A 72,089-nucleotide genomic window follows, 5' to 3' on the forward strand; every position below is an offset into this window, starting at 1 on the left:
ATTTTGCTTTATCCTTTCCTTTACATATGTTTTCCTCCTTCTAAAATTCCATATTCTTTCTGAAGATGGACATGAAACATTTCTTTGTGGCCTTTCCTTCTCCCAAGCGTTTTCTCCTTCTTCTTATCCTATTTTTTTATACATAAATTATGTCTCATCCCTTCATCTCCCCCCACCCCTTTCTTTCTTGGCTGTCTTGGGATTTAGAACAAGCAGCCACCTCCAGTCTCCCTCCTCCTCACACTGGTCAGGAGAATAAATGAAGGAAAACACCAGTCCCCGGGGTTCTGACCCTGGTGTCTAAAGAAGAAAGTTAAAATGTTTATCAAGAAGTTTCGGCCGGGATGTGGTTGAGGCACCAAGGAATGTACCTGACTTTGAATAGGATGTGAAACAAGACAATGTGCCTTATGTGTTCCTTTTGCAGTTGCGACTTGGATGTAAGGTAGCAAAAATAGAACTTCTGGGCCAAATTCGAGCCAAGAGCGTATCCCAAACAAACCGTGGGTATATATAATGCTAAAATACACACCCCCTTTGTGAATAATGAGCATGCTAATCAGGTGACCTCCCTAAATGTTTTAAACATAAGCCTAGATGCATATATACAGTTAGGAGGGGTGAATGAATTGACCAATCAGCTGTATTTTATCCTTATAAATAGTTCGCGGTTTGAAGCGTGAGGGGCGCTCGCCGTTGTTAAATGTCTGGCACCAAGCTCTGCAGAATTGATATAAAACCAAATATCTGGACTCAGATCGTCTCTCCCACACCGGGTGGGAGAGCTGCTGGGCTGGGAGGGCACCCCTCAGCGACCGCCCCCTTCCCCGCCGTCATGGCGCCATCAGCCTCCTCACCGTCCTTGCCTCAGAGCTACCGAGGAGGGGGAGACCTCGGCGGCAAAGCCGGGCTTCTCAGCCGTGGGCGAGGACAGCCATGGGGTTGCAGGAGGACGTGAGGGCTCTTCCCCGCCTCTAGCAGCTTCCAGCACCGCCCGTCCCCTCACGCCGCCGGGGCCGCCCCCGCCTCCTTCCCACCTCACGGAGGATGGGCGAGGGGGGGCGCCCCGGAGCCCGTCCTTCCAACTGGTTTGTCCCTCCGGCCGACCCGTAGCGCTTTCATTTTCTCCTCCCTCCGCCATGGAAGGAGCAGCGGCCTTCTCTGAGGGCCTGCGCTATGCCGAGTACGCTAAGGTCCCTGCGGGCGCCGGCAACGGCCAAGCCGAGCTGGACCGAGGGCTGGTGAGCGGTTTTCACACCCCCGCGGGGTAACGCGTGTGGGCAGCGGGTCGGGAGTCGGGGTTGCGGGGGGCAGGCGTCCTCTGTCTCCCCCCGGGGGTGGGCAGGGAGGTCGGGACTGTAGTGCCCGTGGGGAGATGGCTTGTGCCCCCATGCCTCAGGGCCTGCGTGGCCCTGGTGGGGCTGCATCGGGGTACACGGGAGCGCTGGGCTGCCCCGGCCTTCACAGTCACAGAAACTATAGAATGGTTTGCGTTGGAAGGGACCTTAAAGATCATCGAGTTCCAGCCCCCCTGCCCAGGGCAGGGGCACCTCCCACTAGAGCAGGTTGCTCAAGGCCCCATCCAGCCTGGCCTTGAACACCTCCAGGGATGGGGCATCTCTGGGCCCCTCACTACAGGAAGGACATTGAGCTGCTGGAGCATGTCCAGAGGAGAGCCACCAAGCTGGTGAGCGGGCTAGGGAACAAGTCGTATGAGGAGAGGCTGAGGGAACTGGGCATGTTTAGTTTGGAGAAGAGGAAGCTGAGGGGTGACCTTATTGCCCTCTACAACTACCTAAAAGGAGGTTGTAGAAAGGTGAGTGTTGGCCTCTTCACCCAAGCGAATAATGACAGGACCAGAGGAAATGGTCTAAAGTTGCTGCAGGGGAGGTTTAGATTAGATATTAGGAAGAATTACTTTACTGAGAGAGTGGTCAGGCACTGGAACAGCCTGCCCAGGGAGGTGGTGGAGTCACCATCCCTGGAGGTATTTAAGAAACGTGTAGATGTGACACTTCAGAGCATGCTCTAGTGCTTGAGATTGTTGGGTTTTGTCTGTTTGTGGGTGGGTGTGGTGTGTTTTGTATTTGGTGGGGTTTTTTTTTGTTTGGTTGATTTTTTTTTTTTTTTTTTTTGTGGTTGGACTCTATCTCAAAGGTCCCTTCTAACGATGAAGATTTTGTGTGATTCTGTGTGATCCACAACTTCCCTGGGCAACCTACTCCAGTGTCTCACCACCCTCACAGTAAAGAATTTTTTCCTGATATCTAATCTAAATCTCCCCTCTTTCAGTTTAAAACCGTTACCCCTTGTCCTATCACTACAGTCCCTGATAAAGAGTCCGTCCCCATCTCTCCTGTAGGCCACCTTTAGGTACTGAAAAGCCTCAGTAAGGTCTCTCCGGAGCCTTCTCCAGGCTGAACAACACCAGTTCTCTCAGTCAGGAGCAGACAAGGCCTAAAATTTCATCCCCTTGCTGTAAAGAGATGATAGATGTGAAATTTCTACATACTGTGCGAGTTTTATTACTGCAGGCTTGAGCATCAGTGGTTTTGTAGAGCTCCATTTCAGAGGAGTAAATTTCAGCTGACAGCTCATCATGTGCAAGAGGTTGGATGGGCCTGAAGCAGGGGCAAAATGCCTCCAGGGTTTCCAATACTGCACCGTGCTCTAGTGGGAAGGGTGCTGGGACTTCATCCTACTCCTTCATTCAGCTCACTTCGACTAGTTTGTGGGACAGTGAGTTCTCTTTGGAAAAAAGTTGGGAAAAATTCATGAATTGCTGCTTAAAGCACTGGATGGTGAAGATTTCATGGTTTTAAATTTGCTTTAAATACATATTTGCCATAATTCTTTGTGTGCATACTGTTGCCTTTACAACGTTTCTTTTTTCTTAAAAAAATATTATTTTTAAAGTCATAGTTTTCTAAGTTACTTATTCATTATTACTACAGTCTAGGACTGTTTTGTGTTTTGTTTTTGTTTTTTTTTAATTTCCATAGAGCCTTTCTGTGTATTTAACAGCAAGCTGTGTAATCTTAAGTAGCTTTCTCTGAAACTTGTTATTGTCACATCCATGTACTCTCCTGTGGAGTGCCAGCAAGGAAGTTCCTAGTGAATTGCGTCTGGGGTAATATGGCTTGCTTTGTTGGTGTGAGTTCTTTTATCATGTTGTTACTCTAGGTCCAGAGACTCTGGTAGGTTTTTACAGGACTAGATTCTGGATAGCATTTTGTATTGAACTCTATTCTTTAGCCAGGTCTTCCAGTGGAGAATGCAATATTTTTCATATTTTTACAATGCATATGCACATTGTAACCTGTTAGCATATGGTTGGCAGTAGAAGCTGTTTCAGAGTTTCTCTAGATAGTATTATGTGGGTAGTAGTGGAAAATGGGACAGTACGCATACTTATTGGATTCCTGGCTAAGAAGGAGTTCAAGTTGCATATAATCAAATTCTAAATTTTTGCCAGAGACAAATGGTAAGTATAGTGCTGCACGTCCGTTCCTCTGACATTGTACGGGGATAACGAGGCCTTCTTGCCACAGTAGATGGAAAGAGTAGCAGGAGAAGGAAAGTCTAACAGCAACATCCCTCTCCCAGGGCTGAAGAAGGTCTGTTCAGTGTCCTACCGTGAATCTTTGTTGTGAGATGTCCCGGATGTTAGCTGTAGTCACTTGATCTTGGTCACTTTTACTCTTGTAGTTGTTTTACAAAAGCGTTTGGAGCAACAGAAGAACAACAGTAGAAGCATAAAGAGTCTATTCTCAAAGATACCTGCAAGAAGCCTGTATTAATTAATACATAATCAAGAAGTTTGATTTGAGTGCCTTATGGTAACACTTCTATTAGTGAATCTGTTGCTCAGGAACCGTTTCCTATGAAAAACTGTCAGAAACTTTAGGCATAGTTTTATTTACAAACAAAAAAAAATTGTTGTAAAATAAATGAGACAAATTGACATGAGAATTGTGTGAATATGGAGAACAGCATCTAGCTGAAATGACTTTTAATTCACTATTGGAAAATAAATTAAATTTCATAGGAAGGTAAGACTGGAAGGAAAACATTAGATTATTAAATCAAATCTGTTGCAGATAGTCTATAATATTGTCCCACTTCAAAATGTCCCTGGCTCCATATGGAGTTAATTAGGTGGTTTGCTCTGAAACAGTCTTCTAATAAGCTGTGGAACCTATTCTTCTGAGTAACAGAAGCCTTATTTTAGCTTCTATACCAAACAATCATTTATTTCAGGTAAAAAGTTTTTATTAGGGAAAAAGTAGTTTCAGAAATATTTTTGTACGTTTGGTTAATATACTTACATACCCTGTTTATTAGTGGCATACACCACTTTAAAAAAACAACAAACTAAACCATCCTAAAACAAAGTTTTTAGCTAAGCAAGCCATTTACACTTGTGTACTTATTTCAGTGTAAGTATATACTTCCTGTATAACTGATCCATGATAGTAAGCATGGACTAATAACAAAATGCTATCCAACCCATCAGAACAAATGATTATTTTCTCTGTGCTTTTTATTCCATTACACTGCAGCTTTCTGAGGCAAAAGACAATAAAACTCCTGTTATGTGCCTGAAAGCTAGTTGTGAGAAGAGCAAAATGTTTTCCATTTGACCAAGAAGGATGTTTTCACTGTGTTAAAATAACCAGTGTATAAATACAAATCCTATGCAAGCAGGCATATTTTAACATTCGTAAAGGTGGTTCTTGTAGCCTGTGGTCAGATGTAATAGTGTTGCACTGAAATTTTTAAATCATGCATTTGAAGTTATTTTTAAATGTGTAAATTTAACTCTTAGTCTGTTTCATAGAAGGAGAAGCTGCAATGCTCGGAATTACAGAAGTTGCTATATATTATTGTTTTTTAGTATGATTAAGTTGGCAGAGACTGTGCATTAGGAATTTGCAGAAAGAATATCTCATTCTTCCCTGTTTCTTCTGCTAAAAAATTAATGCCACTGGGAAGTTAGGTATTAAAGGATTAGGCCACAGATCTTTGTATGTTAACAGTATATGATGTATATACCTCTACACATACTGTATGTTAATTAATGTGTTTTATCCTCGTTTGCCAAGTGCTTTGGTAGGTCAGGTCTTGCAGTTGCCTTTCTGATGTGCGTGTTTTCTTACGCACATTTCTGAAAAGAATTTTTTTAAAAAACAGGTTTTGCAGATCTAGCAAAACTTTGTTTCATTGTTTTCTGTATCTGAGAGGATTTGTTACTGAACACTGAACTACATAGTAAAATTAAAATACTGAGATCAGCAGAATAGCACAGAGTTGATGACTAACCTAATAGCTGATTCATTGAATAAAGAAAGGGACAGATGTTACTTTTTAATCTTTTATTTCTTTATTCTTCCCTCTTGGATCTTAATAGAATGCTTTCATTTAAAACATACATCTTAGACATTTCTTAGCGGCATTTTTTGGATGGGGGAAGATCAAGTCTGTAATAATTGAAACTCAGTAAGTATTTATTTTTTTAGCCTTTATTAGTCTGAAATAAAACACATTTTCAAGCAACGGGAGCCGAAAATGTTCATGGTGGTAGTTGTATTAGCATGCCTTAAATGAACTGATCTGTTCTTCAGGGATAGCGAGTTGCTTTCATTTAATACCGTCACGAAAGGAGTGCATTTAATTAAATCTTTGCACTTTATATTCTGCATTTCAAAGCACCAGACTAATCTCGACTTACTCTTCTAAATAGTCAACTGAGTTAAGCGAGCATGGAAAAGAAAACCGAGTTAAGCTGGACTTAAAGCACTTACTGGTTAGTGCTTGAAGTTGCCACTAATTTTATGACAGAGGCTGTGTCAGTAAAAGATGGTCCATGCAATCTTTCTTACATTGATTCAAATTCAGTTTTTATCACATGTGTATAGTTAGGATATATTAACACCAAAACAAACATTCAAGGTGCTTTGCCATGACAAGTTACCACTTCTTGACTAGCAAGTGACAAGTGACTCTTTGCTAACTTGCTCATAATGCAAATAAGATGAGTCACCATAAACGAATATTTCTTAGCTTTTCTGGTAGTTGTACCTGACTTCAAAATGTGGACAATCTTATGTGACTCTGTGGGTTGAGCTTCCCATCACTTGTCTTCATGCTCCTGTTGATCCTGTGTGCTGCTCCTATTCTGGAGCTGCTGCCATGCTTCCTTTTTACCTGCTGTTTTCCAGGCAGCGCTGGCTTTCCACTGCTAGTGCTTTCCACTGAGATTGAAATAATGCGTCCCAGTGGACATGGCTGACTCTGTCAAAGGCCCTCAGGGGTCTCTACGTTGTGTTCCCAGACGTCTGTGCAAAAACACTTAAGGTATTTCTGCACGGAACCAGCAGAGTCCAGGTATCATTTATTATCCTGGTCTGTGTGTTTGGCCTTACCTGCGATGAGGTGTCTGCTGCTAATGCCTTGTTGTAACCTGCATACCTGGTTGTAAACTGCTGTTTTAAACCACCTTTTTGCTGGCAAAGCAGGTATAACTTAATTTTGACAAGCACAAGGTAATAAATATCATTTTTTTTGCTAGTGTGATCTATTTCATACATTGTTAAGCTCTTAATTGACTGTAACCACTTAGTAAACCACTTAGTAAAAAGATTCTTGCTGTCAGTCTGAGTAAGTCAAGGAAAGTCTCTATTGAATATAAATCCATGGTCACAAACCACAGAACAGAATAATACAGAATTTTTGTAGGGCTATGATATTTTCATAAATGATGTGGCTGTTTCTGGTTAGTGTCTAAACAGAGGAATTGGAAGAATTTTTTAGAGTGTTTTGAGTATTGAGAGCCTGGGAAAACTGATTTGTGAGAAGAAATGGAGTTTTAGTTTAGTGAGGAGATGAACAATATGCTTCTCTATTTTATGTCCTCTGCCATTTAAGGTAACATACATTTTTTCATGGTCTAAAGATGAAGGGAAATCTTGTGGAACTGAAAGGAACAACAGACATAAAACTACTACATTATTTTTACATTCAGAAATGAATGCTAATATTGAGACTAAAGACTACACTGAGATGAAAAAGTTAGGATACTAAAATGGGATAGAGAGGCAGAGTTTCAAGGCCAGAACTCCCCCAGTCTTAACTTTGGAGCTCCGCTTTCAGTGTGTTTAGTGAGTTTCTTTTTTTCTACTAGAAACCTCTTGGCAACTGCGGTGTTATGTTATGGAAATCGTTGGAATAGCCCCATTCTGGTAGGTGGGAAATAGGTACTTAATTAAAACACATACAATTTAGAAGCTAGATTTAAAGGAATGCAGCTTCTTCTAGGTGAGCTCAGAGCGGGCTACCACTGTTTCTGTGCTGAGCTCAATACAGCAGGCAGCAATTGCAGCCACTTGCCTTCAGAGCCAAAGCCATAGGAGCCACTGGGCATGATGGCAATGCCTATGTCTTCTACAGCAGCCCGTTTGCTGTGAAAGTTGTCAACCTGTGTTGTAGCCCCTACTAAGCCAACTCCAGAAGACTTTAAAACCAGTGTTTTCCGACTGTTCCCCTACTCCCTCTGTGTCTAGAGATGAGATCGGGTGCAAAGACAGAGAATTTTAGCCCCAGGAATCTTAGTAACAAAGGCAGCTTGGCTCCAAATCCAGTTATGAGGGCACTCACATTGAAATTCGGGCTTTAAGTCCTGCTGTCAGGCTTGTTAGAAAATGTATTAACCAGTTATTGGATAAATGCAGAAGTCAGTCACATATAGAAGAGTCAGTCCGGTGATAAAAGCATTTTCACTGTAGTTATGTTTTGAATTCAAGATAAACAGGCCTGATCTGATTTGTCATGTTTCCTGGGGGAAAGTTCAAGGCATTATTCATATGATAATACAGGTAGTGCCACAGATTGCTTTATTTCATTTGTTTCAAAAATTATACGTAAGCTTTTCGGAGACATGCCCCCAATGCTCGCAATCCTCATTACCCTTCTTGAATTCTGCAAATGTGTGGGAATTCAGTCCCTTCTTGGAGTTTACTACGTATCGTTCAGCAGCTTCTTGTTCAACATGGAGATATTTCTTATTGTCCTTCTTGAGATGCCTGGCTTTCTTCAAGCACGGTATAGGAAAATAATCCCCCCAGATCAGGTGTGTGTTAATTTAGCAAAAGGTAGGAGTTACTGCCTCTGTTTACTGTTGCCTAAAACAGATGTTTGTGCATTTGGCTCCAAGAGTCCAGTTAGACTTAAATTGAATTTTAGCCAATAATGAACATGGCCTGAAAGTCTGTCTGTTTTCAACTATGTGTGTTATAAGATAGAGTCCAGCCAGTGGTTGACACTAAATAATGAGAAGAGGTTACTGGGCTTTACGTCTTCATTGGGGCTTCCATGAGTCAAAGTGTGAAAGGTGGAAGATGCCAATGCACCTTTGTGGCCGTAGCTGTGGGATGGGGCTGACTCCTTCGAAGGAGTGCCAGGAGTCAGCTGGGATCAGGGGTCTTTCTTAGTTGGGTGAGCCCAAGTACGGTGTTTAAGTTAATATTCCAGTACCATTTTTCAAGCAATGTCATGATGAGATTCCCAGTGAAGGACTTTCCAAAAGTAATATCAATGTCTTCTCTTTTTTTCTTTTCTTTTTTTAGCTCTTCATGGTTTTGTAATAAATTTGTACTTTCTGTTATGGCAAGCATCATTTCAGTCTGTGTTGAACTAGTCTGAACAAATAATTTTGTGTAATCTGGAACAGTTGTCTGCCTTGTGTTCTTAACATTAGATACAGTGAGCTGCTTTCTCAGTGTTTGTTCAGTGATTTACTAATGGATAATTCCAAGTTAAACCTACCATGTTGGCATGGGTTAATAGGACTGAACTATAAAATCTAATATAGCTGGTGGAATACAGAACTTTCTTTTATCTTTTATATAAATTATACATGAGATGTCCAAGTCAGACATCAGAAATACTCACCGTTAAAGTAAAAAGTGCATATATTTCAAATTAGAATTTGCACGTTATTCTGATTCCTGTTTTTCTGCCCTAGGCCAGAACCATGATAGCGGTTGGACTTGGTGTTGCAACTGTTGCATTTGCGGGTAAGCTAAATTACCAGCTGAGTGTGGAACTGCTGCATGTTAGCTGCTGTTTGCAAAAGGGTTAATGAAGTTTTAATGAATTTAAATAGTGGAAAGGTGCTTGAGAGTGCTGTGGAGAATTGTGTCCAGTTGTAGGACCTGTCCCTTCAAAATCTGTGACGTATTTATCAAAATTCTTTTTGAAAAGTTGCAGCTGGAGAGACTAGTTTTATCGGCGGCAGCTAAAAGGTTCAGTGTACAAAATGTAATGTGGAAAGTTTTACTTTTTTTTTTTATTTAATAGCATATTCCAAGGTGGAGGCTCTTTATTACAGAAGAGTACAACAGAACCATGTGATGTCAAGGTGATGCTTGACAAATTTGACTAGAGAAAAATAGAAGGTGTTAGTAGCTACAGTGATTTAGCGTATTAAACTGCTCCCATAGTACATTTTTTGTTACCTGAACTCTTTGCATCTGGCCTGTATGTTCTTCTGAAAAACACGTTCTAGTCTGAACACAAGGCATGGGCTTAACATGATTTACACTCTGCGTTACACAGACTAGGTAGCAATAATTTGTTCTGGTTTTGAAATACACAAATCAATGTCCATGATTTTCAGTGTATAAAAGCAGCCATGGTCAGCTGTGTGCAAATGCACACACCAAGAACAGATGCTATAGACTAACAAGTTGCACCAAACTTCAGCAGGTGTTTGGTGGGTACAGCTGTTTTATGTTTTTGATTTGGGGAAGGAAAGACGAGATCTTTGATGTACACACACACATTAAGCAGTTGTGTGTGTGTGTGTGTGTAAGCAGAAGAGGAATGTTTTTAGAATTTCTTCTGCTGGTTGAACCACAGAATTAATAACAGCTAGCAAAGAGCAGAAAGCATTAAGAAGAAGATGAGGTAATATATTAGTACAGTACAGCATTTCAGCAGTGATACTAACAGGGATTTTAACTTCTGTGTTAACAGAAGGTAAAGACTTAGGTGACTAAAATGACCTATGGACACATTGCATATTTTGAAAGTGAAAGCACAATGCTATTTGAATGAAGCAGAGCCACATGTTTTAAAATGTTTTTCCATTGTGTGTAGTTGTAAAGTTACATTTTTGATTAACTATTCATCAGTACAGTAATCGGGGAGAGGGCATTTACAGGGAAAATCCTCTAGTAACATCGCAGAGATCTTGATTCTGTAGTTGATAGACCTGCTTTGTGCTTCTAGGAACACAGTCTAATAGAGTTCCCTCTAGCCTTTCCTAGCTGTAGACATTCACTGCCAGTGGGGAGTTGAATGGCTCTGAATCCCAGAAGACCCTCTTTTTGTAACAAAATAAAAAATGCAGTACTTACAAAATATGTGATTAAGCATACAACATCACAGCAAGAAACATGTACTACATAAATTTCTTTTTTGAAGACAACCTTTGAACAGTATTTTATAAATAATGTATCTCCGAAGCTAATGTTTCATACTGCCCTTTTACTTAAAGTTCACAAGGCAGGTATCTTCATTTATCATATTGAAATGCATTTAAATCTATTTATTTTGTGAGCAAACACAATGGATCTTTGCAGTCCATGACTGTGTTTTTAGATGAAGTATATTAAATTCTTCTCCTTCCTCCCCCAATAGTACAAAGATTGGAAAATGTAAACCATAGCAAATTTACTGTGGGACTTTAGCTGGGAAGAATCCAAAAATGGCTGTTGAGGGAACATCTTGAAAAGCAGTAAAGTGCAGCAGTACCATACAGCAAATATATGAGACAAAAGATTGATAAGGACGGATTTTTATTTTTTTTTTTATTTTTTAAACAAAAATTCTTTCTGATGTAAGCTGAGGAACATAAGTTGGAGACTTTTTTTTTCCTTCCTTTTACTGAATGTTGGCTGTAATTTCATTTAACTTCTATCTTTTTCAGGTCGTTATGCTTTCCGCCTTTGGAAACCATTGGAGCAGGCAATTACAGAGACAGCAAAGAGGATTTCAACTTCTGTAAGTGTAGAGATTACTTTATGCTAAATTTATGTTTCTATATTTTCAAGAATTTAGAAAGGAGACATTTTATGTTAAATACGGTAAGTGCCAGTTAGAATTTTTTATTTTTTTTTTTTCCCCCGGGATACTCCTTCCTATATATGTTGTGGTGTACTATCTGGTGTATTTTAAATAACCATAGATGAAACTATGTCAGAAGATGTTTGTGAGATGGATAAACAGTTCTGTTTTTCCTGGTAATGTTCCGTGTTTCAGAACTCCTTGCTAGTAAGTACATGATAAATTGTTGAAGTGCATGGTAAGAAAATAGCTAATTCCTAAAGATTACAAAGTGATGACATGCAGTTTCATTTCAAGAAGCTGAAAATGAAAGGATTCAGTCAGATACAGTGTTAAAAATCAAGAAGACAAATTGATAAACTTCTAGGAAAGGTTGCCATAGAGATGGGGGAGCTTGTTTTCTTGTTCACATGTGGGTTGTCTTTTTCTTTCTTCCCCAGCTAATTTGAACTTTTAACCAAGTTTTTGTTCTTTGTTTTGCCATACATATTTAAAAATTCAATAATGAGGCAATCAAGAGGTAGAGTGTAGTGAGAGGAGTATATTTGGGGAAATATTTGAGGGCACTTACTTTTCACTTCAGTGGCTATACTATACTCTGGTAAATAAATAAATATGTTCCATTCCTGGTTGATTAAAGTAATTCTCAATGAGGTAGATGTCTGCTTGTGACAGTGCATTCTTTCAGAGTTCATAGTCTGTGAATACCTATCCACAGTGGAAGGAATACAGTGTCCCTCTTGATGCTGATGGGTGAAAGTGTTGAGGGTGGAGGTGCTGAGGGAGTAGTTGTTGCAAATTTTTATTTCCTGAAAAATATATTAATGATAACTTTTTTTTTAAAGTGATTATTAGAATTGTATCTATTTATGTGAGGCCAGCTGCAACACAGAACTTGTCTGTATACTGCATGCACAGTATACAGACAAGATGCTAGGGTCCAAATTAATTCATCATCTGTATTTTGCGTTCATGTGCTGTAGCTGCAGGCTTGATCAATGCAAGCTTCCTGGGGAGGGAAAGGCTCGAAACACGGGCTGTCCTCTTGGGGCTGGTCCACGTTTGTTCTTAATTGCAATGTTTGTCAGCCAGAAATGGTGCTCTTGGATCAGTTTTTGCTCTCTATCCCTCTATTGCATTGCTGTTGCGAGACCAACACCAATTTTTTTTTTTTCCCAGTGATTTTTTGAGATATTCCCAAGTTGCCTGCCAAAACAGCAGAGGGGACTTTAGGTTTTGCGAATTAAATAGCTTTCCTATGCTGTGGGTACAGTCTGACTTGCAGGCTTGCTTAGAAGTGGTTAGCAGTAAGGACATGTGGCTTCAGAGTAAGCAGTGCTTCAATCTTCACCCTCCCTCCTTAGCAGTTTTACTCCAGCATTTCTTCATCTATCCATTTGTCGATACAGGCTAGAGAATCTAAATTCAGACATGTTCACATAAGAAAGCAGGCAGTGACTCTTTTTAGCACATTGAAGTATGACATGGTACTGCACAGAGGGCTGTCTGTTCCTAGGAAACTGTACCCCTCAGTAACTTGTATCATAGCTGAGCCAAACTCATTGCAGGCCTATCTCATTTTTACCACAGTGACTTTCAGAGTCCTTCAGAATTCATGAACAACAATAAAGAGCAACCCAGGAGCTTCTGCATTCTCGGTTTTCCTAGTCCCTGGAGCTGCATCTTCTGTCTGCTTTTGCATTCTGTCTTACAGCCCAGAATTGTATGTGGATCTCCAATACAGTATCTCTCTTCTCTTACTCTATTTCTGAACTTGAAAATAGAAGTTTTCAGTGTAATGAGATCTGGTGAGACAGTAAAAACTCTCTGTTCTGGTTTGCTATTAACAGTATGTATTTGTCAGCTTTACATTTGTAAGGGTAATGATAATGATCAAATATGAGGAAAAACTTTATGGTGAGGGTGACAGAGCACTGGAACAGGCTGCCCAGGGAGGTCGTGGAGTCTCCTTCTCTGGAGATTTTCAAGACCCGCCTTGATGCAGTCCTGAGTAATGTGCTATAGGCAATCCTGCTTTATCCGGGGAGTTGGACTAGATGATCTTTAGAGGTCCTTTCCAACTCTGACAATTCCATGATAATGGTTTTCTTCTACAATCATAATCCAAATTTAAGACCCTTGTGTAATTCATAACCAAGATTATTTGTTCTTTGCTACTTTACAGCTACTACTTTCTTAGATTGCATTTTTTGCTGAGATTTTTTTACTGTTTCCCTTAACAATCAATTATTACCTATTTATACTTTTTCTTTAAAACAATAGACAATATAGTAGGTACAAAGATCCTGTGTAAGTGCTTATTGTCCAAACTTCTTATTTTAGTGGCTTTACATGATTTTGTTTGGGGAATTTGAAGCTGCTGAGTATGATCTGTGGATTAGCACCTTCATCGAGTTTCTTTACACATATTGCCCTCTAAACTATGCTGAGAATGGAAATCAAGCAGTTTGTGCTTCTACCTGTGCTTACTGGAAAAAGGATCTCATGTAAGGTTTAGTACATAGGCTTAGTGTTACTTTGCTGGTTTCCTGTGGTGTTTGGAGACACCTAACTTAGCCACTATATTTTTCAGTGGTTACTTTAGCTTTCTAGAAGCTTTTTTTTTTTTTTTTTTAAAGACTGAAGCAGCTGCCTATTTAAAAGCTAGGTTGTTCTCTTTGTAAGCCCCGACTCTTCCTCCCCCCCATTGGCAATTCTTTCCTCTCTGTTGCCATTTGCAATAGGAGTCACAGTTCATGTTGGTTGCAGTCACACAAGGTAATCCAGATGCTATTTATCCTTTCTTCCTGCTCACTAATAAATTACTTGGGTAAGGTCAAGTTGAGCAATTATGAAGTGAATCGTTTAAAATGCCTCCTTGCTGCATCTTGAGTATTTGACACTCTGAATTTACTTAGCTAAGTAAATAACATGTACAGTCAACAACTGCACTCATGTTTTAGTCAAAAACAGTAAGTAAAGGCAAGTAAAAGTGTTATGTTTTATTCTGAATTTCTACCTCTCATTTAACTTTATGACAGTTAAATATATATTCTTAAATATGAAGTGTAAATGCTGCTGTAATTTAGTCCTGAAGTTTTCTACCATCTTTTTTTGCAGTGGAGAAAGGCGTAGAAGGAAACATTGTCATTTCCCTTCTATGACAAGTCATAATGCTCATTTCCAGAGAAATGGTTTTTTAGTTTAAGCCCAGTTTTGTTACTGGTGTCACAAATGCTAGTGACACTTATTTGTTTGTCTGCAGTGACAAGAGTATGTGCCAGTAGAAGGTTCAAGTGCTAAGTAGTCATTTGGCTTTTCTTCCTATTGTGGTTTGGCCCCTCAAACCAGGACACTCAGACATTAATACTGTTAATTATGTTAATATTTCCTTAAAATGTGAAATTAAAAAAGGAAATATTTCAATAGCATTCATTACCTTTCTTTGTTGAATTGATGATATTGAAGGTTCAAAGATAGAAGACATTGAAGGTAGAAACAGCAATTCTAGGCAAAATGAACTGTCAAAATACACAAATCCCACAATCCTGAAAATTCTGTGTTCCAGAAGAAAAGCATCTCTTCTATAGCACTTTATCGGAGATTTTTGCCCTGTGTTTCCCTTGCTGGATCTGATTCTGCTCAGAGTCATGGAGTTCTGAATTGAGACGTTAAGGGTAGTGACCATCTCTCTTGTCCTTCATTGAAAATAAAACTACCAGAGAATAATGCAATTTGCAATCCATTTTATATTTTTTCTTCTGACTAAAGTTAAGGAAGTTAAAGTTGTTCTTAGCAAATTATAGGTTATAATATAACACAGCTTCTAAATAGTTTGTTATTGGAATATTTTTTTTCTTCCTGTATTGTATGTATATTTTTTTTCTTCTTTTTTTTTTTTCTTCTTTCTGTTGTTACCCTTTCTGTGGAGAACTGTATTGGTGGTGAAGCAACACAGAGACTTCACTGCTTCATATAATATGATATATGGTCTCAGTTATGGCGTTTTGAATATCTCTTACCTGGCATGGAAACAGTGATGATGCTTTCCCTGTGCTATGCCAGGAAAAGTATCTTGAAGATATCTCGGTCCAAGTGGATTGGATTTTCTTAGCTGACTGCTTTTGTGAAAACTTGTGAGTGAATAGACATTTGCAGGGCAAATACAGTCATTTTCTGTCGGCTCCCCCCAAAATATTCACAGCATTTGTTCAGGAACAGAATTTGCTTCCATAAGTTGCTAAACAGTAATGCAAGGGCATGAAGGAAATGCGAGGAAATGAAGTAAATTAAGCGATAGCCACTCCCCACACGCCAAATAGCATGAAGAAATGGAGAGATAATTTAGATTATTTTTTTCCAATACAGAACTTGTTTACAATAGTCATAGTTAATAAATAATCAAGTGTTTAGAGCTGCCCACTTGTTGAGGAGTTCTCATAACAAAAAAATACCTTGAGTATTGTTCCATTTCATTGCAGTCATTACTTAGAACTTAAAACTAGAAAAAAAAAAAGTTTTAATTTGAACCGCATGCAAAAGTTCTTTCATTAGGAAACTAGAAATTTGCCAAGATCTTTCCTAAAATGAGAACTCGGTGTTTCTTCATCTTACTGTAACCAATGGGGAAAATGGATTTATGTCTAATTTCCTTTTGCTTTAAATTCTGTTTAGGGTCAAGATTTCAATTTAAGAATTGATTATTCTTGCTACGTGCTTCACTTCTGAGAAGAAAATGTTTTTTCTTGATGACCAATTCAACAAACTGTTTTTGCTTCTATGCCAAAGGACACAGACAATGGAATTTCTTTTTTCATTCCTCTTGGAAGTGAACCGAATCAAGGCTTCCTGGGGTTAGAACAGTGTCAAGGAAGTAGGCTTTAAAACCATGAAAAAGTATTTCTGAATTTAAGCCTATAGCTGTCCCTCCCTATTCTCTTATTTCAAATAGTATTTTAGATGAAATCTACCAAGAACAGAGACCATCTGTGTTAGAGGTAATTTAAATACTGCCCTTCTCTAAATGAGTAGTGAACCAGTGTCCTCCTGTATTAGAGTTTATGCCAGAGTTGAAGGGCAGAGAAGAATTAACCTTTTTAGGACTCCATCTGCACCTAAGCTGCTTTGGGAGAAGTTCTGGAAAATCTTTCAGAGGACATTAAAGTCTGCTTTTCTCTCCTAGCTGTAGTAATTGTTCAGCATCGTTGCAAATTTCTGTGCAGTTATGCCTCCTCAAGGGTGTTATCCGGTAGCCATTAAATCATTAGCGCAATTTCCTCTCGGAGGACTAGAGAAGCCTTGTGTGCTCCCTTAGTATTACATGATCTAACCTCTAATGTTGATGTGCACCATCACAGACCTGCTTTGTGTTACCCTGTAGCTTCAGCAGCGGTTCCTCAAGAGATTTTTGTTGTAGGCATGACTCGGCCACTGTTGCTTCAGCTTTTATACACGAAATAACCACTACTGTAACGCTACCAAGTATGGTTTGGGGTGGGAAGAAGAAAGATAAAATTAGTTTTGGACCACAGCAAAAGACCAAAAAAAGCTTTTCTGTGGTTTTGTGTGACTTCATGTTAGCAATAGGTGAAGTATTTCTGAACCATGCTTTTGGGTGAATGTCGCTTCTAAGCTTAAAGGTTTTGCTTAGATATCATAGACAGAGCCCTTTAAATGCTTTAATGCTTTTGAAATTGCCTAAGAGAGAGTCTGTGTGAGCATAAGGCAAAATTTTCACTGAATATGAATGGATATATTTAGTGAGAAAAGTGTTTTATTAAGGGCCAGGCACAGTTTTACTTGGGGGTAAAACTCAGCTCTCAGGCCAGACTTCCCTTTGATAGCAAAAAAAAGCTTTTTTTTTCCCCAGTTGATAGGTTTGGCATTGAGGAAGAAAACTTCACTCTCGTTGAGTGATTTCTGTGTGCCAGTTCCCAAAGGCAGCTTGTCTTGGAGCTACATCTGCTGCCTCTGGGACTTCTGCAGCTTAGACTATTATTTGTGTAGCAATGGGATAGTCCTTAGTTCTTCTTATAGACACACTTACATTGATCACTAGTAGCCATCTGTGATGGTTCAGTAACTTTTCTTTTTTAAAAAAAAATTAAAATATATTTACGGTTGAAAAATACACTTTCAATGCATTCCCTATGAAAAATAATTGTTGTAATGATTTACTCTCATTTCCATCTTCTTTTTAATGTTCTTTTGCCACATGTGGTTTTTTTTCCCCTTCTTAAAACAGCAGCTAAAGTCTCATGTGCCAATGAGTTTAAAAAAACTAACCCCAGATCCTCTATCTAATTGTCATTGGTATCTAGGGGAGGATGTAAAGGCAGAAGTTGGTTAGGATTTCCCCATATACTCTGCTACTTTCTATTGTTCTGCAGCTCAGTGATTTCCTGGAATAGAGGTTGTGGCTCTATGCTAAGCCTTTTTTTTTGTTTGTTTCTTTTTATTTATTTTTTCAGAGTTCTGTCAAAGATCTCCTGATACACTTTTTTTTTTTTGAAGTAACATTCTTTCATGTGAAAAAACATATTGACTCTTCATCAGTATGTTACATTATCTGTTCTTATCCTTTTATTGTTGTTTTTACGTACTATCTTTGTAGAAAGATCTGGACTTTAGAGTGATTGTCCCTAATTCCTTGGATGCCATAGTATTTTGACTTTCGCTGTTTTCCATTGCGGTGGTACCAAAGCAGTTCTAAACAAGTTTCCCCCGTTCCCTCCCCTGCCCTCCCCAGCACACACACTGTACCACTCTATGCTAGGATGTACTTTGATTCTGGACTCTTTTGCCTGAAGGCAGGATTTTAATGGTTGGAGCTATTAATATCGCTTATTACAAGCAGAAGATTGTAAAAACACAGTTATTTTTAAGTCAGTTTTTGTATGTATTAATACCCAGAAGTCCTTTCATAGTATCTGGTTTGTAGTCTTTCCATGCCTTCGAAATAAATTATAGATGAATGTAATACTCTGAATGAGGTCATATATATACGATTTAGGTCCTGGCACCCTGTACATGAAACTAATTATTGCTTGTTATCCCTTTCTTCTTTTTAGAGTCTTTCATTGTACTATAAAGGAGGATTTGAACAGAAAATGAGTAGGCGAGAAGCTAGTCTTATTTTAGGTGTAAGGTAGGTATGTTGCATTAGTATGTTTTTGTTTGGTAAGTATTGAATGAAAAAGAAAATGCATGTTGTGAGAACGTGGAATACTCTTGCTAAAATAGTAACTTTTTTTTAAAAGACTTCTAATGGCTTATAAACCATTCTAATATTCTGCTTAAGCTAAAAAGCAAACAGTAAAATGCTAATAAAGCATGCAACTTGTGTTTGGCTTGAAGGCACGGTAACATATTGCAGTGGAGAATTGGTGCTCTAGAAATAATCAGAATAGCACATACTGTGCTAATTAACACGATCACATGGCTTGGTCTCCAAAAAACCCCTTGAGATAAGTAATAGTGTAGATTATATTAATAAATGAGGAAAACAAATCAATTTTGCTCATTTTTTCCATAAGTCAGTAATATTTTTTTTCTTTCTCCACTCTGATTTGTTTGGACTTTAAAAATTGCAGTATGTTCCAAACAAAAGTACTTGGAGAGATTTGCCATTTTGAGTAGGAATGGGAAATAATTTCCAGGCTGAGTATTCAATGGATTTTTCAAAAACATTTGGATGGCCCATAGTACCATATACCTTTAGTGTTTTCTGTAAAGCAGGCAGTGAGTTTGAGGGCTTTCCAGATGAGAGGAGCAGAGCTGACCTTAAGTAGTATACTTATTTATGCTTTAGATCAGTTCTGAATTTTAAAGCTAAAAAAAAGAAAAGGAGGATGGTTTTAATTATCCTCAGAAGAAGTTATTTCAGATGGTGAAAATAGGACTTAAAATCCTGTTCAGTATGCTATTTGTGTTTACTTCCTAACATAATGGAAATGATGCAGATTTAACATTCATTGTAAGAAATGGTAAAATAAAACATTACATTTATTTGAAATATTTGCACACTGAAGAAGAGATTTATAGGAATGGTTTTCAGAAATACTTCCTTTGGCCTTCAAGTTTGATAATGTATTAACATTTTCACTTTATAAGGGCAAATTCAGTGATATTCCAGAGCAGCACACTGCAGCTTATTAAAGCGTGTTTACAGTGGCAATGTCTTGCCTGAACACTGCTCATGTACATGTCTGAAGTTTCATCACATCTGAAATCAGTCCCCTTTAATTTTTAATTTTGGTAGTTTGAGTCTGCACTGGGAACAGTGACGCAGCTTCTTGTGTTTGGACTGAGTCTTGCAAATATCAGGACTTAATCAGATTTGAGGAAAGTTCTTCCTAATGTATAAAGGATTGAGCCTTTAACTGTGTAGAAGCATGGCTAACGTCTTTATAGGAAATTTTCACGTTGTTTAAACACGCTTTTCTAGAGCAGTTTTAACTCACTGCTTATTGTATTTTTTTTATATATATATATGGCACCAAAAAAAAAAGTGAGTTTTGAAGTGTTAATGGAAAATGCCAGGGTATGCACAAATACACAAACTAGATCTGTCTAGGCCATGATCTTATTATTGTAACACTTGTCCTCTGTGTCATCACTTCCAAGTCTTATTAAATTTTGAGGTGAAGACTTTCTTCATTATGTCAAGTGCTGAGTATGCATGGGCAGTATAAATAATAAATACGAGCCATGATAAAGGTGAGCATTTAATGGTAGCTTTTAAATTGCAAATACATTGGCCCATTACACATTCCGAATGTTATTTTTTAATAACCGTCTTGTAAGATTGCAAGGGTTTTGGTAGAAACATGCACGTGCATTATTCGTATTTAAACTATCTAAAAGGCATCCAAAGCTACAAAGTACTGTAATGGAAATACTGACTAATTTTAAGTTTTATTGTTCTTGTATTAGTTGTTATGCAGCAGCACTGATTACTGAACTTTGGTATGAACATAGCAATAATGTTAATAACGGTGTAACTCTGTTACAAGGAACTGCTGATGGGAGAGATGGGGCAATGTCTGAGATGACACGGGAGGTGAAAGTCTTAAGAGTGTTTTCTAAACATTAGACAAAACAGATGCTAGCAAAATATAGCTGTCCTAAGTATAACGGGTTACAGCTATCATATCCTAACACTGAACTTCTGAAGTTAGAGAATGTATGAAAATCATAAGTTAAAATCCTAAATAAAAATGAATAAAATTTTCTGTATTGTACCATTTCCTTCATGAAACTTTTTTTCTTTCCATAGGAAATGTTTGTTTGTTAATGTACAAAATATATATAAGCCTGAGTTAAATTTTAATCGTTATTCTTAAAACATAAATGACAAAAAAATAGGCTGTTGCATTAAAAAAACATAGTACATTATATAAGTGTACATACACTAATGTATTTAAGCTTTAATCACTGTGGCTTTGGGTTTGAGTTTGTTGGTTTTTTTAATTTAATTTTATTTTATTTTTAAACACAGCTTACTGCACCAGTATATCATATGATGATAAGACCACTCAAGTTGGGAGGGACTGCAAGGGGTCTCTAGTTGTACCTGCTGCTCAAAGCAGGACCACCTATGGAGTCAGAGCAGGTTGCTCAGGACTTTATCCAGTGAGTCTTGAAAGACTCCCAAGGATGGAGAATGCTCATCCTCTCTGGGTAACCTGTGTCACTGCTGGACTGTCTTTGGGGTGAAATAGTATTATCTCCAGCCTGCACCTCCCTTTTCAATTTGTGCCCACTTTCCCTAAACCTCCCACCATACATGACTGTGGAGAGCCTGGACATGTATTCTTTATGACCTCTCTGTGGATGCTGGGGGCCTCTTGTGAGGTCCCCCGGCAGCCTTCTCTTCTCCAGGCTGAACAAGCCCTGCTCCCTCAGCCTCTCCTCAAAGGGTGAGTGCCCCAGCCCTTGACCATACTGGTGGCCTTTGCTGGATCTGCTGCAGTTGGCCAATGTCTTTTCTGTACAGAGGTCCCAAAACTGGATACGGTTGACCTAGTGACCGTGCTGCCATTCAGACAGCCCACCAGGCTGATGTCCTTCTCTGCTGCCAGGGCACGCTGCTGGCTCTTGTTCTTGCTGTGTTCTATGTCCCCTTCAGCAGATCTGCTCCCCAGCCCCACAGTCCTCAGCCTGTAGCACTGTGAGGAGCTCTTCCTTCCCAGGTGCCTGGCTCTGCCTTTGTCCTTGTTGAATTTTGTGAAGGATCCCTGTCAGCCCATTCCTGCCGCCTGTCCAGCTCCCCCTGACCTCCAGTGTATTGACTTTTTCCTCCAAGGTGATAGACTTTTCAGTCGGAGGAAAGTCAGTGATGTCAGAAGGCAGCATCATGATGTCACTCCCAAGTCTGTAGCAGTTCAGCCAAAATGTGGTTTTGACATTAAAGGGTCCTTTGATAGTGATTTAGAGTCTTTAGAGACCAGTCTTGCTGTGGGATAAGCAGTATCTCATAAACTAAGCAAATTTGATGTAAAACACCAGTTTCATGGTTGCTTCTCAGAGCAGAACTGTAGGATTTTCCATAATATGCAACTGCACCTTTTCCACAGTTACACTTTGGCCATCTGAGTTTCTAAAGGTAGTATATCAGCTTCCCTTTGTTATTATTAAACAACAGCTTTGCAGATCAAAATATAACTGATGGGGTTTTTTAGCTGTCTAATAACAAATTGTTTCATTTTTGTATTTATATAGTTAAGGGCCTTTAATCTTGTTTAACTCTTACTTTCTGGGTTGCTTTCTGCTTCATTGAAGTATTCTTTTCTTACGCAGTTCTATGAACTATTTTTGCAACATACCCTAATTTCCCTGTGACAGAATAATAATTAGAGGTTGTTTACCTTGGGAATGTAGTTAGGCTGATACCTTGCGTTCAAACCGTATCTACAAAAATATTAATGAATTGAATCATCACTGATTAAGAAGTCACCTGAAGTGGAAAACACTGCTTCATTTCTGCATGGTAACAAATTATGAAAAAACTAAACCATTCAAACTGTCCTTTTGCATACGATAGTCTCACTGTCTTGGCATCCTGCATTATTATAAGTGGCCATTTGTCTGCTGGGGTACATACTTAATTTAGGCCAAGTACATTGAAGTTCAATGTCATTGAAGGCAACGACATTATGTAGGACTTGTAAGTCAGCATGTCCCTGAATGTAACACGTTGTACAGCTTTGCAAAAATAACAAACGCATGGTTTTTTTCATGCCCCAGCAGAAAGAAGAATTACTTACAGCAGCTATAAAAATATTTACAGTAGAATAAAAAGTGATAATACTAAATATTTGTTGTTTTCTTGCTGGTCATATAAATACTTATTTTCTAGGAGGAAAAAAGGTGTTTTTGGTATTTAATGATAAGAATAACCACCTAGATAACCACCCAGCAGTTCTAGAGTGTTTGACTGCCTTTTTTTTTTTTCCAAAATTTTTTATTGTAAATGAATGGACAAATTAAACTTAAAAAAAAAAAAAAAAAAAACACACCAAAAAAAACCAAAAACCCAACAAAACAACCTGAAAGATATTTATATGTCTCAAGTACACAGGCTTTTTAAAAATGTCGTTCTTGGTGTGTCTTACATGCCTTTGTTATTGTTACTTCCTCAGAGATGCAGTTTCATGTTTTGTCCACAAGATGGTGAAAATCTCAAGTTTTAATTATTTTTGAAGCCAGTATAAACTGTTAATTTATAGCTTGAGCGCAGTGGCATTTATGGTAAGCACTTTAATTTATTTTTGCAGTCCATCTGCTGGCAAGGCCAAAATCAGAACAGCCCATAGAAGAATCATGATTTTGAATCATCCTGATAAAGGTAAATAATTCTTATTTTTCTTAACCAAGGCTGGAAAGGAAGGGTTTAAATGAGATCCTTTAAGTTTACTGATTATATAAATAACCAGACTGAGTGGAAACGTATGTTGCTTATTTATAGACTTGAGCTTCTGTGTGTCTTCTCTCAGATAAACTAGGCTTTATGAACCACATTTCTACCCATCTTTCTTTAAGGTTGTTTATTCTAGACTTGTGCTGCTTTAGTTAAAGCTATGAGCTCAGGGATCAGTGTTCCACACTTTAAAGACCTTAATCAAAAATAAGAAAAATGAACTATGACATTTTTATATTAAACTGAGATTCCTGTTTTGAACTGAGATGGAGCAGTCACATGTATGAAAGTAACTTTCTGTGGGAAATGTTCTGCAGTCACTGAATACATCATTGACCAATTTCAGACTTCCTGGAATTCACTTGGAAAAAATGTAAAGCTGGGCATTGTTGCTTTACTGGCCAGGTTTTTAATGTAAATTTATCTTACAGAAAGGCTATTATTATAACTTTAACTACACTACAGCTGGTTGAGAAAGAAAGCCCATATGTTCATTGCTGTTTCTACTTTAAAATAACAGATGGTGAAGAGTTGCACTGTATTTCAGAAGTCAAAAGGGGAAATCGGCGGGTTTTTATATCTTTTTGACAGAATTACAGGGCTCCCTGCCAGCACCCCAACTTAAGAAAATGAAAAAATAACTGTGACCACTGACTCTGGAAAGTGTTTGGTTGATGCTTTTCTTTGTTGCCTTCACCCCTCAGTTTAATTCTCAAGTTGTCCTGCTTATTCGATTTCATGCTTACATTTTTTACAGATTTTATAATGTATAAGCTGTGCACACATAGAAAAAGAAATTATCTTCTGCATTTCTAATATATTATGATGGTCAGAGGCCTCTTAACCACTAGAGTACCTATTAGGTCAAAATTTTTCGATAATGAACTTCTGAGTTTACTGTAGCGGTACTTAGAGACGTGAACCAGAATCTTGAATCTCCGTGGGGACGTTGAGTAGACCTAAAGAGGCAGTTCCTGTTAGGAAGATCGTACATTTTAACGACCCGCACTTACAGCTGTAATGCACCTGCAGCTGGGCGCAGCGTAGGTCTGGATGGATGTAGTGAGCCCTCCTGTGTGCTATTAAGATGGAGCATTTTCTCAGTGAGAACACCAGTTGGAAGGGATTTGTGCCTCTGAGCTGCCCCCGCAGCTCTTCTGGCATGGCCATAGAAAAAAATATCTTGTCTAATGTCTTAAGCTGCAGAGCTAGAGCCTGGAGTAATCTCGAACACTGGCATCACGGTGAGACTTGTTTGCTTGTGTATATATCGTGATTTCTCCAGATGTGGTTTTAAAAATAATATTCAACGTTAGAATGTTATTTTAAAATAATATTTTACCAGCTGGAGTTGATAGAAGAAAGGCAACAATTGCAGATTTAGTTACATACATTATCTGAGATCTGAAATGTCGAGGAAAGAGTTAGTAGAAATAAATAAATAAGAAATACGTAGAAGTTTGCATAATAACTCCCCCAGTAAACACTACTAAAATGGTTGCTTATTAACCTTTACACTCCACTTTTAAAGTGTTTTTGTATCGATACGTTGTGTGTTAACTTATCAGTTACTAATTTTATGAAAGAATATTTGCTGATAGAAAAAAGAGGAAGAGAGAAGCCTTTTGGACTTGCCCTAATTATAAACAAACACTTAGGCAATCATGAGACTGAATTTTCTCTCATTGGAGGGCTACAAAATTAATATGGCACTTAAGGATGTAAATGTAGTGAAAACACTTCCAGCAGATTTGAATTTACTTTAAGATCTTGCACTCTAGACAGGTAGAAAATCAATGCACATTTAATAATTACTTGGGATGCATTGTTTATTGCAGTTTTTAGTCTTTACTGTTTGTTTGATCCTCTTGTCTACTCTTTGAAAGAAGCCATAGTAAATCCTATTCCTGACTAAAAAGCCAATTGGTTTACAAAAAGAAAAAAAATAATAATTTGTTTTTCCAGTAGCCAATTCTCTACCCTTCCCCTGCCCTGCCTCGCTTTCCTCCAATGTGTCTTACGTATTAAGGCTACATTCAAACAAAACCAGAACATGAACAAGAGAACTTCATTCCTTTTCCCAGTTATTTTATTATACCATGAAATGACTTCGTAATGATGTGGATTCCTGAAGGAATGCCCTAAAGAAGTCTTTAAGCAAGCCTTGCCACATGTGTCTGCAACTAGTTCTGCGTGATTCTTCTATCATTGTCTTTTCTGATAAACTGAATAGAATTGAATGAATGAAATGATGAATGAAAAATTATGATTGAACAGATGCCTTGGAAAAGGCTATTCAGTGCACAATACTGCTGGAATCGTATTTTCATGCAAAAAAATATATAGGTGCGTTATAGTAAGTGTTAAGTTACTGATACAGACCTTGTAATGTTGTTTTTGGTGACTGTAGGCAGATGGTTGGCACTCAAGGGGAGAGTAAAAAAAACAAACACAAAAAGACCGCTGAACTGTAATCGGATTGTTAGATGGAGCGTAAAGCAATGACAGTGTTCAGGACTAGAAGTTAGAAGGCGTACCATGTTTAAATAGCTTTAATGTGATGGTTTCTGGCTGGTAATTCCAGGCGTCTAGCATAGGAGAGGCTTGGGGGGTGTGTGCGTGTGCACGCACTTAATGATTCTTTGTCAAAATTATTTATAAAATTTTACCTCTTTGTTTTTGGGGTGGGTGGAAGTAATAGCTATTTGCTTTGGATAAATGTTGAAGACAACTGACCTTGCATACATTTGCAGCAACATTGCGCTGCAAGTCTAAATCACACCGATGTAAAGTGATTTCAGATTTCAGTCTTCTCTCCGAGACAAATTATTCAGTGTTAGTCTTCACCAACTTCAGTTTTGATTACATTTCTCATGTTTCCTTATCAATTAGTTTACTTCATATCAATGTCATTTTTTTAAGCAGCTGTATGAAAAGGATTTATTTAGGAAGGAGGAACTAATAAAAGTGAGTAATAAGGGGATCTTGCAAGTGAAGTAGTTTCATACTTAATGCTGATGCATAAATGGTATTCCTTTCCCGTTTTTCTTCTCAGGTGGATCACCTTACTTAGCAACAAAAATAAATGAAGCAAAGGACTTGTTAGAATCCACTGCCAAAAACTGAAGTCCGAAGCCTTGGGTCGTAAGAGATTCAGAAGATACATCATGCAACAGTTTTGATATGTTTGCTCTGCACAATTTCTTAATGCTGCATTGATTGTTCCTATTTATTGTCATAATTAAAAGTTTTTAAGATTATTTAAAAGCAAACTGAAATATTTTACAGTTATGTAAAGTTGTGTACATTTAGGCTTCTGCAAGGAGCCGGGAGTTGGACTCGATGATCCTTATGGGTACCTTCAAACTCAAGATTTTCTGTGACTCTGTCTATCAATTTTAGTATATTTTTACTGAATTATGATCCGTTACAGGCTTTGAAAATGTTCTACTGTCTGTGTCTTTTCTTCAGAAGTAGTTGCTTCTTTCATTAAACTTCTGGAGCTTTTTAAAATTTAAAAAATAGTCTTAAAAATAGGGTTTTTTCTTCATTGATGAAGACTTGACCATTGCCAGAAAATCTGGGACAATGTGTTGAGCCACAGGAAGTATGGCAGAGCCCTTACGGCAAGTTTTCTACATAACCTTACACTTGAATCTGTTCATTTGTGAAATAGCAGTTTTTATTCCTGGGTGCAGTTTGAGAGGTGCAACTCGGAACGAAATGACTAACAGGACTACAAACTTCAGTTTCCATCTGTGGGGCTTGGAGATACGAAAGAAGAGTCTTGGGTTTTGGTTAGTTCTTTTGCATATTAAAAGATCTCTGAAATTGTCAAGTAATTATTTGGATGTGCTTTTACTTCAAGCCACAGAGTGCGTTTACCCTGTAGCAGTTGGGGTGGTGCAGGGATTCTTGTGGCAGTGGAACTGAAGGAGGTAGATCCATGTGGCATGGAGTTCAGATGGATTTTGTAGGCTTTCGGCTCTGGGTGGGATTACTGGGTTAGTTCTCCAGTAATTCTCACATCTGTTTCCCAAAGTATCATACACACCTCCTTATGTAGCACCTTAGCAACCTAGTGCTGGCTTTGGGAAATGCTGAAGCCATGGATCTCTGATTTAAAGAGAACACGTTTTAATTGACAGCTGAGAGATGCTATTTTGGGGCACTTGGCTGCTGCAAATTCCTACCAGTAAGTTGGCTGCAGATGAATTAACTCTCCTAAAAGGATGGTGATGAGATGAGACAGTCTAGTGGATTCAAGACTGAAAAACTTTCTAATATCCATTCAAACGCATATCATTTGAGGTAAAACAAACAACAATCCCATTTCCTAGGTTATTTAGCCAGAGGAGAGTGGCTAAGAGCAGTTAAATAATTAAAGTATCCAACTTCATATTATCCACCACATGCATTTGTGGTGGGTGTCCAGATTATGTGGATTTTTGCTTGAAAGGAAGAAAGACTATGAATTTATTATTTTTTTAAAAAGTCAGGTTCCTCCCACTTTGTCACAATTCCATTACTTTCATTAAAGATGGATGAAAAAGGTTTAAGTTGACCTTGAAAGAAAATACTAACTTTAGGTAATTTAGAGACTTCTTGACAATTAGAGTGGCAGGAAATGGGACACGACTGGATAAAGCAAAAAGGCTGCAGGGAAAAACCTGCCTGGGAACGGGCATACGCTACATGAGTACTACACCTGCGACATTTAACTAATGCTCTAATACAAGAAACTTTAATTTAAAGATAATGGACTTTAGCCTTAACTATTTTTTATTAAAGGGGTATCCAGCGATTAATGCACATTTAGGGTTAGTTATTCCTTTCACTGGTATATCCGTATGTATTAGCAAAAAAAAAAAAAAAAAACCCAAACCACTAAGGTTTTCATTTTGGGAGCAGAGAAGTGAGATGTGGGGTTGGTTGTTCCTCATTTTCTGAAGTGGAGTCTGGTAGGTGTTCTGAGTCATTGTTCAAAAGCAAAATTGCTGTGTATGGTAGGTAGCCAAACCGTACTCTGTAATGATTTTGAACTGACTCCCTGTTGTTTTCATACGATTTCCCTCCCCCCCCCCCTTTTTCTTTTTTTGAGTAAAATGAGGCATAAAGAGCTATTCTAAAGTATCAGTTGAAACAAAAGCATTAAGGATGGCTACTTGTTCTGGTCTTAAAAATTAACTTCCTATGTCTTTGTAGGAAGCGCAGGTTTTATTTTTGTGAGATTGTGTTGTTGATAATTTTCTTCCTGATGTAATTATTTATATCTGATTATTTTGGACGAGACATTTTTCTGGCTTTCAGTTTTAAGAGAGATTATCCCTCTTAATAAAAATTAAGAAAACCAAGTTCAGGTTCTGGTTTCTCCCTCTTTTCAGAGCAGGCTACCAAGCAATTAACAAATTTGACAAATTAACAAATTAAAAAATTCAACAAATTAACTTTGGCTGGCGTATCTCTGGAAAATGCTGTAAAATTAGTGAAGCTAATGAATAGGGGTTGTGAAAGCGTCGTTGTTGTATGTCGGGTGCCATAACGTCACGCATACAATAGCATAAGCATGTTATCTGTGGAAGCGACTGATTTTTCTCATCTATTCACTGGTAGAACTCGCTTTACCTGCTAAGTGATGTTTGGGAGGATGACGATAGGACGGTGAAAGGAAAGGTGTAGTGTAATAGTGTAAATAGTGCTCACTTTGTTGTTGCGGGCTAAGTAATGTCTTTGGAGAGTGCCCTCCAGAGCAGCACCTGGTTTGGTGCTGGACAAAGAAGAACAAGAGTACTGCTTTTTTTTTTTTGTTAATGGCATAGCCTGTTAATTTAACCTTATAAATATTCAGCCTCTTGAGACTATTTGCTTTACTTTCTTTACAGATTTTGTGTTAAAAACAAACAAACAAACAAAAAAAACCCCAACCAACCAAACAAAAAAACAACTGCATAGAGATTGCTTTTTGCTGGTGTTACGTATGGACAGATATTGCACCTGAATAAATCAATCTCATCTTTTTGTGTGTGTATGTGTGTTTTAATGTTTGGAAAGTGTTCATCCATAACTTCTCAGCTCGGGAATTCCCAGGTAGTTTCCTACTCGCAAGATACCCAGGCCCAGGTATGTAACTCTGTAACTTGAAAAGCCGGGCAGGAGTGAGTGCCTTCCTTCACTTGGCGTTGCTGCGGGCGATTTCCCAGTTTACTTAATGAAGCACAGCTCGCTCCCCTGCCTGGTTTTTGCTCTTGGTCTGAGGGATTTTCCTCTGGAATGTCATTCCTCGCCCTTGCCACAGCAGACTTCGGGCATAGATAGGTCCACAAAAAGGCTTGGTGAACTCTGGTTATCTGCCTGCACGAGTGCAACTTGCAAAATATTTGCTCACCTAAAATGGGATGTGGGTAGAGTTGAGACACAGAAGTGCAAGGGTACAATTCACAAAAAAGCTTTGTCTTATCTCCTAGGTAATTTTAAAGGGAAAATTTGACTCTCCTATATGCTTAAATGGGGAGGGACTCCACATGAGGGAGTGTAGTGGTATGATGATGGATAACGGTTTTAAACTGAAAGAGGGTAGATTTATATTAGATACTAGGAAGAAATTCTTTACTGGGAGGGTGGTGAGACGCTGGCACAGGTTGCCTAGAGAAGCTGTGGATGCCCCATCCCTGGAAGTGTTCAAGACCACGCTGAATGGGGCTTTGAGCAACCTGGTCTAGTGGGTGATCCCCCCGCCCATGGCAGGGGGTTGGAATTCAGTGGTCTTTAAGGTCCCTTCCAACTCTAACCATTCTGTGATTCTGCATGGGTGTAAAACTGCTTCCTTCTTGCTAGGTCTTTGCTCAGTTTAATGCTTTTCTCATCCTTAAATCCCCAGATTAGGTGTTTGGTGGCTTAAGTTCCCTGAAAAGCCTGATCTGGTAGCTGTGGTTGTAGGGTGCCTCATCAGCCTTGGTGTGAAGATCCTTGCATCTGTCCTGGTACCCAAATGAGGCTGGTGATTAAGCTGGGCTGAGGAGGTGATGGCACTTGCCCCGATTCTTGCTCAGGTTGTGCCTTGCTGCAGAACGGAAGGTTCATCAGGCCTGCAAGATCCAACTGAGTTCCTGTCAGTTCAAAACAAGAAATGGTGTCAACTTAATGAATTTAACCATCAAAGGTATGGCTAACTTCTTTAGAAGCATTGCTTCCCACGTGTTGGTCTTTAGGGTTTTTCCTTTAATTCACACTCTTCTATGAGCTTCTGTCTGTCCGTCTCTTTGTCTTTGACAAGCAGCACAATAGACTGGCACTAAATTGCCATCTACAGCCTCCAGAATTTTTTAGTCAAATGATGATAAAATTGACATTTTCTTTGGGTTATCAACAGCAGCTTTTGGCATGTAGGTTGCTAAAACGTATTTGTGAATTGCCATCATCAGTGATGCCAGCACAATCTCAGGACTTTTGAACTTTGTAATTTCAATGATTGCTCTCAAGCAACAGAATATCTGTGTATGTATATTTATGTATAAGCACACATGTTTATACACATACACACTGCTTTTCAGGATCCTATGAGGAATTTTGTGTCTGTACTGGGGCACACTTTTAAAATAACATTTTTTATGAATTTTTTGACTTTAATATTAGTTTTCCAAATCAGCTTATTACAATTTGAGAGTGAAAAAAACTCTCCTCTTCATGGATATATGCAATTTCTGGCATACCTCTCATTCTTTTGAAAACACAAAAAATAATGCCAAAATAAATTACAGATCCTAATTTAATTGTTATTGCATAAATAGGAAACCAGTTCAAAAAAAAAAAAAAACCCAACAGCACACACGTTTCCAATTATGTTCTTTATTGAGTTTCTTTATACCTAGTTTTGCTGTTGTATGGGTACACACACTATAGTTACGAGTCTTTTGAAGAAACAGTGGCACTGTACTTCTGCCATCATCGTACTGTATTTGTACAAGCTATTTTTTTACAGATCCATGTTCCCAAGTTGTTGGTTTTTTTTAAATGGGGAGAATATAAAACTTTCTGGAAAATGAAAACATGCTAGATCTTCTTGGGATGTTGCCCAAGTAGCATTTTCTGTTTGCAAATTAAAATGTCAGCTACATTTAAAATATGCTTTTGTATTTTGCTTTGTCCTGTTTTGTAAGTTTATTCACTTGCTTGGAGCATTGAGTAGGAGGGAGGGCATTTTAGATCAGTATTTGATGTCTTACTGACTGTTGGTGATCCATGAACCATTGGGTGAAAACTCCTCTCATGAATAACTTCAATCATCAGCCTAAATCGCAATACACCCACTTCCTTTAACAATAGGAAATCACAAAACTATATTTAGAATGAGAAATATCATTTTGAGAATGGTAGCATCATCCGATTAATATTCTTAAGATTTGTCAAGAGTTGGTCATGGCACACAGAATAATTGCTGTACAGCTTCATGTGACATTAAAACACCCCTACTGTGCTATTACAGTTTCCTTATTTATATGCTAACGTACAAGGAGATGTTAACTAGGTTTTGGTTTTTTTAATATAGCAGATATTGCATCTAATAAACTGTAATTTTAAGTAATGGTAAAGTTATGGTCTGGTTCTTTTCCAAAGTGGTTGAATGATTTAAATATTGCATAGAACCTGGTTCTGGATGTACTGATTTTTCCTGACTGTTGGAATTGATGTGGGCAATTTGGATGTTCCTTACATTTGGTAGGTGACTGAACAGATTATATTGCAAAGAGTGGTAGAGATCCTAAACACTGCGGTGAATACAATATAATGAAAGAAACCTGAAGAAAATTCTAGTGGACAACTCCATGGGTAGAACGTTTTCTGGATAGCTGGGATCAGGAAGTCGTTGTTACGGGGTTGTACTCTACCCAGAGGCTGGTGTGTGCTGGGACCTCTCCTATTTAACATTTTTGTTGGTGACCTAGGGAAGGAGACTCTGAAACCATGCTCATCAAGTTTGTAGATGCTACCAAATTGCAGGGAACAGTGAGTATGGTAGAGGTCAGGGCTGGCATTTAGGGAGACCTGGAGAGGCTGCAGATACCCTTCATGGAATTCAACAAGGACAGAGGCAGAGCCAGGCACCTGGAAAGGAAATGCCCCTCACAGTGCTACAGGCTGAGGACTGTGGGGCTGGGGAGCAGCTCTGCTGAAAGGGACCCAGGACGCAGCAAGAACAAGAGCCACCAGCGTGCCCTGGCAGCAGAGAAGAACATCAGCCTGGTGGGCTGTCTGAATGGCAGCACAGTCACCAGGTCAACAAAAGCAGCTATTCTTCTCTACTTGGCCAACCACATCTGGCTGCCATATCCAGTTTTGGGGCCTCTGTGCAGGAAAGACATTGGCCAACCGCAGCAGGTCCAGCAAAGGCCACTAGTATGGTCAAGGGCTGGGGCACTCGCCCTTTGAGGAGAAGCTGAGGGAGCAGGGCTTGTTCAGCCTGGAGAAGAGAGGGCTGCCAGGGACCTCACAACAGAGATATCAAAAGAACATGTGTCCAGGCTCTCCACAGTCATGTATGGTGGGAGGTTTAGGGAAAGTGGGCACAAATTGAAAAGGGAGGTGCAGGCTGGAGATAATACTATTTCACCCCAAAGACAGTCCAGCAGTGACACAGGTTACCCAGAGAGGATGAGCATTCTCCATCCTTGGGAGTCTTTCAAGACTCACTGGATAAAGTCCTGAGCAACCTGCTCTGACTCCATAGGTGGTCCTGCTTTGAGCAGCAGGTACAACTCCAGACCTTGTGCAGTCCCTCCCAAGCTGGGTTGTCCTGTCTTGTGAGATCCAGTGGGACAGTCAGATGGCGGAGACCTAACAGCAGAATAGTCATATCGGGGAAGAATACTGTAATAGTTTCTACAGGTGTGTTTTGTTTGTTTGCTTTTTATGAAGTCCAAAATGCGACATTTGTGGCCTTAGCTGAACTTAGAAGCATAGTTAAAATAGTCTTGAATGCTTGGAGACCTGCACAAAACAAAATATTGTTATTTTAATACCACTCCATGGTGGTGTCCTGGAGCAAAAATTCCAGAGGGCTCTGACTCCAGTCTTGGTGTCTGGTTGGGTCAGTCCTTTGTTCTTAATACTGGGTGGTGGGAAGCTGCCTATTCTCCGCTGGGCTGAGAGAGCAAAGACATTCTGCCTTGTAAAACTGCCACTGGCCTAAACAGACAGAAATATCTCCTCAAATCATGAGCACCTAGTTAGCAGGTTCAGCAGCCGGCCAGCCCGTAATTGTTTAGTGCTTCCCTCGCTGGCGTCAGTGGGAATTACTGCGGTAGGAACCGCTGTAGGGGACAAATTGATCAGCTAAGAGAGGCTTAAAGATCTGAGTGCTGAGGTTACTGACAGCAGTTCAGGTTTTCCCGAATTAAGTAGAGGGCTACCAGATTCCCAGATAGATTCTCTTTACTCGCAGCTGGGGAAGAAGCAGTGGGATTCCCCTTTGAGGGGGAAAAAAAAAAAAAAAAGTCCTTTGCAAGCTCCTATTTGTTATGTTTCTCCTGATCTTCGCGTATTATTTAACCACCAGCCGACATCGCGCTCAACAGCGCGTAGATACCATTTCTTCAGGGGCCTTAAATACCTGTGAGAGCGAGCTGGAAGCCAGGTGCTGTGCCACAGAGCAACATCTGCAACTTGCTTACATGCTCGGTTAGCCTTTCCATATGCTGATACCACACAATTAAATATTTCAGTCTTTGGTGAGTCAGCTTCGGTCTTTTCTACCACCTCTCTCGTTAAGAATACAATCCTGCAGATGTTTCCGGGGCTCCTGCCTTCCCGTCAAGCCGTCTTCTCAGTAACAGTGAAAATGCCCTCGCTATCCGTCTTTTTTTCTCGGTGGAGCCACTCTACCTCCAGCCTTCAATAATTCATAAGCTTGCAGGAGGTGCACCAAAATGATTTTAGGTACCTCCAACTTTTTTGGACAGAAGGATAATAAAAATGATTTCACAGTAACTGAAGTAAGTCAGTTCATTGGTGAAAGCACTTAAATATAACTTATTAGCTATTCAGGAGGAAGGTTTCACTAAAGGTACAATGCATTTATGTGTTAAAGTGCAGCTCAGCTCCTGAAAAATGACTACGTAAATAAGCACTTGTCACATCTTATTTTTGTTGATTTTCTTTCTTCTCCTTCTAAATTTGTTTTCTGCCGTTAACTGTATTGCTGTCATGATTTTAACTGTGAAGTAGCTGCATCCTAGTCCTAGTGGAGTTAATTGCCAGTGAGTTACACTTGTGTGTTGCCGATGATGAGGCAGTGTTACAGTTCAAGACAGAAGACACGTGTTGGTGTCACCCATGGCACAGTCTGACCTCAGAAGCTTTGTGATGTTTGAGATGAAAAGATCGGGCTGTGGTCCAGTTTTGTAAATTTGGGAAAAAATTGTTAAATGAGGATGCTGAGGTAAATCCACAAAATGTACTAAATTCTTAATTTCCACTGGACTTAACAGTGTTGGTGCCAGCATGTCCATTGGTGGGTCCAGAATCACTTTGGCTCCAGCAGCATCTGCAGAGCTTATCTAGTTTCCTAGTTTCTTGATGTCTGTTAGGGGCAGTTAGCACTAATAGACTTAATTCTACTGATGTGCAGAGGCAAAACACGGTTTTGCGGAACCAGAGGTTAAATCAAGCGAAAATACAGCTGCAGTACTTTTCAAAACTGAGGTGAAGAAGCAGCTGGGGGTGGGGGGCGCGGTTCTAGAGTACAAATCTGACAGCAGGCATCGGAATTCAAGTTACTGAAATGTTTGGCTCCTTTTATCTAGTTTGGATCTGGCTGTTAGCACCTTGGTACTTGTATACAAAGAATGCTTGATAGCGCAATCACAAAAGCAATAAACAGCCTTACAAAGGCATAGATCTAAGGTGACTCCTTCAAGTGGAATCTTACTTTAAGCACAATTTCAATGTCACATATCATAATTGCATCTAATATTAGAGACTGACTTACTGAAACACAATGTCAATGACAATACAAAGGCAATCATGAACAAAGAAGATAACTTAAAAATGTTTGGGGGGATGGAGGGAAGGATTACACTGTAATGAAGACGTCTGTAGAGTTTACCAATGTTTTTCAGCAACACTCAGAGGAATTCTTTTTTTTCTCCTAAGCTTCTGGACACTTTATCCCTGTTTCCATTTTGATATTGGAATCTGCCTGGAATCTCTAAACGTGATTTATTTTAGGGTGTTTTTTTCTTCTCCTTCCTCGAACTTGTGAATCTATCTACTGCTAAGCGCTGAAGATGCATATGTAAAGCTGGTTAGCAAGTTGATTAGATTACCAGCTGCTGAGAATTAAATAGGAAAGGGTTTTCTTCCTCCCCTCAGCAACACCCCCTCCCTCAAAGGGGTATAGCTTAAAAGGCGTGAAGCTAGACTCCTTTGGCTCTATCAGAGTCTGAAGGCAGAATGGAAATGTCAGACCTCTTCCTAAAAGACTAGGTGTCTCTATCAGATTTTCTGTGGACACAGGTTGCAGCAGCATGACCTGCTTATTCCAACATAATAGCATGTAGCCACTGAAGGCCGCCTTGGCTTGCAAGGGGCTCCTCCTTGCATTAGTGCTTGTGATGGGGCTGCAATTTCAATGAACCACATTACTAGATGGTCTCTGGCTTGCACGGATGTGAATACATACGGGCACCCAGAGGTGCTGGAGAGGAGCTGCCTTTGGCAGTGGCATGACTTAGATCTGCTTATGCTTGTCACAAACTGGCATCCTCCGTGTCCTTCAGGTTTGGCTGGTGTATAATCCAAACTAGACATGCATAAGTCCATGGGCCCTGATGGGATGCACCCATGAGTGCTGAGAGAACTGGCAGATGTTATTGCTAAGCCACTCTCCATCATTTGTGAGAGGTCTTGGAGAACAGGAGAAGTGCCTGAGGACTGGAGGAAGGCAAATATCATACCAGTCTACAAAAAGGGCAAGAAGGAGGACCCAGGGAACTACAGGCCAATTAGTCTCACCTCTGTCCCTGGGAAAATAATGGAGTGACTCATTCTGGATGTCATCTCCAAACACATTCAAGATCAAGAAGTTGTTGGAAGTGGTCAACACAGATTTACCAAGGGTAAATCATGCTTGACCAATCTGATAGCCTTCTATGATGTTATAACTGGATGGCTGGATGAGGGAAGAGCAGCAGATGTCATCTACCTTGACTTCAGCAAGGCTTTTGACACTGTCTCCCATAACATCCTCATTAGAAAATTAAGGAAGTGTGGGCTAGATGAGGGGACAGTGAGGTGGATTGAGTCCTGGCTGTGTGACAGAACTCAGAGGGTTGTAATTAATGGAGCAGGGTCAAGTTGGAGGCCTGTAACCGGTGGTGTTCCCCAGGGGTCAATACTCGGCCCAGTCCTGTTCAACATATTCATCAATGACCTGGATGAGGGGACAGAGTGTATCCTCAGCAAGTTCACTGATGATACCAAACTGGGAGGGCTGGCCGACACTCCAGAGGGCTGTGCCGCCATCCAGCATGACCTGGACAGGGTGGAGAGCTGGGCAGAGAAGAACCTAATGAGGTTCAACAAGGGCAAATGTAGGGTCCTGCACCTGGGGAGGAAGAACCCCAGGCACCAATATAGGTTAGGGGATGGATCTTCTGGAAAGCACTACTGAGGAGAAGGATCTGGGAGTCCTGGTGGATAGCAAGCTTTCCACGAGCCAGCAATGTGCCCTTGTTGCCAAGAGGGCCAATGGGATCCTGGGCTGCATAGGGAAGAGTGTGGCCAGTAGGTCGAGGGAGGTCATTCTCCCCCTCTACTCTGCACTGGTGAGGCCACAACTGGAATATTGTGTCCAGTTCTGGGCTCCCCAGTTCAAGAGAGACCGGGAACTACTGGAGAGAGTCCAACGTAGGGCAACTAAGATGATTGAGGGATTGGAGCATCTCCCTTACGAGGTGTTGTGGTTTTGACCAGATTGACCAATCAGAACAAGAGATGTCCCCTCCCTCCCCCCTTTAAGGAAAAGAGAGGAGAGGAAGAGGTAGAAGAGATTTATGAGTATAGAAAAAACTAAACTACTTTAATGAAAATATTAATAAATAATGAAATAATAAAAAAAAAGGAAAAAAAAGGGGGGAAAAAAAAGTATACAGTATATACAAAACCGTATCAAGCTCCCAGGGTGATGATCACATCACCAGCAGGCACAGGGGAAAGTCCCAGGCTGGACTCAGTGATGGACAAGAGCTGGATTGGCAGGGGGGTTGGAACTTGATGATCTTTAAGGTCCCTTCCAACTCTAACCATTCTATGATTCTATGGATTCCGGATCTGGAGTCAGGATTGCTTGGATCGGGATCAAAGGCAGACGAACAGACAGGGTCCTCCTCAGATGTCGGCCATTGAAGGAAGAGAGATGACCCTTTGATCCCTCAGCTTTTATACTGAGCATGATGCAGATGGGATGGAATACCCTGTTGGTCAGTTTTGGGTCACCTGTCCTGTTCGCTCCTCCCTACAGGTGTGACCTCTCTATGCTTTTCCGTTTCTGACCCTCCAATGGGGCAAATAAAAAATTTACCTGACCTTGGTTGTTATAGCAATAAGTATAAGCAAGGGCCTCTCTGCATACCATTCCTTGGTATAATGAGGTCTTCTCACTATGAGAGCGAGCAGTTTCTGAACAATATGCCGTTAATTTCAGAGTTTAGTTAGTTAGAAGAGTCCCAGCTCAAAAGGAAAAATTACTGAACAGAAAATTAGTCCTGTTTTACCTCAAACCAGGACACGAGGAAAGGATCAAAGTGCTGGGACTCTTTAGACTGGAGAAGAGAAAGCTGAGAGGAGACCTTATCTATGTTTACAAGTATCTAAAGGGTGGGTTGAAGGATGATGGAGCCGGACTCTTTTCAGTGGTTCCCAGTGATAGGACGAGGGGCAATGGGCACAAGCTGGAACATAGGAAGTTCCATTCAAATATGAGGAAAAACTTCTTTACGGTGAGGGTGACAGAGCCCTGGAACAGGCTGCCCAGGGAGGTTGTGGAGTCCCCTTCTTTGGAGATCTTCAAGGCCTGCCTGGATGCAGTCCTGAGTAATGTGCTATAGGCAATCCTGCTTTGGCAGGGGAGTTGGACTAGATGATCTCTAGAGGTCCCTTCCAACTCTGACAATTCCGTGATTCTGTGATAATCTCTCCCCTGCCTCGAGTACCCCACCAGAGCAATGGGTGCTAGCCTGTTTTGTTCAGCTGAAATTCTGAAGTGACAAAACTAGAGATCGCACCTTACAAAAGCCACAAAGCAAATGAAGAACCTCTGCAGAGGTTAATGCATCATCAGAAGTGAGAACAGAGTGAAGGGTTAGACTCTGAAACACAGAAGCTTGCCTGGGCTTTTTCTACTCATCTTCCCCCTAAGAAAACCCCGAAACAGCAACCCAGATGTCTAGGCAGCATCAGGTGTACTCCAGTCTCGCTGGTTTGTAATGAAAGCCAGGCTGATGGAGCTGGAGCTGAAGCTGAGGAAAGCTTTAAAGGTGACCCTACTGGAGTCTAACAAAGCCTGAATTGTCAGGATCTCCTACAATAGATATGAACTCCCCTTTTGTTTCAGTGGGCTGCAATTCTAATAATGCTTTGAATGTCAGCAGTGATAACTATTCCTAATTAGTCCTTCCACTTCTGGGAGGAAGGAAGGAAGGAATCCATAATACGAAACGAATTCTAATGAGGAATGAAACTCTCCTCCTAAGAAAAAGTGTTCCGAGAACTGCAGACTAGCCCCACTGGGACCTGGCTGACACTTTAGCTTAACACTCGAGAGCTTAAGTGACCCTACAGAATATAAATTAGCTTATGCTACTTCAGCATTAGCTGCTGAGCAGCCAGTGCTTTGGAAAGATGACCTGTTTAGTCAGGTTGACTTGAAGCTTAGCTGAAATAACGTCTGGATTTTGTAGGACTGGGAGTGGAGGTGAGGAGGGCACATAATTTCGTTCTATATTGTGAAACTCTTATATCAAAAGCCTGTCCGTGGATGACAAGAAACACAAAAAGTGGAGTGCTGAGGTGTTGTTGCTGCCTGGTGAGCTCGTGGTTTTGGGATGCCCCTGGGTGAGGATGCTGAACTCGTAACAAATGACTTTACAGCCCTGAAAATGAACCTTCTGATACAAGTTATGTTATCAATAGCCCTTAATAAATATTCAAGTGTAGTCTTTTAAAACCCAATTTAAATGTTGAAAACACAGCAACGCAAGAGCTATTAATGATGCCAATGGCCAGCCCGAGTGATTCTGGACCAAAGAAGAAAAAAGCCATAGTAAGTGGGCAATTACATAGGGGAGAGCGGGGAGAACACAGCACCATTAATTTACAGTATTCCTCAAAATTTAGCAAAAATGTGTGAACATAAATGCTTTCAAATTTTTGAATGACTCAGTGTTTCATAAAAATATGGAGGAGAAAAGAGAAAATTACTTCACAAAAGACAAAGGCACCATTTCAATTAACTAACCCATCCACTCCTGGAAAAGCCACCCTCTGATTCACATTTTCCTCTACTGTATCAATCCAGCGGAGGCTGGTAATGATTCTGAACGCAAGTTTCTAGTTTTACTTGAGTCAGTAAAGGTAAACTGAAGAATGCAACTTTTTTCCCATCAACCTCTGTTCCTGCTTTTGAATCCCTGCCTGCGCTTGTGAAAAAGCATTGAACCGGCCTAAATGCTCTTCAGCTCTGATACCTGGTAGCCTATAGCTATACTGGTGCAGCCTGGTAGAAAGAAGGCTGCCTTGCTTTTGTTGCCTTATGAAATACTCCGCTTTTATTTTTAGTTCTTCTGCAACCAGCAAATTGCTAATGCCTCTGACTGGCAGGCAGGATTGCCTGATCCTCACTGCTGCAGTTCTGCTACCAATGCCCAGGGCTGAAGAGAATTTTTAACAGCACAAAAGACAGGCTGAATATGACTAGGTGGTAGATTTGGGCTTGGATTTTTTTTTTCCTGAGGACTGTGTTTCAGTTTCTTTCATGTCATGTATTATTTCTGGACTTGTGAGGGAGGCAAAAATAAGTGTTTGTTGTTCTTCTGGTTATTTTTTTTTTTTTAAAAGAGAAATTCTCTTCTCCCTTCAAAAGGGATTGACATGGTGGACCACGCTTCCAAGGGGGGTTGTCTCTTCAGTTTTCTTTTCTTCCTCAGCCTGCTGGGCACCTTTATGTAGGTTCAGAAAACTTCTGTTTCCAGTTAAACAACAGTGCGGCAACGGTTGCATCTATCTGGAAATCCTAGTATCCCACCCCAAGTTACAGAAGGCAAACCCCACAAAAATCATCTGAGAATTAAAGCTGTGGTGTCTCCTGTATTTTACATCATTTGAATGTTAATAATGGAAACCAGCAACCATCACTCTTGACTGTATAAAAAGTGTGCATGAGCAGGTAAGCACTTTAAACAAGAAATATAGTGCCAAAGTCATCTCTGCTATAACATCCTCAAATTCACTGGAGTTATAGTAGGGATTAATTTGCTTCATAACATTTGAAGACTGAAGGAAAAAAATGAGTTAAAGCTTTCTGCCAGAAATTCCAATCAGCATTGAAGAGGTGAATGAATGCTCCTAAACACAAATTAAAAAAAAAAAATCAACCATCAAACCACAAACCTTCTCTTAACTGCTCAAAGGTTTAAATGGATGTCTTTAATCCATTTTTATTTCTCTCTGCAGTGACTTTGCTCAGTGAAAGTTTTACTAGCACAAACAGTTTGGAAAAATTAGCTTTGTAGCCGGGCACAAGTGTTAAGAGGAAACAATTTTTTTTATTCATAAGTGAACATTTGCATGAACTGTGCAAATATATACATCCACGGAGACAGTGGCAATAGAAGAGCTATTGTGATTAAGTTCAGCTTAAATACTCTGCAGTTACTACTTGTGAATATAAGTAGAAGAAAGTGAAATAAGTAGAAGAAAGGAAAGTGCAGTCTGCTTGCAGATATATTTTTGAGAGCAAAAATAGAAACTAATTTGTACACTTGAATTATTCACTGTGAATTATTCACTTAGATTTGGCCCACTATAATGGATTAAGATGAAGAACTGATATGCTGTTATAAAATGTGTGCTCTCATTTGAAACCTATTCCAATCAGAATGGAAGTATTTTGAATTTTTCTAACCATGTCAATTATGAAATCTGTGGCCGGTTGCCTGATGCTAAGAGAGGAATGGGAAACCTTTATGATTAAGCTATTTGTGAGTACAGTACAATAAATTATTCAGTAAAACAGTTGCAACATCTGTAAAGGCAAAAAGCCTTAGTTTCTGGCCTGATGCTGTGATAAAGAAAGTGCAATCTTCTGTATTGTCCATCTTCTGCAGATTCCTTTTTCATGACCATAATTGAAAAAATTACTGGGAATTGTTTCAGTATTGTCTTTCCAGGATTGGGGTTTACCAATCTGCTGAATAATTTACACTGAATTGAGTGGTTTCTCTAAATACTTTTGACCTTTAAGGTGAAATAACTCCATACATAATCTTCAATGCAAATGTTTATAGCTGTTAAACAATTTTCCAATGCAGCTGGCCATTTTTATATCTTGAAAAACTAGTAATGATACAAACGGTTGATTATGGTTTACAATGGCAATAAACATCTCAGTATTGGTTGTTACCAAAATAAACTGCCATTCTGTTAAATGTTAAATAACAAGTCATAAACTGCTGAAAACAACCAATTTCTTGTGGATTATTGCCTGAATAAATTTTAGTAGGAAGTGCAGATCATGAAGTTGTGAGCAGCAGATCAGGCCTAATGAAAGTGTATATATTTTAAAAAAGCTGAAGGATCTCCACAGGATGATGGAAACGGTAACGTACATTAAACAACAAAAAATCAAATTGCCTGACAGTTTATTTTTTTACAAGACTATTTTTATTTTCAGACAGAAGCTGTTGCTGTTTTTCATTGTTTCTTCAGGCATTGAAAAGCCCTATCAATACCGGCACCTTGAGCCCACCTAGAAGGCAGGAGAGGAGCCTGTTTAGATACAGAGCATCTATATGAAAATCTGCACAGAAGCAGGCAGGTTAGTATCTGAGTTGGAATAATTACTATTGCTAATCTCAAAAGCAAAAATACCGTCAAGCATATATAGCACAGGCGCCATCTTCCCAACACTGAGTGACAGAAGACATCTTCACCATAGCAACGAGTGTTTTCTCCTAAGAATAACATTAACCTCCCTTGTTACTAGTTTTAAATCCTTGAGTATAAACAGCAGTTGCAAGGCATGTGTGCCTTGATTGTGCATTTTCATTACTTAATACGTACCGAGCGTGTATTAGCTGAAAGAAGACAAAAAAAGACATCACCAGAAGAGGAAGCAATTAAAGGCCTGGAAACACAACCATTAATAATCCAGGCCTGGAAATATGATCAGGGAGAGGTCTCCTGTTCATGCTCATGAAAATCAGGCCTCTCCACAGAGAAACCTGGCAGAGAGAATTCTTCAACAGCAGCATCCTCCCCCTCGATCCTCAGGTTGATTTTGAACATCAGAGTGATGGGAAAAGTGAGCAAAAGGAGAAAGGGAGAGAGGGTTATTCTAGTTCTTTCCTTTCCCTTCTGCACCTCCCTCCCCACACACTCTTTTCTCAGGCAGGGCTGAAATTCAGGAAACTTAAACCAAATATTTTAGCTATTTTAAATTGCTGCATTATGCATTTTTTCCGGAATGTCACCAAAGCTTTTTCGAGTAAAGCAGATGAAATTCCCCTCATAATAGCCTTGCAGGATATGGTGATATCCTGGGAGTGCCATAAAGATGCCATTAAGAGACATTTCATTTTGGCCTCCGGAGGATCTACACTTATCTATTTTGACTTAAACTCTTTCTTCCATCTCCGCAAGAGAGGAACATGACATGGGAGTTGCACAAAATGAACTCAGATCAGGGAAGACAGATTGTAAATCGAGACTTGCTAGAGCTAAATCATGTTCTCTCTCTTGATCTCTTATCAGATAACTTTTATCCAAAAGGGTATTGAGGAAGTTAATTGCAACTGCTAAGATGAATCTTTAGGAAATATCATTCTCCAGAGCCTTCCCTCCCCTGCTCCCCAAACCCTATGCTGCAGTTTTTTCAAGGCTTCAGGTATGAAATGGTTATCTTGTGAATTTTAACCTCCTTATTCTTTCCTACAGAACTGTTCAGACAAAGAAGAAAACTGTAGCTTTTCATTTGCAAGATTTAGGAATCCAGAGAAGCAGAGCACAAGGGGAAAAGGAGGTGGCTTTCTGAATTCAAAAACTTACTGTACTTGGCAAGCTAATGACAAAGGTTAAAAGGATGTTTTATGTTCAGAGATTGAAGTACTATAGACAGTCTTGGATTAGAAACAGGATGAAATTAGTGCCGTAAACTTCTAATTACCTTGTGTACCATGGCTTCTAGATACACTACCCTGCAAAGATAGAGTCAGAGAATCATAGAATTGTCTAGGTTGGAAGGGACCTTTAAGATCATCTAGTCCAACCATCAACCTAACTCTGATAAAAAACCATCACTAAACCATGTCGCTAAGCACTATGTCAACCCGTCTTTTAAATACCTCCAGGGATGGTGATCCCACCACTTCCCTGGGCAGCCCATTCCAATGCTTAATAACCCTTTCAGTGTAAAATAGTGGAGTTGTGAGTACATATTAAGATAGCTTTAGGCATATAAAGAATCAGTATTGATAAAGACTGTGGGAGACCTAGTTACTCTCTGGAAATAGGTATCATAAAACCCTTAGTGCCAAAATATTGCAATTAACCCTTTGCCAGTACATATTTTAATATTCTCAGATCACCAAACTAACAACAGAGTCTGTTGTTACTTAACTGAAAGAGCACAGGCATCAGCTGATGTGAGAACGTTTGAAGGAAGACAAAAAAGTAATCAATAGCTGTTGAGAAAGATCAGGTTATACGACACTCAAAAGGAGACCTCTTCCTTCCCAGACAGGTTGGATGGGTAGGAAGGACGTTGGAGTCCATGCAATGCATTGAAAATCCCACAAGATTACTGCTAGTTTAAATGTGAGTGAAGGCCTGTACCTACAATATGGACGTGTTAAACTGCATTGAGACAAGCCAAGCTCAGATCCTAGAAAGCTCCACTCTGCTACCGCCCTGCTCTGCAACAGGCACGAGGAGGCTGCACATGGTAGGTTTCCAGCACCGACGGTCTCTCGTGCTGGAGACACTGCATCCTGGTGCAACCAGAATCATGTACACCTGGCAGAGCTTCTTAGGCCAGCGCCATCTCATCCATGAAAAGAGCAATGGGTGGCCTCTAACCTTTCCCACTTTCCCCCACGAATGACCTTGCACCTGGTGTCATGCTGCCCCCTCTGCAAGTGATTTGAGACCTCCTCCCTGCTCTGTCCCCTGTGAGGGAAGGTAAAATCCTGCAGAAAATCCAGCTACGGGGCTGTAACTTCCTGGCCAAATACTGAGTACAGATTAGGTGTTTTGAAATGCCAACGGTCTTTGCTACTGGATAGTTCTGAGGACACCTAGTAGATTTGGTGCTGCACAAAACATTTTGGCAGGCGCAGGTGTCTTTCAAAGCAAAATGGGAATTGTCCCCTTGATCTTTTTGCACTTAGCTCAAGGGGACTCAAGCCCAGCTTTTGCACGTCTTTGAAGCGTGCCACAGAATATGGCCCATGTCAAGGAAAGAGATGGGAAGTCTTGGGTTTTATTCCCTGCTCCCAATACTGTTTGCTTAAAACACTGCAATGATCCTTGAAACAAGAACAGGAAATAACTTCCACCACTCGAGGAAAGACCTGCCTCTCACCATTTGGTATCTGCACAATATACTGGCATCTTTCCGGTTTGCATAGACCTACTGGGAAGCCCTGTTTGACCCGTCATGTGTGATGGAGACTCTCCATGTAGGTTGCAGTTCTGCTGCACGTAGTGTGCATCTGCAAACTGCTTGATTGTGGCGATACACAAAGAATTTTGTGAAATTACCTTTGGTTAACCAGCAATAGCAAACCCTAGCAATATGCACTGGAGTGGTTGGTGTGCATGTGATGAGGCGGGCTAAATACAGTTCATAGGAAGGAAGAGGCCCCATCTGCTTTGACACCAATGCAGGCACAAACAGTTTCTAACATTTTGCACACTTAAAATCAAGTAAATTACCATCTTGCTGACAGCTTCAGCAGCAGCATCGAAGCTGATTTGATACAGCATCTGAATTTGTGAGTTCAAGATCCAAGTGATGTTATATTTTAATGTATCAGAGAAATTGATGAGTCTGGATACTGAGCCAGTAGACTGTAAGGATCTTGATTGCTCAGGAATACCTTACCGTTATGTATGGGGAGGGAATAGCATTCCTAAAATGTTTCTGGTATGTAGCACAGAGAGAAGGTAAGAAAGTATTCAAAAGTACCACTGGATTGAGTGATCTGTTTTTTCCCTTCCTTATATTATATTTACACTGTGCACAGGCAGTGGTTGCACAAGCAAGCATCAGATCTGGTGTAAGGCATGAGAGCTGTGTAAGTGTCTGTTCAAACACATCACATCACAGAATCATAGAAAGGTTAGAGTTGGGAGGGACCTTAAAGATCACCTAGTTCCAACCCCCTGCCATGGGCAGGGACACCTCCCACTAGACCTGGTTGCTCAAAGCCCCATCCAGCCTAGCCTTGAACACCTCCAGGGATGGGGCATCCACAGCTTCTATGGGCAACCTGTGCCAGTGTCTTACTACACTCACAGTAAAGAATTACTTCCTAATATCTAATCTAAATCTACCCTCTTTCCGTTTAAGAGGACATTAACACATCCATGGAGAGGTGTATTAATTGTGTACATGGGGAAGCACACCCATTGCATCCAAGTGGAACCCTATAAAAGTCATCATTTTTTCCTAGGTGCCACTGTAGTTTGTATATTCACCTCCAGTATCCATTTGATTTTTGAACTCTAGTTGTGTCTGGCATAGCTACTGATGAGGCATTAAACAGAGTATTACTTTCACAGCACTGCTGGCATCCACAGTACTTTTGGGCAAGAGCATGTAATTGTTTATAGGCCAGGTAAGATAGCTAGTCCACAAAACCAGTAACAGGTAGGGAGGGTGTATAAAAAGGAAACAGTGTGAAGTAAGAGAGAAAAATATCTTTTTTCTGAAGACATATTTTCTAAAGAAGAAAGAAGGTTATCTAACCTTTATTACAAAGAGTTTTCCTTTTGCTGGTTTTTTTTTTTTTGCTGAGCATGGCAAAGTAGAGCTTCATTGTGAAATTTGGCAAACAAAGTGAGCTTTGATGACAGATAAATATAATATTTTGTTTGCTCCGTGTTTCAGAACTGTTCTAAGACTAAGGTTAGAGGTCATTAAACAAACGCAGGCTTCTTTTGTTTTGAAGACACTTAATGGCACATGTATTTTATATTTTGTACTGACAGTTTCTTCCTACAAAGCAATCAGTACTTTGTGTGTGTGTTTCTTTATATGCAAGTGCAATCAAGACAAACCCCAAAAATCACAAAAAGTTTTCTTACATAGTTATATCATGCTGCAACACTGGCAGGAGCCAGTGGGAGCTCTTTGGGAGGAAAGCACTGGATAGGCGTCAACATGATACCATTTTCTGACCACAGTTTTCTTCATACACTTTGAAGCAGCTGGATATTGTTAAAAGGTGGGATCCCTGAGCAAACTCCATTTTCCTCTGTATCTGCAAGTAGACAATAAAAAGCATAGGCCAGGGTATGTGTGTGTCCCACCACACGTTAGCGATTTTACTGGCCATTTTGCATTTTTCCTATAGGGCTCACCACCGTCTATACATGCGAGGATGCTCCATGCTGTCTCAGTGCCATGCCATGCAGATCCTCCAGTTGCAACGTCATCTTTTTACACCCCATCCAAGGTAGGTGAGAACCCTTGGAAACTTGCACATCCACTTAGAGGCTCCTGAATTCATAAACGCAGAGAGCTCGTAGGGCAGGTGTCCCACCAAGCTGAGTCAGTGGTCCTGCCCACCCAGTCTCCGATAACGGTATGTGTGTATTCCACAACTACACACCAGGCAAGGAGGCACCAGGCAATGGACTTCCAGTGGGGTCCCAGTAAGCAAAGGGTTTTGCTTTGGAAGACAAATTTTATATCCCTTTACTTTTTTCATCCATTTCCTCTGTCCACAGCTGTTCTCATTATCTTTATGAGTGCTCCATTCTGTGGGTTTCAGAGTATGTCTGTGGAAAAGGTCTGACATGTCCTGTGGCACACAGGACAGGAGCGGAAGTGCATCCTCCGGACAGTTCCCAAATTATCCTCATTTTGTGAGGCTGTCAGAAACTGCAGTAATGGCCTTGCTGTGGAAAGGGAGTTTTGAATGGCAGTTTGTTTTATGACTCTTAATTTATTTCTCCTTCAGTTGTTGGTCTCATGAATGACTCCTCCTTCCCTCTCCCACTCACACTGTGTGGTGTCGTTCTGCAACAGCTTTCCTTACATTTCACTGTACGCAGCCTCATAATTTTTACCACTGTGAAATGCTGTGGCATATAGGCTGTGAGGAAAAATCTGTGTAACAAGCCTGATGCCTTAGAAATATTTTGTGTGTTCCTCTGCAGAGGATAAAAAGTGTTTTTAAGGGGAAAGTATTTCAGTGGAAAAAATCTATTGCTGTATGTCACATGAACGCTGTTTGAGAGTTACAGATTCCTGCACAAAACATAATAAAACACAATAAACAACCCTCCTGCTAGAAACCTACATGAGAAGCCACATCTCAGCTGCCGTGAGGGTCGAGGCTTGGTAGGAAAGGGACTGGGAGGAGAGAGGGAGAAAAAAAGGAGCCCTCAGACCCTCCCAAGCAGATGGCATCCTGCCTTTCTCATTCACATGCTTGGACAGTGTGTGACACAGATATCCCTGCAAACCCTGATCCCACGCTTGAATGATGCAGCAAGCTGTGATGGAGATGCTCCTGCTTGGCCCTTTCCCAGGCTTTGCTTGGAAAAAGCAGACACAGCTGAAGCTGAGCCAAGGTGGGATGATACTTTTCCTGCATTCCTTCCACCCACTGCATGGCTTCCCTGATGGGGGTGCCACCATGACCACCCTGGGGTGGAGAAGGAGGCCCATCTCCTACCTCCCCTCTTGCTGTGACAAGGTACCCACCTTTCTCTGCACCATACCTGTCCAAATAGCACTTTCCTGTGGAAAAAGAGGTGGTGTGGGCAATGGAAGTAGCTGTGGGCTGCCTTTGAAGAGCCCTGAAGCTCTTAGCTGCTGTGTGTGCATGGCTCACTCTCCCATCAAATGATGGGAAGGGAGGTCAAAAGAGCTCAGTTGGAAACAACTGCCAAGGATCACAAATTCTTACAAATCAGCATGCCTTTTGGGAAGGAGGAAGGCAGTGCAATTCTGATGAGATAGGCTGCTTTCATTTTGGGCTTAATCAGGCAAGGTGCTGAGTGCCTTCAGCCCTCATTCATGTTGATGGGAACTGACTGTCCTCAGGCTACCTGACAGGCATGGTTGCTAGGTCAGTTCTCATTCCCCTCTCCCCTGCAGCTTGTCACTTCACTTCCTAAAGAAAGTCTTATTAGATGTCATCTATAGCACAGGGAATTAATGAGGTTTTCTTTCAGAGTCTTCCTATTTATCCCCAGAAAATCAGAGAGACAGATATTTCCCTCTGCTAGAAATTAAACCTCTAGGAAGACGAAGGAAAAGAGCTGGTTCAATGCTTGTACCATCCTTTTCCCACAGGGGGGATGGGTTTGGACCTGCTTTGGTTCTTTGCAGGCTGTGCTGAAAAGAAGGGGCACTTGCTTGGTGTCTGACTGCCGTTATGGGTTGAGGTTCTTCTTTCCTGTTTAAAAGCATTGCTAATCCTCAGGGAGCACCTCTGAGCAGCGACCATGCTGTTCCTCAAGAAATGGATGCAAGGCACGCTTAATGCCACTGACATCTTAATCACATGGTCTTTGAAAAGTGAAAAGGCCGGGACAAGTACTTCTGTTAGCAGGAGAATGATAGTATTTGATAAATAGGGACTGCATGTATCTACTTAAGATGCTCATGTGCTGAGCTGTGCAATTCACCAAATGTAAATGGGGGCCTTATCAGATGGATTATTTTCCAAAAGCACAGGCAAAATTACAGTAATTACTTTTCCTCCTGCTACATTATCTGTATTCCCGAGAAACTTTATAACTTCATACAGAAAATAAATAAATATTTACTTAAAAGATCAGAACAGCTGAGTAAAGGTTCCCTTCACTTCACACAGAATCAGCATTTCTCATGAACAGAAAGCTGTTCTCGGCAGCACAAGCTTTTCACAAGGGATGGGGAGGAACAGGTATTGTCAGTGGAAACGTTTTTCAAGGAGATCACTAGATATTAATTCAGATTTTCAAGAAGCTATAGTTTCCCTAAATTCCCACTTCTTTGACATGCCCTTCGGTAAGAAATGAGTTACCCCTACTATTCTGCCTTCAGCAACTGAGTGCTTAGGCCCAGCTTCTTAGATATGTTATATCCAGGATATTGCAAGGGTATTGCCTGGGATTAATCAATATGAAGGACCCACCATTTTATTGTGAAATAAAGATTCATCTACTTTGTCATTTCACAGCACGTGTTTTCCCTTTAGCCCTCATATATACATACATTTGTTTATATTTTGTGATTCACAAAGAATAAACCTAAAGGACTGGCTTTAACATAAAACAATTAAATTAATCTGTGAGGTCTGGTTCATCTCATCAAACTGTGTAGCTCACAGTATCATTCTAAAACCAACTGGTTCTACAGCATCTTAGAGCTCCACAGAGAAGTAATAGCAAGCCTTATAACACTCCCCCATACATCCCCAATGTAAGTATTTTAACCTGGTTTAGTTGCTTTTTTATTCTTACATATGTAAAGCAAATATTCTTGGGCACTCGCCTCCTTCGTTACTATAGCATGATAGTGCTCACAGTCGTTAATGTGTTTAATCCTCAAAATTTCCCCATGTGGTATAAAGTGCTGTTTCGTTATAACTGAGAAACTGAAGTGCAGGAAAGTTAGAAGACTTTTCTCGTGGCCACCTGGGAAAGTCATAAGGGGTCAAGAGCTCAAGCCCTGAATTCAGCTGGGACCTCCTCACTTCCTTTCAAGCTTACATTTAAGGAAAATGGGTCATAGCATCTCACATGTCTGACCTGGGAATAATGCTGTATCCTCATAGGGTATGTCTGGATCTAAGACAACCTGGCTGACTGTACACTTGAACAGCCTCATAGTGTTCACCCCACTCATCACTCATCCCAGGCAGCGCTACAGGCTTGGGGCAGAGTGGCTGGAGAGCTGCTGGCAGAAAAGGACCTGGGGGTGTTGGTTGACTCTCGGCTGAACATGAGCCAGCAGTGTGCCCAGGTGGCCAAAAAGGCCAACAGCATCCTGGCCTGTATCAAGAACAGTGTGGTGAGTAGGACCTGAGAGGTGATCGTCCCCCTGTACTCGGCACTGGTGAGACCCCACCTCGAGTACTGTGTCCAGTTTTGGGCCCCCTACCACAGGAAAGACATTGAGGTGCTGGAGCAGGTCCAGAGAAGGGCAACGAAGCTGGTGAGGGGTCTGGAGCACAAGTCTTACGAGGAAAGGCTGAGGGAGCTGGGGTTGTTCAGTCTGGGGAAGAGGAGACTGAGGGGAGACCTTATCGCTCTCTACAACTACCTGAAAGGAGGCTGTAGAGAGGCGGGGGTCGGTCTCTTCTCCCAAATTACAGATGATAGGACAAGGGGTAATGGCCTCAAGTTGCACCAGGGGAAGTTCAGGTTAGATATTAGGAAATATTTCTTTACTGAAAGGGTTGTCAGACATTGGAATGGGCTGCCCAGGGAGGTGGTTGAGGCACCATCCCTGGAGGTATTCAAGAGAGGAGTTGACATGGTGCTCGGGGATATGGATTAGTGTTGGGTGGTGTGGTGGTGTGTGTGTGGGTTGTGTGTGGTGTGTTGTGTGTGTGTGGGGGGTTTTGTGTGTGTGTGTTTTGGGGTTTTTTTTGTGTTTTGTTTTTTTTTCATTGGTTGGACTAGATGATCTTAAAGGGTCCCTTCCAACCTAGGTGATTCTGTGATCACACTGTTCAGCACGAGCTGTGAGGATGGAAACAAGCAGCTGGGTGGTGCTTCACACTTTAGCAAAAAACCCAGAAGGACCTCTATCCCCTTAGTGATAGCACCAGGATCTGAGATTACCTCCAATTCCTAGGACATGGCTTCAGCCTCTGAAGTAACCTTCTTCCCATAAAATGCAAATGTGCACCATACATGAGTTATCATGGGTGCTTGGTAGCTGGGCAGAGATCTTATAATGGGAGCTATGACATTCCCAAAATATCCATTTGAGCCTAAGTACCCAACATGAAAGTTCAACCTCATCCAGTTCAGTCCATGCCCTAAGTCCATGGAGGTGTCTTGAGAAACATTGCTGTCCTGCAACACATGGGTGCAAATAGTTGGAAAATATCTTGTAAGATATCAAGTAGCTAATTGAACATCATGACTGCACCACTGCATAAACTCCTTGAAAGAGCAGCAAAGGGTGAAAATTGCTGATGGCAATTTCCACAGTAGAGTAATTTAGCTCAGAGGCAAAGAGAGTGGTGAAGGAGAGAGAGAATATATATGTCAGCGTGGGAGAGGGTGAATTCGTACAAGAGGGAGTGCATTAGAGTATGTGTGAGTGTGGAGGAGGGTTAGAAGTGAGTTTCTCAGAATTAGGGTAAATTCTGCATTCATACTAGACCTTGCAGAGAAGCTGTGTGTTTGGGCTTGGTCATCTTTGGGTCCTTAGTGTTTTTTAAGACACTTCTCTGGAATTTATTTCCAGTTCTTGTATGTGTTGGGAAAAAAAAATGCCTTGAAGGTGGGACTGAAGGCCTGCTGAAGATGCAAAACTCAGAAGATGTAGCAGGGATTTAGAAAATATATATAAAAGTAGCAAGATTCTTTCTTTTTTCAGAAAGTGGAAAGATGAAGATGGGGAGATGGCAAGGGAGAACCGTTGCTATAATTGCCTGCTAGAAAAAGGCTGGTGCATAGGCAATATTTTTCAGAAGAGGAAATATAAGGCGAGTGGGCATTCCAGCTCCATCACTGGGCAGCAGGAGACATGTAGAGGGTCCTGTGTCACTGAGAATAAAGAGTAGGAGTTGGCACAGATTCCTCCTTCCTTCCTTTTTCACCATACCAGTGTGTTCAGGTAGGCAAAAAGAAGATGCTGTTTGCTATAACTCAGAGTCATTGGATGTACACAGGAGCACACTACTTCCAAGAAATCAAAGGTTGAACCAGGGAGAAATGATGTTCTACAGCAATTTAGTAGAAAATATCTCTTTATTGAGATGTGCAGTGAAGTAAATCCAAGGTCTTTATGCACACTGCATCTCTCCAAAATATATGCCAGGCAAACAGAGTCAGATGTTTAGGCTCTGGTTCCTACTCATTGCTGGTTTCCCTGGTAATCCACTCTAGCAGTATTCCAGCTTTGAGACTCCTAAACACAAATTTTTGGGCTCATTTCCAGTCACTTATCTTTCCAGTGGGAACAGTCTATTTCTTACTTCTCCCACTTAGGCACAGCAATTTATACTTCTGATTCATGCTGTGGAGGACTGAGGGGAAGCTTTTGTAGTGGTAATACCAATTGTCCCCTATTCCACCATAACTTTAAAGTGCTTAGCACAACCTCGAGAAGTGTGGGAATGTATGAAATAAAGTAAGTAAGTAAAGTAAATAAATGTAAGTATCGGAATTGCCCTTTACATTTCCCTCAAACCCCCCCTCCCCCCCCCCAAATAATGTTTACAAAAAAACAAGGTTTCTTCCAATTAAGAAAGCACCTCACCAGGCAAGGATTTCATCTTTAACAATGTTTCCTTTACCCCCACTTCTGAAAGCATGATAGAGTGAAGCAAATATATTGTCATTGGTCATTGATCCTAATAAGCCATTGATCTCTTGGTCAGTAGCTAAAAGGCTTTACTCTGACCACATTAAACTGTGGGTGAATCTAACTGTACATTAAGCTGTCTATATTTCCTTTTCCCTTGCAATGATTCAGTACAGCATTGGCTAAGGATGAACAACATTTATTAGGACATTTATTAGTTTGTGTGGAATAGCTATATTCCCCAATTTTTCCACAGTTAGAAACTCCTAGCACCAGTAGTCCCTACAGCCAGTGTTAGGATCACGTAAACTTAAGAAAGCCCATCTTTCCCTGATTTTGTCCTTTTATATTATTTCTATAAGGGAAATGGAATACAATCCTGAGATTGGGATGGCTGCATGCTGACCTTACAGGGCACAGCCAAATTATTGGAGATGAATGTTTCTCTCAAGATGCTGTTTTCTATTATGGTCTTCTTTAGGAGTGGAAGCCATCTGGGATCGACTGTTTGAATGGAACTCAATTTCTAGAAGCTTTACTATGTGTATGTGGCAATAATTACTTGGAAGATAAAGGCTCTGTGGATTGTGTTTTACCAAATGATTTAGATATTTGTGATGGATTTCCACCTGTTCAAGTTTTGATTGCCAATTCACTCCATGCAGAAAAAAATAGGAAAGGATCATCATTGTGTAACTGAGGTAAACACCTCTTGATCTCCCAAAAGCTGCTTAATTGGTTCCCATTGTTGAAATGTCTTCTTGATTGTGGACAATCACAAACTCTACATATGAATTCTGAAATTGGTTCATAGCATTAGGCCTCAACCTGCCAGCATCTTTTTGGAATAATTTCATGGTAATGAAGTTAAAGATAGCAGTCAAAATAACCCCTTTAAGATTCCAAAACATTAACATACACTTGCATAAATTCCACTTCCAAATGAAAGCTTTTACAGGTTTCCGGTAACTTTTGCATGTTAGAGACCAGGTATCTTCATGCAAAACTCAGAGTGATACTGTATAAGATAAAAAAGCGATTGAAAATTCATCAAGGCTCATAGGCCAAAAGTTACAAGATTCCAAAGCACTTCTTGGCTAAGAATTAAATTAGTATTTTTATAGACTGGATAATTAAGTCGGAATTCTGGGTCTCAATTTCCACCTTGGCTCTGACAGGCAGATACGGTCCACATTAGCCTGAGCTAAATCACAGAATAGAATCATAGAACAGCAAGAGTTGGAAGGGACCTTAAAGATCATCTAGTTCCAAACACCTTGCCGTGGGCAAGGGCACTTTCCACTAGACAAGGTTGCTCAAAGCCCGTCCAACCTGCCCTTGAACACTTCCAGGGATGGGGCATCCACAACTTCTCTCGACAACCTGTTCCAGTGTCTCACCACCCTCACAGTAAAAAATTTCTTCCTAATATCTAATCTGAATCTACCTTCTTTCACTTTAAAACCATTACGCCTTGTGCTACTGCGACACTCCCTCATAAAGGTTCCCTCCCCATCTCTCCTGTATGCCCCCTTATGTACTGGAAAGCTGCTATAAGGTCTCCACGGAGCCTTCTCTCCTCCAGGCTGAACAGCCCCAACCCTCTCAGCCTGCCTTCAGAGGAGGGGTGCTCCAGCCCTCTAATCATCTTCAGAGCCCTCCTCTGGACTCGCTCGAACGTGTTTATGTCTTTCTTATGTTGAGGGCCTCAGAGCTAGATGCAGTACTCCAGGTGGGGTCTCAGAGAGCAGAGTGGAGGGGCAGAATCACTTCCCGCGACCTGCTGGCCACACTTCTTTTGATGCAGCCCAGGATACAGTTGGCCTTTTGGGCTGCAAGTGCACATTGCCTGCTCGTGTTGAACTTCTCATCAACCAACACCCTCAAATCCTTCTCCTCAGAGCTGCTCTCAATCCACTCTCCATCCGGCCTGTATTTGTGCTTGAGATTGCCCTGACCCATGTGCATGACGTTGCACTTGGCCTTGTTCAATTTCATGAGGTTTGCACGGGCCCACTTCAGGTCCCTTTGGATTGGGACTGCCCCACACAGCTTGGTGTCATCAGCAAACTTGCTGAGAGTGCACTCAATCCCACTGTTCATGTTGCCAGCACCGGTCCCAGTACTGACCCCTGAGGAACACCACTCATCACTGGTTTCCACTTGGACATTGAGCTGTTGACTGTAACTCTTTGAGTGTGGCCACCCAGCCAAGTCCTTATGCACCAAGTGGTCTATCCATCAAATCTACATTTTTCCAGTTTAGAGACAAGGATATCATGTAAGACAGTATCAAATGCTTTGGACATGTCCAGGTAGATGATGTTGATTGCTGTTCCCTTATCCACCAACACTGTATCCCTGTTGCAGAAGGCTACCAAATTTGTCAGACATGATTTGCCTTTAATGAAACCATGTTGGCTGTCACTGATCACCTCCATATTTTCCACAATCCTTAAATCTCACACAAATGAACTCATAGGTGTCAACAATGAGGATGAGTAAGCTGCTGTCATAGTGCTGGTGAGTGGAGTCTGGGGAGCTACTCAGCTGGCTGGAGACAGGACTGTGTACCTCTCCCTAAAGTTGGCATCTACATCTAGGTTGCTGAATAGCCCTGCAGACTCTCCTAGCCTAGGTTAGTAACTCGCTTTCCACTGCCTATAATGGGAACACAGGTTCTTTGCTCACACATCAACCTGTACTTTTGGGAGTGTAAACTAGGGCCTCATCCTTCTCAGAGCCTGAACCTCTTTGAGCCAGGTAAGAAAAAGCTTCTGTTGTGTCTCTGTGACCAAGTCGTTGTAGGCACAGATGGGTTTGGAGATCACCTGAAAGACATTGCAGTGCAAGAGAAACTGGATGCTGTGCCATGCAGTCTCCCTGGCCTGACTGCTCCTGCACGAAGGAGCGCTGGGCATAAAGGTTCAGGTCCCGAGGAGGGAAGACGCGGGCCTGTAAACCTCCAGTCTTTGTCTCAAGGCTGCTGAGCCACACTGTGTTTATTTTCCAGTTTGGTTTAGGCAGCACAAGTTGCTCAGTGCACATTTCAGACCTGGGCTGCTGGGCAGACAGTAGAGTAGCTCCAAGTCAGTCCTTCAGAAGAGAGCTGAGGCCTTCAGAGAGCACTGTGTCATGAAGATATTTCTGAGTTGCACTGTAGTCCTGTGAAGACCTTCATGAGTTTCTTCCACAGTTCTCTCAGCCTGCTCTTTCAATTTTCCTCTGTGAACTGAGATATTGGCTTCTCTATTGAGGACAGTAGAGAAAGACACCATCTTCTCTGGAGACTAAGGTGTGATCCTCTTATGTGAATACATTGAATCCTCACAGAGCTGTTTGTTTTACAATTGATTGTATATTTGTGTTCTGGGAAAGGAAACATTCTGTCTATCTTGCATGTGAGTGAGTGCAGAGCGAGTGCAGAGGAGGGCAACGAAGCTGGTGAAGGGCCTGGAAAACAAATCATATGAAGAGCGGTTGAAGGAGCTGGGACTGTTTAGTATGAGGAAGAGGAGGCTGAGGGGAGACCTCATCACTCTCTACAACTACTTGAAAGGACACTGTAGAGAGGTTGGTGCTGGTCTCTTCGCACAGGTAATTAATGACAGAAGGAGAGGGAATGGCTTCAAGCTCCAACAGGGTAGGTTTAGACTGAACATTAGGAAAGAATTTTTCACAGAAAGAGTGGTCGGGCATTGGAATAGGCTGCCCAGGGGGGTGGTTGAGTCACCATCCCTGGATGTGTTTAAGAGACGTTTAGATGTGGTGTTGGGGGATATAGTATAGGGGAAAACTTTGTGGAGTAGGGTAGATGGTTGGACTCGATGATCCCAAGGGTCTCTTCCAACCTAGACGATTCTATGATTCTATGATTCATGTGGGGACTAGTTCAAACCACTGTGTTGGTAATGGTTAGGTTGTGATCAGCCTACTTAGGAGATGGCAACTTGACACTGGAGCTAGTGCAACCAGCTCTGTAGCAATTTTTTACATTGATCTACCATGTCTAGTCAAATCCAGACTTGCCATTAAAATCACATTCATTGATCAGACTATTGTTACCTGGGATGACACTGCTGACATTGGGTGGAAGACCTCCTTATCCTCACAGGAACGAGCCATTGCAGGTATGTAAAAAGCGTAACAACCTTTGGCCGTGATCACTGAGTGGAGCTGGAGGTGACTGAAGCCTCTCTTCAGCTGATGTATGAGTGGTGAGATTCACCTCCAGAGCATGTCTGTTAATCCTCAGGCTGCCTAATGAAGGTGTGTTCACCACCCACTCCTCCCAGCAGCACATCATCAACAAGTCTCTTTTCAACGGATGCAACAATATCACTGCTGTAAGAGATCATCACCCTACTGAGGGTAAGAAGGCTGTGCTTGGGACCTCTGCTTTTGTCAAGAAGAGCTGCACTCTACCAAGCTGTAAGACTGACTTGAAGCATGAATTTTGACAGCAGTTCAATCACCAGTCATTATAGCAGATTTGGGTAGATGAACCAATTTTGAAGTCTTTTCCTCTTTCAGTACAAGTAGGGTATATAAAATTAAACTGCCTGGTTCAAAACCAAACTTCTTCATGGAGAAATCGTGTAACTCCTTGCTGTACAGCACAGCCGATGCCAAGAGTTTTTATTAGTTCCCAAAAGAAATTGAATAAATTAATGGAAGAAAAATTCATTAAGGGGTAATAAACACATGGGCATCAGCTCTGGAAGCCACTACTTGCTATGGGTCCTGGGGTGGTTAAGACTTGGTCTAACCCATTATGTCTGCTTTTACAATTCACTGTTTCCCATTCTGAGAACAATATTGTCCATAAACAAAGTTACATTTTGGCCTTGATAGATTTTACAAAATACACTTTTTCCAGTTTTCACTGTAGAGAAAATGGAAACAAGGGAACAGCGAAGGGCAGTGTTTACCTGACTCCAGCACCACAAACCCATCACTGCAGAGCACAGGCAAAGCAGATGCCAGACTTGGAATTACTGCTGTGCCTGATGCATCACCATCACAGCCTGAGAATCAGAGATGTGTGTAGATCTGTGTGTGGCTCCCAGTCCTACACTGTTTTCCGGCAGGACACAGAAAACTGCAACAACCAAGTTTAAAAAAAAGCTTCACTAGATCTAAGTTTAGGTTCAAATTCCTGTTTAGCAAGCTACATTGTTCTCTCAGGGTTTTTCCCAGCCTTCTCATGGCAGAAAAACAACTGCTGGCTGGCATTGTATTTTCATGTGTAAGTTTATTTATTTTTTTCTATGTCTAGGATCGTCTTTGTGTATCTGTGACATTTTGTCATGGAACATGAAAGCTACCTATACCCCTCCCTCATCAGTGCAGCTCTTAGCCTGGCTGTGACTGGTCACTTGTCAGTGCTCTCTGCTTACCTTACAGCAATCCTCTTTTTCTGTCAATACTTGGGACAGGTCAATAACTTCTAAAAAACTTTTAGATTAAATCTAAGAAGTGGGAGGGAGTTCACATGATTTGAGCTAGCACAGCACTATATAGGGTCATTAAACAACTATTTTTAGAAACTATTTTCTTTTAAGATGCATTTACGATGTATATCTATATAGCTTTTTCCCTTAAGTGTCTGGGATTGGAAGAAATATGAAAAGTCATTTCATGTTTAAAATACCATCACATTCTCATGGCTGGTGATAAATATGGAATTTGACACTAGGGAAATGTTCCTCTATTAATCTGATCAGATTTTTTTGTTTGTTTGTTTTTTAATTTGCCCCTTTAGAAACATCCTTGTAACCCTTTGGACATAATTTTTTCTTTTCCTCCTCAGAGATCCCAAGATGATATTGAGTTACTTGGGAAATTAGATTTGTCAGCTTTATTTCTGGTTGCTGTCTACATTAATTTTATAATTAAAACCCAAAGATGTGTGTCTAATATGTATGAATCTACAAAAAGCAGATAGAGAAAGTACGCTTAAGCCCATACAAAAGAAGTAGTGTGACACATGTCAGCGTTACGTTTCAGTGCAAGGAAGGAAATATTTTTTTGGCACAGAGCTCAGAGAACATGTAGGCAAACCAAGCAAAAAACTCATGAATCTGAAAATTAGTCTGTGAAGTGTTTGTAGTCACAGTCAGTTTTTGCAAAAACATTCAAATACAAATTATTGGATTGCAGATTTGGTATGCACTACGGTTTTTGCTCATTTATACATCCATTACATGTGTTGCGTTTTGTATATAAGGCTGGGACAGAGAAGGAGAAAAAAGTTTAATCAGGGAACTCCTCTCTTACCATCATCCTCTCAACTACATTTTCCCCTGGTTCTGATCATTAAACAAATTTTAAGCAAGGGCAAATACACATTTCCCCTTCCTCTCCTCTCTCTCTGTAATGTCTGTCATTATTATTCACCACATACATACATCATAGCAAGCTATTTACTTTGTCTGCGGCACCTAGACCTTTGTGTGACTTGCCTTTTTTGGTGGTGGCGTGAATAAATCACTGCCTGTGTGTGTTGGCAGTGGCAACATTCTCTGCTGACTGAAACCCTCTCGGGGCAGTGTTGCTTTCACGGGGAAGGAGCATCAAGGTGGTGCTCTGCAGATCTAGGAGCACCCTGGGCAACAGAAATTGTTGTCCTCACCACTGACAACCCTGTTTCAAGTGGCAACATTTACCAGCTGTTCCCTTGTTTTACTAAAATCTGAAGGCTCTAGGGAGGCTGACAAGCTGTGGTCTAGAATTTCCAGTGAGCCGCAGCTGAAGATGGGTCCATAAAATCAGCACCCCCTTAATGAGGTGGCAGTGCAGGATCCTGGACTGGACTGAGCACTAGATCTGTCTGCTTGAGAGCCTAAATTGATGAGATAAGGTGACTGCCATGGACATGCTCCAACTCTCTGTGTTTTGAATAAAGTAATCATTGGCTGGATAGTGTAACCCTTGATTTTCTAGCAGCTACTGGTGGTGAAGACCAAGTGCACTTTCCCCATGTCTTTTTCCTCCTCAGCTAACTGCATTATCATGTACCTTGACATGATGCCTGAAAAGCAGAGTGCCCTGGGTGAAAGGTGGAAGCTAGTTCTCCTTTCCAGCATAGCTGGACTATGAAGGCAAGGTCCAGCCCTGGTTGATGGGACCTGTTGAGTGAAGGCTGGATTCTGCCCCTGCCTGCCAAATGCCAGATGGAGGCTTTGTAGCTTCTTCCCCAGTCATATGGTGGAAGCCTTGATTCACGCTTGCTCTCCCGAATTTCAGTGTTGTAGTAGTGTCAGTGCCTGAAGCTAGGGACTGCTAATCCATGGTCTCAGTCAGGCACTATAGTTCAGGTTTCTTGTTTCTCATATTTGAACGAAAATTCAAGTAACTAGTAGCTTTTGGTCCATTAGGACAAAATGACTTTGAATAAGTAGCCTTTCACCTTTCAAGACTAATTAATATTATACATTTATATAAATCTATATGGGTTCTCACTTGCAATTTTCATTTGTTACTTCTTTGTAAATTGGGCAGGTTGCCATTTACATGTAGATTTGCCCTATATATGAGTTTGTCATTATATGTATTTTATGATGTGGCTTGGTAGACATTTTGCCTTTGCAATTGCCCTCTACCCATATGAATTCTGGTAAAATAAACAGAAATTACATAATGAACAAATTAAAATGTGGGGTGTGCTGAGGAGATAAAAAGCTCTAGTCCACTGAATGGTCTTGAGACTTCATACAGACACATACACAAACCCACACCAATCTGTAGACAAGATGAGAGGGGATAAAGTCTGAATTAAGAAGACCGGAAGACACGCCTCCTTAGAAGCCCAGGGAGAATGTCCTACTCATACATATGCTATACTTTAAGGCCTGGATTTCTTGTGTTTCCTTACGTTACACAGAATGCAAGCGAATGACTCTCAGACTGAATTCAGAGGACCATGGTTATCAATCATGGCTATACAAAGGTACGCCACAAAGATATCTGAGGACTATCTCAAAACTCAGCAGTGGCCTTAAGTGTGCTGAGCAGTGAGGTGTGTACCTACAGCTGCAGCTGGGGGATCAGTCTGGCAGGTATCCTCAGAACATGCTGGGTGGATAAAACATTGCACAAACTTATGGAAACTAGGGCAGTGTGAGACCTTGCTTACCCAACAGTTCAGCAGATAAAGTGCTCACCTGGAGAAGGAAATAATTAGGCTTTGCTTTCTGGACTATAGCATGAAGTGCTGAGTGCCTCCAACCAGAGGATATTCTGTGAAGTTAGTCGAGTGGCTAAAATCTCTCACATCTTTAGCTCTGTGTCCACATTCCAGTGAAAATCCTGGTATCGATGGCTTTTAAAAGCAAATTCTTGGTAGGAAACATGCACTGTCCGGCTGGGTTTTGGAGTGCTGCTGAGTAGCTTTAATATTGGTTTTGGTCACAGTTTCTGTTGCTTGTGTATTTGTTTAGTGACAGCTCTCAGACACTCAGCAGTTCAGAATGCAAAGGGGCTGTGGCTTCACCCGAGCCTGTGTGTTGTCATGTAATGCAACTGTGATTAATAAGAACTTTTTAGCAGTGAATTATACTTCTATGACATGGCACAAAGTGGTAATTTCCCAATATCTCTGCTGGGAGAAGAGCCTTGGTACTCGTGTATAGCTTTAAACTTGTCCATCTCCTGCTTAGCTGCAAAACTGAGACTTTGCGTATCAAGAGTTATTTTCTTTGTTACTCAGCTCTTGATGTGTGCTGTTTAGCTGGGCTCTTGTGGGATTTTGTGTTGCTTTTTTTTGCCAGTCTAAACATTCTCATTCAGTTTGTTTCACAATGCATCAAATAAAGAGAGTTAATGAAAACCTTACTTTAGATTAGTTACTCAGAAGAACAGTAGCATTGATCTTGGGATTGCCCGCAAGGGACCTTTTTGTAACCTTCCCAAAGCTTTGAATTACTCAAGTGCCTTGAACTCTGGAACAGCTTTTGCATTCTTCTGAACTTTGTTATAAGCCTGGATTGGGGACAGGTATGAGCCAAATGGATCTGGGAGCTAAAGCCTAATTCTGATTATTTCTGGAAGCCTTTTTTCTGTTCCATCTCCTTTGGAAATTGGCAAATAAAGTCATCTCAGGGCTTTTAGCAAATTTAGGAAGAAGGTGTCAAGGTTCTTTTTTTCAATTAGGATCCACCCACTCTTGCTGCAGATAATCCATAGTTTTCTGTTGACAATACAGTTTGTTAACTGCCTGAAGCAAGGCTTGAACTACTTCAAAATAAACTTTTCAGAAGAAGAAACCACGTAGAAAGAAGTCTAAAAGAAAACAGCCCAGACAGTACCATATCACTTAACCTGGGAGCAGTAAGTAGAATGTATTGAGCAGACAGAGGCTGTACAAACACAGCTATGATGTCTCCTGTGGCCAAACTAGCCTACTTACTGCTAGCGAGGATATCTCCGCACAGTACTGTGTGACAGTCGCATCACTAGTGAACCTTTGATTAGGGCTCTTTGCCCAGATCCATCCAGCTTACCCTCCATTGTCTTTCTCAAGGCTATGTATAACAGAAATCTCATCATTCTTGAAAGATAAACAAAAATTTGAAGTCTAAATCCTGAACACGTACAGATGTCTTGCTGATTGCATGACCAATATACGTCATTGAACTTCTGACCATCTGCCCGTGTTTTATTGCTGTAAATAAAAAGCTCTGCACTGCAGAAAAGCAACAGTTCTGTGTTACATAAACGACCTCCCAGTGCCATTTCACCCGGGCAAGAGCCTCCATGTTTTTCTTCAGACGTTTGAACTGCACGGGCCACAAAAATCAAAGAAAGGCTGTAAATCCCATGTTATTCCTGTTCTTGACTGTAAACCTTTGAAACAATAGGGATATCAGACTCCACATTGAAATCTCTTCGAAGAGGAAGAGCAGTGAAGTGCTCATAAAAGATAATACTTTTTCTTCATTGGTGCTCCATTTCCCTGTGCTAACCTTTGTTTTAAGAGCATCTTACGGCTATAAAATTCAGAAGGTGTTCTTTAGACTTTAAAATCATCTCAACACATTCTGTGTGAACATAACATGAGCTCTTTTTCTGTCTTTCTAATAGAATGAACCTCTTTGCCAGCTACATAGTTCCAAATTTTTTTGCTCATTGTGAAGGTTGAATCATGAGCTTCAACCAGGTCATGTGCAAGGTCGGGCACATGGGTCAGGGTAATCCCAAGCACAAATACAGGCTGGGTGGAGAATGGACTGAGAGCAGCCCTGAAGAGATGGATATGGGATTATTGGTTGATGAGAAGTTCAACATGAGCCAGCAATATGCACTCACAGCCCAAAAAGCCAACCCCATCCTGGGCTGCATCAAAAGAAGTGTAGCCAGCAGGTCAAGGGAGGTGATTCCGCCCCTCTACTACACTCTCGTGAGAACCCACCTAGAGTACTGTGTCCAGCTCTGGGGCCCCCAACATAAGAAGAACATGGATCTCTCGGAGCAAGTCCAGAGGAGGTCCCTGAAGATGATCAGAGGGCTGGAGCACCTCTCCTCTGAAGACAGGCTGAGAGAGTTGGGGCTGTTCAGCCTGGAGAAGAGAAGGCTCCATGGAGACCTTATAGCAACTTTCCAGTACCTAAAGGAGGCCTACAGGAGAGAGAGGGAGAGACTCTTTAGCGATAGGATGAGGGGTAATGGTTTTAAACTGAAAGAAGGTAGATTTAGATTAGATACTAGGAAGAAATCCTTTACTGTGAGGGTGGTGAGACACTGGAACAGGTTGTCAAGAGAAGTTGTGGATGCCCCATCCCTGGAAGTGTTCAAGGGCAGGTTGGATGGGGCCTTGAGCAACCTGGTCTAGTGGGAGGTGTCCCTGCCCATGGTAGGGGGTTGGAATTAGGAGATCTTTAAAGTCCCTTCCAACACAAACCATTCTATGATTCCATGATTCTAAGGTTGAAGGGGAAGAATGGGGTCACAAGGGCATGCTTCTTCATTTGTACTTCAGGAAAGGTTGCCTTCCCCTCCTCAGTCATTGGATAACTTCCTACTGAAACGGTAGGATATCCATTTTCTAGATCAGCGATTCAAATAGAGCCCTGCAACTAAACTTTTAACTAGGAGAAGTTCTGCGGCCTCAAATCGGGTCAAATCTGCATTCTGCAGATGTCTCCTTCCTCTGCAGTTTGCACAGATGAGGCAAGGACTTCATAGGGATGGAAATGAAATGGCACGTAATTTGTGTACACCTCTGCTGGGACAATATTAGATGACTTCCCTGTCCTGCCCCGTGGACAAATAAAACCCCCATTTCCAGAGCTGTCAATCAAGAACCTCTCAGGGCAGGAAATGTGTTTTAGGAAACTTCTGCTGTTGAGCCATCTGGCTTCCTTCTCTGTTGATATGTTTTATTGTGCAGAACGGGCTTCCAATATCATCCTGCAAAGCAGTTCCTGCCTTGCAATTCTTTATTAGACAAATCAGCCCTGGACTGGTGTCATGATGTTTATCCATGGCTGTTCATCTTCTGTAGTCAAAAGTGCAGATTCTGCCCGGATGAGACTTCTTCAGTTTTTCTGTCTCCATCTAACCAAGTGACAAGTTTCACCAAGGTGACAGCCGGTCAGAGTGTAGGGGTAGAAACGACATCCTGAAATGAGTTTTGACTGCCTGGCAAATATTTGCTTTCCATGAGTAATATATGTCCTCGCTTGACTTCAAGGACAAGAAAGGGGTTTTTTGCAAACATCACCATGCTTTATCAACCAGTGAACTGTACAGCTAGAGATCCAGGTTTTTCTTGCAGGTGGGCTACTCTGCCACTGGAAGTTAGTATTATTTGAGTAGCTTATTTCTGGGATAGAGCCAACTGCAGAGTGATTTTGGAAGGTTCCTCCTCAGAGAGTCTCAGGCACAAGACCTGCACGAGCTGACTCCATGGGCAGAACCAGCTAAGGAAATTCACAAACCCTCATGCATTCAATACCATCATACTTTACAATGATTTTTACTATGAAATCTTATCTCTTTTTCTTCCCTGTTCCCCATCTTAGTTTATAACAGGCTTCTGGGATGCCCTGGGATTTGTGTGGTTTTTTTGATGAAATGCCAGGTTCTAACAAAATCCCTTCAGTCTCTATTTTTAATCCTATTTTATGGTCTTCTGTTGCTCCACTCCCATTCCTCTCAGAAGCATACCATGTCTCTCCCCTGTGAAATGCAAGTCAGCTTTTAACGTCAGCAACCAGATCTGCAGAGTGTACAAGTTTTCCAACCTCCTCCCCAGCCATGAACAGCCTCATCAGCTGTATTCAGGAAGGAGCAGTGGTGGAAACAGAAACGCACTGGAGGGTTAATTTTTAAATATAACACCTCTCATACAAGAACTGCTTTTTGGGGAAGGTTACAAAGAAAAGAGGAAACTTATCTAGTTAAGTGTATAGTGCTATTACACAGAACTATTTCAGAGCAACTACTTTAAATGAATCTATTTTTTGTCTTGGAGTAGCCCTTTAAATTCATAGCCTATCTTTTTCAAAATTAACTGGTCTTTGCAGACAAGCCCTCGGCTAACTTATTTTAAAACTCTAAAATAGACAAACCGGTGTCGACGCCAATGCCCAAGGGCCTAACTCAGCCAGCTTTTCACATTAAAGGCATTATGCCCTGTCTGCATCAGACTTTTAAAATGTATCAGCTAATATGTGCTAATGACACGCATTTAGACCCTAGTCTAGACAAAGCCTGCGCGATTGCCCTCTGAATGCTTGATGCGATCCGCTAACATCCTGACAGCAGATCTGATTACCCCATTTTAATCATGCAAGGCTATAAACATCATAGAATTATCCAGTCTTTCCCCGTAGCAAGGAACAAACCCCCAAGGCAGTGCATGGGATCTAAGCCCCCAAAATATCCTCATGGGGTGAGACCTTTGCCCTTGCACAAACAAGCCTGTCAGTGGGGATGGAAAAGCCAGGCTTTAGCACGCAGAAACACATCTATGCAGAGCAATCTCTTACACCAGAAGGATGAAGAAAATCACCTAACAGCGATTTACTTAGACTACCGCTTCGACATTTGTGATCCTGTTCCTGATAGGAACAGGAGGCAAAGAGCTGAATCAGAGCAGAGACATGACTTCATGTCTGTATATATTCACGTAACAGCTCTTCTCTTCACTTTTTAAAACAGATGTTGAAAAATTGGAAAGGATATTAAAAAAAAAAAAAAAGGATGCAGTGATTTGAGGAAGAGAAGAGAAATGCTTTATAGCAAAACACTTAAAAGCTCAATCTTTTTAGTTTATGGGAAAGAATACTGAGAAGTAAATAGACTACAATATATAAATATCTTCATGGGGAGAAAATATGCAGTACTAAACGATTATTTAATCTTGCAGAGAAAAGCAAAACTGGCTAGAAGAAGCCAGAAAAAATCAAGTTAGGAAGTAAGGACACGATTTTAACAATGCTAATCTCTTCTAACACACTATCAAGCAAAAAAAATATCTTTTCCATCACTTGATAACTTTGATTACGGCTGGATGCTTTTATGGGAGATGCATTTTAATCCACCATATGCTATTGGGATCACTACAGAATTAACTGTGACATGGCTAAGATACGAGCAGTCCAAGTGGATGATTTTTTTTTTAGGCTTCAATGTTATGTATATAGAAGTACATAAATTGGCAAGAACTACTTACCAGCCAGAAGTCTGAGCAAACGGTTATAATACAGCTGTGGTAGGACTGCCGGAGTTCTCTCTGCTGGGTTTAAAAGAATATGTATTTTTTTTGCTCTTGCTGCCCCCCAAATATCCCTATTGAGAGGGAGTATGACATTGGAGTCAGCCCATTAAGTTTGAACAGGCACAACGTTTATTACCCAGTGTGAGGCAAAACACTTAATCAAAGGTACTCATGAGCGTATCCATTTGATCTTGTTTACAAATTAGGATTTCCACGTATTCAATGTAATAGTTTATGTTGTCAGAAGATCTGCACCTTGTAAGCATAATTTCCTGATTCAGCTGCTTTTTCAGTTGACTTGTTTTTTGAAACATTCAGTTTTAACTCACTAAGTAAATAGTCACCTTTTGCAGTCCAAGCAGTCACATTGACTGTGCTCTCGGAGAGTCTGGAAGAAGGAATGGCTTCCTCCAGATTGCGTCCTGCTTTACAGGCACCTAGTGCCAATAAATGTAGGAAGATTTTTTTTTTCCTGAGCATCTCAGCAGTGGCTTCCAGAAGAGACTGACTACAGAACAGAACCAGACGGAATTTACTGCTGTTTCTACTTTCTTTTTGAGGGAAAAGTTAGGGTAAAAGAGCTGCAGATCTTATCAGAGTGACCAGAGTGACAAGTCAAGCAAAACTTGTACCCTTTCACAGGAAAAAGATGATAAAAGCCTCACACTTCAAACGCTGAACTCTGAGATGCATTTGTTAATTGGACAAAGTAGACACCAGTCCCATATCAGACCTGGCTACTCTGATACTGGAGGCACAAAAAGAACATATCTCCCAAACCAACCAATTCCTTTCCCCCCTTCCTCTCTCCAAGCCTCGTTCCTCAAATCAACTCGCATCAGCGCAGAACGTTTTTGTCATACTGACTGTCGAAGCCATTCTGATTTTAAATAAAACAGTGCTTGCAAGACCAAAATTTCGATTTAAACAAACCACCCAGAATGCTCTTACAACAATTTTTCTAGCTTTAGATTCCGCAGAGTTTACTGTACATGATGGGTAGCTAAATGTAGCATAGCTTGATACAGGATTTTCTCTAAATTTCAGTATAGCCATTCCGTAAGTGAATGTGATGCTCTGGCAATCATGGACATGCAAGTTTCAGCTGAAACATGCACACTTCAATAAACAATTAGACTCCACTATGTGCAATAGCGTGAGGAGATACTAGAAATTTCCTTTTTAGTTATGGGGATAACGCAGTCTTCATTAAACATTGCTATCGCTTGTGGGCATAAAATGCAGTTTAACGGAGAGGTTACACTCATCTCCCTTGAATGTGCAGGGTGAAATGCACATTTGTCCAAGAGGGTTTGCACAGTGTATCTCTTAAGCTGTCAAGTGGGAATCAAATACAGTGCAGTGAGAGGCTGGCCCTCTAAACTGATGAAAGTCAACCCTGCCACCACTCCAATACAATTCAAGCTGAGGATGAGCTAAAAAGCTTTCCTGGGAGAACAGGAGTTCAGGCCAAATGAGCTTACAGCTCCCCGCAAAATGCACTCTGCATGTTTGGGCAGTTAGAAACCAAATCTTCTTCTGCTCCACTAGTCCCTATTTGAGAAGAGGGGACACTGCTACAACTTTCTGCCATAACTTGCAGTTGCATGCCAAGCTATTGTAGAGTCTCATCTCTTGAGCTGGTGGCTATCCTGATGACATGGTGTCTCCTTCGCCTTTCTTTCCCTTGTTTTCTTTCCTGCTACTGTTGTGAGGATCCTGCTAACTGTAATGGCTTTGAGTCATTGCCAAATATGCATCCTCCTTCATCCTCCTTCAGCCTGACTCAGCTGGAGAAATTTGCTTTACGTCTTGCACTGCCTCATTTCACTTAAGTGCTTGGACATGTTCCTGTGCATCATGCTCTAGGTGGACCTGCTTTGGCAGGGGGGTTGGACTAGATGATCTCCGGAGGTCCCTTCCAAACACATATCATTCATTCTGTGAGTTGAGCATTTTAATCCACTTTCCCCCAAAGTCACTGAGCACACAATATTAGACAGTTCCAGGGCCCAAACCTTATCCACATGAGGATCCTCTGAATTTCAAGGTCTCAGCTGATACACTACGATCTGGCACAATGCTTACATGCTATTTATACTTAAAGTTTAGATGTTCTATGGTAGTATCTAAAGGCCAGTGAAGCAGTGAAGGAGCCTCTCTTTTAGCTGGTACCACACAAGAACTAAAAAGCCACTCTTCTAAAGCACTATGGTCTAGACAGACATGAAAAACCCAGGAAGGAAAAAGGAAGAGAAAACACACACAAAGCAAATATGGTGATTAGGTTAAAAGGTCCTGTCAGTTTTAAGATATCTTCTGGCTATCTGGGATTGGAGTTGTTTCATGGAAAGAAGGCGAGCTAAAGGGGAAAAAAGGAGGACACAAGAGAAAAGGGATGACAGAATAAAATGAATAAGTATGGCATGAAGAAAGCTAAGGCGAAAGTTTTCTCACATCTCTTTTCCCCAGCGTGAGTGCCATCCATACACATTTATGTTACAGTACTTAAACAAGAGCTGTCAGACCTAACACATTTTTGCCTGAATTATTCATAAATCTGTATGATCACAAGTGAAGAAAGAGTTGCTATTTGGATTAAACTAGTTAATTTTCATTAACATCACTGGCATATAATTACTAGTTTCATCCAAGTAACTTACCTTAACACAGGTTCTGTAGCAATCATAACAGAGATGTATATTCATTAAAAGAATTTTTGTGTGCACTGGCTGAAAGCATAATTTTCTCCCATAATAGACCTGCTAAGCTTCTTTATTTTTCACTTTTGTACACATTTAACATTTCATTTAATATTTCTATATTCCAGGTAGATGCCAGAAGAGAAATAGGTCCTAAACCAGTAATCACTAACAGCCATGTAGGAGAGTTCCTTCACGACTAATTGCATTTGACACTAATTGCTGTTTATTGAAGACCCTGAATGAAACATCACTCTGACATGTACCTGGATACTCCTTCCATCTGTTGCAATTTGCCATATTTCCTGCTGTTGGTGCCCCACTTCATAGGGCCAGCTCTCTCGTGGATGGCTCCTCTGCCTACCTAGAGGTGTGACTCAGAGGGGGCTGCCGTGTCTCATCCAGCACCACACTAAATGCTCTACCGATGCAGTTCTTTAAAGTAGGGCTCTGGAAGGAGTGATTCCTTCCATATTCTCCTGGCTTGGTTGATACGCTGAGACGCTGGCTTTTACAGAAGTGCTGTGTGTTTGACAGTAAATCCTAAATGATAATTTATATCCATGTCCCTACTTAAGGGACACCACCAAAAGTGAGTTATTCCATTCCTTGCCTGACCAAAGGCCAGAAGCATTAGCTGGGAACTAGAAGGAGTAACTAATTGGATGCATCGCGACTACCCAACAACACCGAAAATGAAGCAATTTGAAGTGTTCATTTTTAATCTGGCTGCTTGTCTGAAAAAAAATAAATGAAATCTGTTCAGCTAAAGAAAGCTCCATGCTAGTACTTCCTCTACCAGTATTTTTAATTATTTTAATCTTAGCTAATATTGCAAGCTCTTTTTTGATTCCTAATTAATTTAAACTAGTTATCTGCAATTAACAATTTAGGTAGGAGAAAGGTAAGTGTGCAGAGACTCTTGCTGGATTGACAAAAATTCAAAAACATCAGAAGAAAAACTTGTACAAACAATATGGTAGAAGTCATATTTATTGATAAAAATTAATATATCTGCTATAAAATTTGTAACAGTAATGCAACTGAATATTTATTTTGATGCATAAACCTGAATGTTACATACCAAATACAATACAGTAACACTGGTTTCCTCCTTATTTACATGTTTATGAAAATTGATATGCAATCCATGTTAAAAGAACTTGTAATGGAGAATAGTTACATTAGAAAAATAATATTCTTGATAAAGCATTCTTGAGGACTCCAATCACATTTTCAGGCCTCTTTCAATAAGGCAAAAATCCCTGGTACAGCATATAACTTAATTTACAAAATACAATAACTTCAGACACATCTTCAAGTTTTCTTTTGGTATGCTTTTCCTCACTCTAAAATTACTCAATTTTCTTACTAAACAGAAAGAACTTTCAATAACAAAACTTAATGAGTTCTACTACATATTACATATACGTTGCTGTAGCTTAGCGACCATCACTGGGCAATCTTTCTCCTTAACTGTTTGCTCAATGAGCTTTTCTTAGATGTAGGACATGTAGTATTTTGAAATCATTATGACTGTGGTATCTTTCTTCAGTTTTCATAGGAAACAGATCTGTCACATTTTGAAACTTTTTTTTAAAAATTTTATTTTATTTTAGGAACTGGTGCACAACTACATTTCCACTCACAAGAGAACGTCACAAATGTAACTAAAATTAGGCTTGGATAACTTTGAAAACATACTACTATGTGCCCAAACCCAAATTTCTTACTTTAATACTTTATAACCCTGCCATGCTCTAGGAATTCTTCTGCATAGCTTCGTTACTAGTCACAGTCAGATAGTTTTAATTCCTTCAAAGGCACAGAACTTCCACCTCTTTTCCAGTGTTGCTCCTACACCAGTGAATTCTTGTTTAAACATGCGTGGCAGTCTCATCAAAAGCATTTCTATCTCATTTGCAGAGATCTGAGAAAGAAATAAAGGTAAAACTACAGTGAGAAAGCTGCCCTGTAATTGGAAAGAGGAAATACAGAGAATAGAAATAAGGAGGGATGGGGGGGGGGAGGAGGGGAAGAGATACAAGTCAGATGAAAACAACCAACGATTATTTTATTTTTTTTAACCTTAGCCTGATATGAATTTCCAGTCTCCAAAGCAAGTGCAGATTCCTTGCAGGAGTGATTCTGCTTTTGTTAAGTGGCATCCCACTATAAAAGAATGACAACTGCTATGTTGGGGCTGCTGCCACGCAGTGTGGTATGGAGTCCATCTAAGAACTAGAGTTGCGGGTATACTTGTGAGGAGGAGGAAGCAAATGGGACCTTATTCTTCCTTCTCATCCCATGAACTCCTGAATCCTCCTCCCAGCTCCCTCAGTTTCTCTCTTGCAAAAAAAAAACCTTAACACAGGGACTTTATTTTTAATCAGCTCGTGTTTGTTCCTTAGGGCTGACTATCCTTGGAGCCATCTTCTCCCAGTTTGTCCCAGTTCAGCAGTCCCAGATAACCAGGCAGTAAAGTTCCTGACTTAGCATTGTTCAGGATGTTTTTATTGTTTTGAAACCTTAATGACTGGTCACTTTCCTAATGGGAAAGATGCTCTCATGGCAGAAAACACTTTCACAAAGGCAACCTTTCTGATATAATCAGTAGGGAAGTCAAGAAAGGAACAATCATGG

General features: G+C 40.8%; 2 protein-coding genes across 2 annotated transcripts in view; one reads left to right on the forward strand and one right to left on the reverse strand.

Annotated features, from left to right (window-relative positions):
- The first annotated feature begins 1,063 nt into the window (after positions 1–1,063).
- On the forward strand, positions 1,064–27,907 carry DNAJC15 (DnaJ heat shock protein family (Hsp40) member C15). Its single transcript, XM_074153935.1, has 6 exons — positions 1,064–1,241; positions 9,023–9,074; positions 10,991–11,064; positions 18,198–18,274; positions 22,905–22,975; positions 26,103–27,907. Exons 1-6 carry the CDS (start codon positions 1,140–1,142, stop codon positions 26,171–26,173), a joined length of 447 nt encoding a protein of 148 aa, XP_074010036.1. The 5' UTR covers positions 1,064–1,139; the 3' UTR covers positions 26,174–27,907.
- Positions 27,908–70,422: 42,515 nt separating this feature from the next.
- The window catches only part of ENOX1 (ecto-NOX disulfide-thiol exchanger 1), a 142,824-nt gene continuing 141,157 nt past the window's right edge, over positions 70,423–72,089 (reverse strand). Inside the window, exon 14 of the mRNA XM_074149048.1 lies at positions 70,423–71,376. Coding sequence (XP_074005149.1) covers positions 71,245–71,376 — 132 coding nt within the window. The 3' untranslated portion in view covers positions 70,423–71,244. The remainder of the gene's footprint in view (positions 71,377–72,089) is intronic.

The sequence above is a fragment of the Numenius arquata genome, chromosome 1 (genome assembly GCF_964106895.1).
Source record: "Numenius arquata chromosome 1, bNumArq3.hap1.1, whole genome shotgun sequence".
Taxonomy (NCBI): Eukaryota; Metazoa; Chordata; class Aves; order Charadriiformes; family Scolopacidae; genus Numenius; species Numenius arquata.

What these genes read in the sequence shown, in the direction of transcription:
- DNAJC15 (XM_074153935.1), top strand. Translation starts at nt 1,140, where the DNA reads ATGGAAGGAGCAGCGGCCTTCTCTGAGGGCCTGCGCTATGCCGAGTAC. An exon ending in CAAAGAGGATTTCAACTTCT is followed by an intron (nt 11,065 to 18,197) that starts GTAAGTGTAGAG and finishes TCTTCTTTTTAG; the next exon opens with AGTCTTTCATTGTACTATAA. An exon ending in TTTGAATCATCCTGATAAAG is followed by an intron (nt 22,976 to 26,102) that starts GTAAATAATTCT and finishes TTTTCTTCTCAG; the next exon opens with GTGGATCACCTTACTTAGCA.